The sequence below is a fragment of the Gekko japonicus genome, unplaced genomic scaffold (genome assembly GCF_001447785.1).
Source record: "Gekko japonicus isolate JY-2015 unplaced genomic scaffold, Gekko_japonicus_V1.1 scaffold445, whole genome shotgun sequence".
Lineage (NCBI taxonomy): Eukaryota > Metazoa > Chordata > Lepidosauria > Squamata > Gekkonidae > Gekko > Gekko japonicus.
This window is the reverse complement of record NW_015169184.1, coordinates 23,704-95,792: the sequence shown is the minus strand read 5'-3', so window position 1 is coordinate 95,792 and position 72,089 is coordinate 23,704. Positions and strand designations below refer to the sequence as shown.

The 72,089-nt window shown below is 41.8% G+C and overlaps 2 protein-coding genes across 3 annotated transcripts; both read right to left on the bottom strand.

Annotated features, from left to right (window-relative positions):
• Window positions 1-6,771: 6,771 nt before the first annotated feature.
• Window positions 6,772-8,352, bottom strand: GJA10 (gap junction protein alpha 10). Its single transcript, XM_015416167.1, has one exon. It carries the CDS (start codon window positions 8,350-8,352, stop codon window positions 6,772-6,774), a length of 1,581 nt encoding a protein of 526 aa, XP_015271653.1.
• A 6,857-nt stretch (window positions 8,353-15,209) lies between these two features.
• Window positions 15,210-37,669, bottom strand: CASP8AP2 (caspase 8 associated protein 2). 2 transcript variants are annotated; one of them, XM_015416171.1, is made up of 10 exons: window positions 37,591-37,669; window positions 36,367-36,454; window positions 34,681-34,761; window positions 32,770-32,870; window positions 32,137-32,211; window positions 30,660-30,775; window positions 27,587-29,727; window positions 21,375-24,597; window positions 19,314-19,413; window positions 15,210-16,406 (listed from the first exon to the last, which is right to left on the bottom strand). In XM_015416171.1, the coding sequence occupies exons 2-10, from the start codon at window positions 36,425-36,427 to the stop codon at window positions 16,350-16,352; spliced, it is 5,955 nt and encodes a 1,984-aa protein (XP_015271657.1). In that variant the 5' UTR covers window positions 36,428-36,454; window positions 37,591-37,669; the 3' UTR covers window positions 15,210-16,349. The 2 variants fall into 2 exon arrangements, with proteins under 2 accessions (XP_015271657.1, XP_015271656.1); XM_015416170.1 differs by having other exon boundaries at window positions 37,561-37,647.
• Window positions 37,670-72,089: the final 34,420 nt, after the last annotated feature.

The following is a 72,089-nucleotide window of genomic DNA, read 5'->3' as shown; positions in this document are numbered from 1 at the left end:
AACACAACTGTGACCCCCGAGGTCAGTATTCATAACACGTATCCATACAGTTTTATAAAATGAAAATGTCAAGCAAACAGCAAGATGGAGTAATATCTCATTCATTACCTTTAAATCCTTTTCCCATGAGGTATATACCATAATCTTTCTTACCTACTGAAACTAAGCCAAAGCATAATATTTTCCCCTGTTCATCCCCCATCTGCACCTCCCTTCCTTTCCTTGCTGTATTCCTTCGGTCAGCTTCCTGGGGCAAGGACCTGTCCTCTCGCACTCTTTAAGTACCATTTACATTGTGCTATTTTAATTAATCACCACTACAATTAGAAATCAAACTTTTCTGCATTGGTTCAGCAATGTCAATTTTGCCTTAGTTGCCAAAACACCTTGTTTTGGAGAATTTTGTGTGTGGCTATAATTATCCAAAGTAATCTTAATAGCATTTTTAAAATGCTGCCAACTCTGTCTAGATCCATAGAGTTTTAAAATTCTTTCTTCACTTAAGCTGCAGTCACAAACACTAAATAATCCACTTTCAATGCACTTTCCAACTGTATTTTGCCAACTCACACAGTAAAATCCAGTTGGAAAGTGCACTGAAAGTAGATTGAAAGTGGGTTATTTAGCATGTGTGACCACAGCCTCAGCGTAGGGAATTACAACTGACAGTGCTGATCAAACACCTCAAAAAGAATTTGGATGGGACTTGCAAGCAGTCTATTTGGCATGGGGTGGCCCACCAGTCACAAACCTCTCCTCAAAGTAGCTCTCTGGTAAAAAATAGTTGCTGCCTAAGAGCTGAGGGTTACCACATGCTCACCACTTTAAAACTTCTGATACTGCTAGGGTTGCCAAGCCCCCAGTGGGGGCAGGTAATTTCCCGACCCCAGGTCCTGTTGCCCACTGCCACACCATCAAGAAGCGGGGGGGGGGGCGCAGTCTCATGTACTCACTGGAAATAGAAACAGGAAGTGACAAGTATCACTTCCTATTTCTTGTCACTTCCTGTATCAATTTCTGGTGAATACATGAAGTTATATTTATTTTAGTTTTTCTCCCAAGATGCTGTGCCCCTCCCCTAGAACTCTCCCGCTAGTTGCCAGACATTACCTGGCAACTTAACTTAGGCAGTTTCACACATGCTGAATAACATAGTTTCAGTCCACTTCAGCAACTGTTTGCAAGTGGATTTTGCCATTTCACACAGTAAAATCCAGTTGCAAAGTGCATTGAAAGTGGATTGAAAGTGTGTTATTTTATGTGTGTGTGAAAGCACCCAACATTTATAGCTCTAACCACATACAGAGCTAATTATGTTGACCCTTTGCCTCCTTATAAGACCAACATTATAGTCACACACCTTTTCTTCAGATTCTGAACATACTGCTGGCCTTTCTCTTTCCCCTTCTTCTTGTCTCTGTGACCAGCTCAGTTCTGCGCATCATGTGAGCCCCAAAATGCAATTTCAATAATAAAAGGTAAAAATTGGCACAGAGGGGATAGGATCAGATGTTCACCTGCACTGGTCCCATTATAACTCACTGGAAAACAAAGAGACCCTCAGAGACCCATCCAACTACCTGCATGGTTAAACAGTTAATTAGTTTCTCTCCAATTAATCGGAATGACTGACACAAAATATCTTATAGTATCAACATTTTCTTACAAAGAACTCCACATATCAAAACAATTCGTCAAAAGGAGCATCCCTTGGAGTCAAGACTGAACAGCTGAGAGCTACTTCTGAGCAAAAGACCACATTCTGATGAGGTAGCCAAGGAGACCACTTAATGCTTCCTCTCCCCTTCCAAGACTTTCCTTGCTTTACGTATTTGGAGAAACTGCCAGGGGCCAGGAACTTCTTCTGCCACACTTTTCTTCTGAGTTAAACTGGATTCTCCTCCATTTTCACAAGGCAGGAAAAAGGATTCTTTCACAATCTATTCCATTCCAAGTTATATAACTGAAGCCAGATGCATATGTTGCTCTGCCCTACCTATCTGATCTTGTCGTGGAACCTGAGTCCAGTCCCTTTGTGGGGAAAACTCCAAGCGCCTTGTTTGCTTGAGTCTCTGCCACAAGCAGCCCCCCCCCCAGCTGTTCCTAATCCTCCCCATCTATATAGGAGGGAGCGGTGGTGCAGGGGATAATTCCCCTGCTTAACTATAACATCTGAACTGCCAAGCTTTGTCAGTTCTAGCCCCGTGCTGGTGTGAGCAACCAAGCCTTGTCCTAGCTCATCATCTACCCAGCGATTCAAAAGCTTCGGCAAGTAGATAAATTGGGGACCACCCGTAAGGGGGTGGGCACACCCCTCCCTTTGGGAAGGTGTTAGCTGCCGAGTGTGACTTCTGTGGCGCGGCAAGATCAAAAGATGAAAGATCTGTTTTGGCATCCCTGCAGCGGAGCTAGTCAGCCAGGCGGTGGCAGTGCGACATCAAGAAGCCCTGACGTCATCAGCCAGCCGACAAGAATACATGCCGTCGGAACACAACTGATCCAGCCCGCAGATGAATCCTCCGGCCAGCTACAATATGTGTGTAATTAAAAATACTGTATGTTGTCTTCCCTATCCCTCAAGAGTATTGTTAGTCCAAATGTCATGAGTAACTGTAAATCGCTCTGAGCCCACAGGTGTGTGGGAAAAAGCGATCAATAAATCGAAAGTATTATTATAATTCTGAGGTTTCCTTTTCGGATTTTTAGCTGCCCAGATATCCAATACCTTTACCTGAAGGAATCCACTCAGGACCTGCAATGGTAGACTGCCATGAACTTCTGTTCTCCCCTTCTTGAGTGGTGCATGTGGTGGTGGGTGTTAAGATCTTTTGACCATTTTGGAATGCTTGCTATTATGATTGCTTGGATGTATTTTATTCCCTCAATAAATCTCTCTGTGGTTTTACTGGTGCTCTTTTCAAACTTACCATGGAGTCATGGGCAGTCTTAGCAATTCTGAGTCCTTGTGCAAAAGTCCGAAATGAGGCCCCAGAATCTCTGCCACTCCTTTGTTGGGACCACCTACTCCTGCCACCCCCCCAATTGAGGCTGAATAAGGGTCAGGGGCAAAATCTGTGCAAAATCAGTGTCAAGAAGCTGGGTAAACCAAAACAGCGCACAGGAAAGATTGTGTAAACCAAAGTTGAAACACAACATGCTTACTGACGTCACAAATTCTCTATTGTTATATAATGTAAATGAAATATAGCTTCATTAAACTTATAGATACTTATACATCCAATGCATAACCCTCCTGGGTATATAACAAACTATTTTGAAAGCATAAATACAATTGAGAAGAACTTGTGTAATTTTTTCATCCGAAGATGTATAAATATCTTTAAGTTTAATTAAGCTATATTTCATTTCCATTATATAACAGAGAATTTGTGACATAAGTTAGCACTGTCAAGAAGCTGGCTGCCCTAACCCCAGGCGGGGAAGGGGTGAGTGGCTACTACCAAGTGAGCTGCCTGAGCCCCGGACAAGGATGGGTGTGGGTTGCCACTGCTGTGAGTGGGCAGCCCAAGCACTGAATGCAGTCAGCAAGACCAATGGCGCCAGCAGGAATCTTATCTTTTCTTCCGTACATCAGGAGGAGCAGGACTGTGGGTGGTCAGGAGCTCCCCCAATACAGTGCCTGGGGCAACTACCCCAGTTGCCCATTGGCTAAGACCTCTCCTGCTAGCAGTCCCATTACATTATCAAAAAGGATTCCATAGTTAATATCCATATGTGCACCATCCCCTTCAAGCCAGGCTTCAAAACCTAAACTAGCAGTTTTTTTAGCATGAGAGTAAGAGGCAGCTGAAGGAAGGTTTCCATCCTTACACTTAAGGTTCCCCAGAGTGAAGTTGGTCAGCTTGAAAAATGGGCCTCATTCATACAGATACATGTATATTAGCATGTGCCTATCTTCTCAACCACACATTGTGGCAGCAGAAACATGGTAATGTTTTGTTCATAGTATCAGCTTGCTCGTGTGTTATAGCTGGCAAGCTACTGCCAGTTACTGTACTGAAGTGATGGAATACCAAACATCATATGCTGGGATAGCAGAAAGATTCAGCAAGGCATGGCCATAACAGAAGATGACTGGTCCACTACATTCTGCTAAAGGAGCAGAAACTTTCTCCAGCATGAAAGGCCAACACCCTTCTGCACTTTCTTCTTATACTTGTTTTATGAAAACGGTCACTGAGCTGTAAGTTTTGTGAAGATAGTTTCCACCTTATTACACAGGTCACATACATCTGAGGTACAGATAAGAAACCTGAGCATTGGGAGCAGGTCTGTGTACACATTTGATGTATGTTATTCAGCTGAGTGTGTGTGTGTGTGAAAAGGGTTGTCAAACGGCAGCTGACTTATGGCAACCCCATAGAGTTTTCAAGGCAAGAGATGGAACAGAGGGGCTTTGCCATTGCGTTCCTCTGCATAGTGACCCTTGGAATTCCTTGGTGGTCTCCCATCCATGCACTAACCAGGGCCAACCACTTAGCTTCCAAGCTCTGACAAGCCTGGGCTAGGGGACTTAACACACACCTATAGTTTTTTGTCTTTTGATCATATCTGCTTTCTGGAGCAATATGGCCTCCTCTCCTCTAGGGGGCAGATAGAGTATACACTCACACTGGAAGTACCATTGGGAGCAAGAGGCAATGGAAGCTAAGTATGTAGCAGAGGATTGGATGCCAAGTATCAGCTTCAAGACCCATAGCCTATATTCTAAAAGTCCACTGTGGCCCACATTTGCAAATACTTAAATCTGCAAAGGGGAGACACAGAGACAGAAAACAGTTTTTCTTCAAGCTTGGGTGACTCCCCCAGGTTTGCAGGAAAAAGATCTGAGAACTTTAAAAACATGAGAGGGGGGGTATAAATCCGCCAAACAGAGGAAGAAGTTGTCTGCATTTATGCAGACAATGTAAACTTACTGGCCAAGAGAAGGAGGAGTTAGGTGAGCCCATACGCTGGTGGGCCAGAATGAACAGTGAGAGCCACCCCCACTAATGAGATGGCTGCAGGTGGGTTCAGAGGAGCCACTGATGCCCCACCTTCAGCCAGCCAGGTTGGCTAGTTGGTGGGCAGGGGAAGGAGGGAAGCCAGGAGCTGCCACACACACACACACACACACACACCACTGCCCCCCCAACTGTTTATGTTGCAGGTGAGGAGGAAGGAACTGCTAATGCCATTCCCCCAACGCCGGGAGCTGACGAATGGATGAGCAAGGCTCTCCCATCCATGCACTAACCAGGGCCAACCACTTAGCTTCCAAGCTCTGACAAGCCTGGGCTAGGGGACTTAACACACACCTATAGTTTTTTGTCTTTTGATCATATCTGCTTTCTGGAGCAATATGGCCTCCTCTCCTCTAGGGGGCAGATAGAGTATACACTCACACTGGAAGTACCATTGGGAGCAAGAGGCAATGGAAGCTAAGTATGTAGCAGAGGATTGGATGCCAAGTATCAGCTTCAAGACCCATAGCCTATATTCTAAAAGTCCACTGTGGCCCCCATTTGCAAATACTTAAATCTGCAGAGGGGAGACACAGAGACAGAAAACAGTTTTTCTTCCAGCTTGAGTGACTCCCCCAGGTTTGTGGGGAAAAAAATCTGAGAACTTTAAAAACATGAAGGGGGGGGTATAAATCCACCAAACAGAGGAAGAAGTTGTCTGCATTAACCAGACAATGTAAACTTACTGGCCAAGAGGAGGAGGAGTTAGGTGAGCCCATATGCTGGTGGGCCAGAATGAACAGTGAGAGCCACCCCCACTAATGAGATGGCTGCAGGTGGGTTCAGAGGAGCCACTGATGCTCCACCTTCAGCCAGCCAGGTTGGCTAGTTGGTGGGCAGGGGAAGGAGGGAAGCCAGGAGCTGCCACACACACACACCACTGCCACGCAGCAGACGGAAGGATGGGCAGGCAGGCACTGCCCTCCCCCACAACTGTTTAAGTTGCAGGTGAGGAGGAAGAAACTGCTAATGCCATCCCCCCAACCCCGGGAGCTGACGAATGGATGAGCAAGGCTCCTCCTCACTCATCCACCCATCTCCATCACCCTCCTCTGGGCTCCTGGGCTCCAAGTTTGAGGCAACATTGCTGGAGTCGGGAGGGTGGGCGAACAAGGGTTCTTCTCACACACTCACCTGGCTCCAGCACTGTTGCTTTACTCTCGGCAGTCGGCTGCCGAGCGGAAAGTTTGGGAACGGCAGCACAATCTGCAACATTTTGTTGTGGGTCACCACTTGTAAGGTTATAATCCCCTCATTACAGGTCGTTGTTGTGGCTGAGGGATAAACCAAAAATAGCATAGAAGATCTTACTGGAACTCCTGACTTTAAAAAAATTCTTTAAAAATGGGCAACCAGAGTGCTCCAAAATTGATCTAAGTAGCAGTGCTGAGGAAGTGATGTTTAATATATCATCTGTAGGTTTACAACAGCCTTAGCATTATGACAAACAACTTTTTTCTTCTGATTGTTTCCCTCTAAAATAAAACATCCACAAAGTCCACGGTGTCTACATGTGTTATGCTTTGTTTTAAAAATTGAAACATATTTCTCAAAGGTTCTTCCCTCCATAAAAGCATCCTAAATGGTCATTAAATAAAAAATTAACATATTTTTCTCTGCCTTATCATCTCAGACTCATGGCAGCCAACAAAGCAGCAAAACCTGCAAGGACTGTATCTACTATATCTCAATATCATTCCAGGCTGGCATGTAAAACCCAATGGCGGTCCGAGCTAAGGTTTATAACTCACACTAGCAGGATATAGAAGGAATTCCGCTTTGGTCTACTTGCCATTGACATTCTGCGTCCCATTACTGAAGGAGGTGGTGGGGTGACGGAGGAACTGCTGCCATCTCCTTGTTTTGCTTCTGAGCCAGAGCCATTCTTTGAGTCCGAAGTCTCTGAATCGGTGTCCAGCTGGCTCTCTGACAGCACCCTGGATAGAAAGCTGGATTTGCGGTTATTCTGATAATGCCCACTGTCTGGAGAGTCACAATGATCCTCTGCCAAGTCCTTACAGCTGACCACGCGACTGGATTTCCGGAGAACTGCTTGAGGGCTCTCCGTACGACTGGAGCTAATGGAAACCTTGGCAGACTGTGGCAGGTTCTTGGACTGTTCCAGAACATACTGTTCATTCTTTCGATAGCTGTTTGTGCCCTGCAGTGATGGCTTCTGGGTGTCCTCACTGCTGGAAGATGCATTCTGATGTTGATAATCATCATGCTGCTGGCCCACAATGTTTGGGACATGCCTGTGGGACTGTCGGTAGTGCTGATCACTCTCATACGGGTGTTCCAGATGCCTGTAGAGATGATGGAGTTGGCCTTGGTTCTGATTTGACCTGCTTCTCTGGTTGCTGCACCATTGTTCCTCCATGTCCACATTTACTGGGTTCTGGTTCTGTTCAGTAATTGTGTATCCTTCTTCCACAGGCATGTACAGTGGCAGACCAGCCTGCTTCTCAGGCATAAATTTAAAACTGCCTTGGGGGGATGAATTAGCCATAATGCAAACTTGCTGCAACACTGAATTTTTCTTGGAATTGGAAAGGTTGGCATCTTCGTCAGCAGCTACAAGCTCCTTCTTGGGTTTCCCACAAAGCGCATTTTTAATCTTCTTAATCCCCAAATGGACAATCTCCAGGACATTCAGGAACAAAGAAACTGCTGCAATACTGTTCATGAAAACCATGAAGATGGTCTTCTCTGTTGGTCTGGATACAAAACAATCCACAGTGTTAGGGCAGGGTGGGCGAGTGCATTTATAAAGCGGATACATTTGAAACCCATATAAAAGATACTGACCTATCATAAAGCCTACTTCTAATACTGAACGGGTCAGAATATGCAGGATATAAGTCCGCAGCAAAGACCCTTGCAAGGGTGCCTTGTTCACTTTCTTTTGCTCTTCTAACTTCCTCAGCTCTTTCTCTATCCTCCTGTGTTCTTCTAAAATAGGCTCCAGTTCCTCTAACTGGGCTCTGAGGTGGACTTTCTTCCGTTGCCGCTCTTTCTCCAGAGCCCGAAGTCTGTAAAGTGCATGACCCATGTAAACTAGAGAAGGAGATGAGACAAAGATGACCTGTAGCACCCAAAATCGGATAAGAGAGATGGGGAAAGCTTTGTCGTAACAGATATTGCTGCAGCCAGGTTGCTCTGTGTTGCAAATAAACTCTGCTTGTTCATCATCCCAGACATCTTCAGCTGCTACACCTAGGACCAACATACGGAATATGAAAAGGATAGTGAGCCAAATTTTGCCCACTATGGTGGAATGGATGTGTACTTCTTCTAGGATGCTGCCCAGCAAGTTCCAGTCCCCCATAGTCATGGGTTCATCTCTGAAATAAAATTGTAACATAATGTTAAGGATTGAATGATCACAGTGTGTCATTGTCTTATGAGAATTTGAGTATGTACAAAAATATTTGTCTCTTTATGGCATATCTTCTACTGATTTAAAGAAAGGAAGAAAGCCCATCATTATAGGAGTTTATAATAGGGGCAACATAACCTGAAGGAATCTCCCAGATCATTTTCCTAAATGTAGCCGGAAGAAACAAGACAGCGGTGGCTGGGAATTTAACAGTGACCATTTCCGCAGTAATGAAATTCCCCGCTTTGATGTTTTTAAAACTTTGAGTTATGCGAAAATTTCCACAGTAGATTTCTCCTCACTAGGCACCGACCCTAAGTTTTCTCCTTCTCATCCCACATTTTCAGAACTTGCTAAAACTGGGGATTCTGAAAATGTGGAGTAAAACGGAGAAAACCCCTGGTCTGTGCCTGGTGAGGAAAAATCTACTGTGGAAAATTTCACATCATCTGCAGTTTTAAAAACATCAAAGTGGGAAATTACACTACTGCAGAAATGCAGTATTAAACCAACGTAGAGAGGCTACCCAAAATTCGGGTCTCTGTGCTGTCCTGAACATGTTCCAAAGGGGATCTGTATACAGGAAGCTTCATGTGGTAATCAGTAACAAGTAACCTTCTCAGTGGTTATTCCAGTACTGTAGAATGCCTTTTCCCAGGCAGTACATGTGGTCATAACACCTGACTCCTACCAGAGGAAAAAAATAATTTTTGTTTTGCCATGTCTTTGCAAATGAGGCCTCCAAGGATTTCAGAGTGGTGCTTGTTCTCAGCTCCTCTGTTTTAGTCCTCACAACAACTCCGTGAGTTAGGACAGGCTGACAGAGTGACAGGCCTAAGGTCGCTCAGTAAGTTTCATGGTAAGACCACAGAAATTAAACAAAACACATAGAAACACCTTTCAAAATTTGACCTTGGTATGCTCAAAGCACACTGAACACACAGGACTCACAAAGGGCTAATTTTGAAAGTATTTCTAATATCTTCTTTGCTTCATGGGTTGCAACACATAGGCAGGCTTTTCCTGGGATTCCTGAATCTTGTGGTTGGGGAAACTAGCATCCATGGATCTTTGTAAAACTGCAGGGTGGGTGGGTGGAATCCCAATATACGATAGATGACCTTTTGACAGACTGCTCACTGGATGTCCAATTTGAAGGGTGTTCTGTAGGAAGGGGATACCAAGCTTTGCTCTTGAAATTATAATTCCAAAGCACAATATAACTGTACATATTGCTATGCTGGTGTAGGAGAGATCCAGAAAACCTCCTGAGATTGGAAAGAGATCTTAAAGTAGAACTCTAGCTGATTTGGATAAGGCAAGCAAAGAAAGTGTGTTTGCTTTGTTTATATGTTGTAGGTGAGTTTCAGCCTACATGCTGGCATCTTTTAACATCTTAACATCTTTTTTAAAAAACAAACAAACTGTGCAATGTGTAAAGAAGTCAGATGCAGGTGCAGCCAGAGTATTGAATTCCATGCTGGGATACAGAGAAGGTCAGAAAGCAGCAATAGTGTGCTCTCACATTGCTTTTAAACCTCCATTGGCTGTGCAATGGAAAGCGACAAAATCTAGAAATATAGATTCATAGATACTGAGGTCATATTCAGACCTATGTTCCCTCTAAGCTGTGGAGACTTGTGAGAAAAAATTCTACTTGATGAGCGACTGGCATTAAAGTTGTGAGCGAGCGATTTGGCTACTGCATAAATTAGTTAGCTCTGGAGCCATCCTTCCTGAGCTAAGATAAGAATGTGTGAGCCAGAGGCAAAAAAACTGTGAGCTAGCTCACACTAACTCAGCTTAGAGGAAACACATATTCAGACTAATGTGCATTCTAGGGACTCAGACACTTCTTATCCTCTGTCAGTGTCCACAGAGGCAAATGCAAATATAAGCACAGATTCATCTTCCCTATTGCCCTTGCAAACCCCACAGAATTAAGAGAGATTTAGGTAGGTAGCCATGTTGGTCTGAAGCAGCAGAACAAAGTCTGAGTCCAGTGGCACCTTCTGCAGAATTAAAACCAATGAACCACTCTGTGCGGACTACTGCTAGTTTAAATAACCCTGCAGCTGAAATGGTTGCTACTGCTGCTCTTTCATAAGATGCTCATGTTGGAGTAGACAAGGTCTATCGTGCACCAACTTGAAGAAGATCAGAACAACCTACAGGGCACAGCAGTATCGTGCACCAACTTGAAGATCAGAACAACCTACAGGGCACAGCTGAAAGACTGCTGATGAGGCAGAAAGACGGAGAAATGCCACAGAGGATGGAATTAAATCTCCACTCAAGAATCAGAAATGGACATTCACAGAAGCACCTCCAGGAAGGAGGGTAGAATACAAATGGATTTTCTAAACGTACAGTTGTTAAACTTGAACACTGTTTTGCACAGTTGAGATTCTACAAAGAAAAATAAATCTTGTGGACTTGCACAACAGACCTTGAGAAGGGGTGTTGGAATATACAAGGTCTATAGTGCACCAACTTGAAGAAGATCAGAAGAACACCCTATAGGGGACAGCTGAAGGACTGCTAGTTAGCACAGCTAGATTAGGGACTTCCCACAATTGCAAATTATGTAATTCCTATCTCCTGATTGGTTCATTGGAGACTTCCTGCTCCAACTGAGCCCTCCCCCTCCATTCCTTTCACAGCAGTTAGGCAGTTAGTTAAGCGTCTCTCTCTCTCTCCTCTGTTCTATCAGAGTTTATTTCTTCTTTAATAAACCAAATTATTTTTTTAAACAGTTAGTGTTCCATTCCTCTGCATGTTTAAACTCTGCCAACAGTTCAGATGCTCCCTACGTTTTGAGCTGTGCAGAATCTGAAGTAAACCTGGCATAGAAAAATAATATATAGGGGGAAATCTCAGCACTCATCCCTTCTGGAAATTTTCAGAGGGGAAATCAGGAATGGATTTCCTGTATCTCTGTCATCACAGGATTTACTACAACGTTCAGTGAGTTTTCCCCTTTAGCTGCCTTCCTATATAATTTAGGGTTGCCAGCCTCCAGGTGGGGCCTGGGGATCTCCCCCTTTTACAACTGATCTTCAGCTGAAAGAGATCAGCTCCCCTGGAAAAAAATGGCTGCTTTGAAGGGTGGACTGTATGGCACTGTACCATGCTGAGGCCCCTCCCCAAACCCTGCCCTCTCCCGGATCTACCCCCAAAGTCTCCAGGTATTTTCCAACCCAGACCTGGCAACCCTAATATAATTTCAAGGAACTGATGATATGATTTTAGTGAGAAAAAATTTATACAGCTTATGTAGAAGAGCAAAAGTGAAATAAGGCCTGGTTCCTTAAAAAAAACTTAAGAGCAAGGAATGGTTGCTTTAAATATGCCACTGATAGTTCATTGACAACATCACAGCTTGCCTGATGGGTTTTCATCTAATCTTACATTCCCTTTCCAGCAGTAGTTAACTAAATCAAAGCTCAACACCACAATGCTAAAACTATAGCCATCTGTTTTCAGCCTTGGAATACTCTAAGGTGTATTGCTCCTGTGCACAGAAGTTTGGTTTACCTATCATGGCTGATAACTGTTCATGGACCTATTTTTTCAGGAATTTGCCTGGTCTCTTGTTGAAGCCATTTGTTAACAGTCAACACTGTACCTTGTGGTAGTGAATTCTGCTAGGTAATATATATGGTGTCTGAAGAAGTACCTCCTTACCACAGAAGCTAGTCTACCTTTCTTCCTCCACTGCTCAAGCAGGCCAGCATTTTTCGGTCACAGAACTACCAAGCAATATGTACATTTCTATACCCCCTTTTTATTTCTAGATAAGACAGCTAACTGGGACAAAATTACGTGGAAATAACATTAATTGAAATAAATGGGACTCAACAAAACATCTTTATGGTTAGGCTGAAAGACCTAAAGTAAAAAAATATACTCCAAGTAAAACATCTAGAAAAGGGATGATTAAGAAAATAAAAGATTGAAAATGTTGTTCTCATAGAAGGGGAACTTATACCAACACTGCTGTAACTATTTAAAAGAATAGGTTTATAATAAACTATTATAAAATAAAAATATAAAACAATAGATTTTACTTAGAAATTAATTCAGATATTCTGCTGCTTACCTTAACAGTAAGTCTCTTGCTGGAATATTATAAACCAATCAAGTTCTGCAAATTAATAGTATATAGCCCATCTTTAAATGTTAGCTTCTTTTTTGTTTTTGGTACAGCAAACTCCAAGATATGATACCGTCGACACTGAATATAATTCATAGTTCTGTGAATGGAAGAATCAACTAGTTCAGAGTACACAGGCAGAGGTTGATTGACTGGCTGGTAACAGGACAGAGCCTCTAGCCAGAATTATCGTGCAATTATTTCCATCAGTGGTTTCCTCCCAAGCCATTCCCTAAGGCTCCTCACATACTTCATTGCTTTGTGATGCCGCAGCTAATTTCATTTGGATCCAAACGTTGACTTTCTTGCTGAGCCAACTGGTAAATGCGTTTACTTCTGCAAAATGAGTAAACGGACTCTTCATGGAGCTCAGGGTTCTTATGTTCTCTTTACATTCCATTAGTTTTTGAGTGAATCAATGCTTAGTGATCAATCGGTCATGTCCGATTTCATAGTCTATTGCCTAGTGGGATAGACAGATTGGTTAGATGCTCAGGGGAGGAGAGTGATCAGGTTGCCAGGATAAACTGGATTCAAAATAAGAAATCAATTTCCACAGATTTCTTTTTCATTTTGGTAAGTACTGCTCTTTTGTTTAAGCAGAACTACTTCCTATCCCACTATGCAATACACAGAGCTCACATAAAGCAAGGCAAACAATAATAGAGATTTCTTTGATGTCCCTCTCCCTGGCCCAGGATCAAGCCCCCCCTTTAGTGCTGTTTGTATAGATACTAATGGGGAAAAAATAGGGCCATGGTCAACTGTATCAACTTGGTGTATCAATTTGGTGTGAAGCAGAGAGAGAATGCATATTAAACTTTTAAAGTTATTTGTACAACTGCAGCCTTAAGTACATGATACCCTAAGGCTGTGATAATCATAGGATTCCAGTTAATCCACAACTCACTTCAGTAGGGCTTGCAGCCGCTGAATTCTTTGAAGATCTGCTCTACAGTTGATTGAAAGTCAATGGACATTAGGAAAGAGAGTACTGAAAGGCTACTGAGCCATAATTATATGAATGCTTGCTTACAAAGCAGTCACAGTTGATTTCTGTAGATTTATTCCAGAGTAAGCGTATGAAAAGCACAACTGTTTCAGCGAAATCAGCTTTGAAAACAGGGGACCATTAACTGTTAAACAATAGAGCATCTTGAAGTATCTTATGACCTAACATATATTTGTGGACTTCAGTTTCATGAAATGTTATCTCATGCATACATACTCAAACCCATGGACACACAGGGGAAGAAAGTGGAGCAAAAAGTGATATATTTAGAAAATGTACAGGCCAGCTTTCCTGCAGCTTTGCTTAGGCAACTCACAAAGAGAAATCAAATAGAAAAACTAAGAAGCCATGAAATACAAAAGGAAAAAAATCCTATGCAGTGCTTAAATGTATATGAGGTAAGTGACCAATTTACAACAGAAGCAATAACTGGAAATGCATCTTCGCTATTTTAACTACAGTGGGAAAACGACCCACAGTACCAATTAAGAAGGAAATGAATAGAATTAAATTTGTTGTTCCCACATGCTGGACCTCATTCTATGCCTCATTTGTGTAGGCATTAGTGGATGACAAACTGGTAGAAATGAACAGTTCCAGGGGCTTATCAGGAGAAGGCTGGGGCTAAGTTAGCATCCTATACCTCCCCAGGACACATCTCATCTCCAGCAGCCAGGCCACATTACACGGATAACAGCCCTGGGATATGTTTTTAAAAGTCCTAAATACTACATAAGAGAGTAGAAATAAAAGTTCCCTGTTCCCAGCCCCCCTTCCCCAAGTCTTCATGCAACTTACCCTAAACCTGTAGCCAATCACAGCTCCCAAAAGCACTACGTAAATCCCAGCCACACCTATCACACTCAAATGTGATAAAGCATATGACACAGTGCTGTATTTATCTAGCTTTATCTCATGAACACTTCAGAACACACGGGATGGGGGGGGGTCCTTTGGTAATGAAAACTGTAGAGAAAAAGCACTTTGTACAACTAAATAGCAGCCTGCACTAACATCCAGGGGAAGAGAACAAAATGGTTGTTGCATATGACTACCACGGCTGTGTTCAGAGCCCTTACAAACAGTTCACTTTAGGGTGGATAAGTATTTGCTGAGTGGTCACACTGTTTCCCAAAGGAGTGCACCCATCACATAGGAATTCGGGCGAGGGGGATAATAAGAATGCCATGTGCAGAGTTCTAGTCCAGTGCCATCCTTTTTGCTGTTAGCTAAAAAACATGCTGTGCCCTTTTGCTATAACTGCCTTAGATGGAACCCATGACCTGTTTTCTGTATGGATGCCTTTTCTGTATGAGCTAGTACCTACAGGTGCTCAGTGCTTTCAGCTGACAGGTTCTCTGTGATTTTAGTGGAACATACATCAAGTGCTGGGTTAGCACCAGAGAACAAAACTGTATATTGACACACAGCATACTGCACAAATGCTCTTTATTGACACACAGCATACTGCACAAATGCAATTGTGCTTCTTACTGAACAATGACTTACAAAAATGGTATAAAAACACTCTGAGTCAGCTTTTAATTAACATTAAGTGCATTCATTTAACAAAGTTTCAGACTTGTATTTCAGTATGCAGTATTTGATTTATACAAAATAAAACTTATTTTATGTGGCAAAATTTGCAGGTAAACAAACTATATAAACAATGTATTTTACACACTATGGCACCCTGTACACATATTTACAACAGTATAAACATTTAAAACTTTACAATTTACAACCCCTGCTTCCCCCAAAAAGAGAATCCAGATCAGAATACCAGTAAGTCACTTTAAGAAATATGTTGAGCTCTTACATTCATCTGGGACCCTGTCCTTTCTGAAGTAAGACTACAGATGAAATTAGGATTTTTGCTGCTGTGCACAAGGTGTTCTACGGAGATAGTTGCCAAAATACCCCCAATGCCCCAGTAGTTGCTTTCCAATTATTACACTTGAGACAATGAATATATCAAGGCCCCGATCACATAAGCATGTGTAGAAGCTAGAACCATTTCAGAGGACATACCAAGGAATTATTTAGAAGGGGAATAAAATCCACCCTGTTCACTAGGGACCAATTACTGCTCCTGCAGAGGGCTCTGCGCAAGAATCCCAGGTGGCTGGATCTAAAAGAGAAATCTTGCACATTGGATCTTTCTGCCCAGAAGAAACTGCAGACTGAGACTTGTTTTGGATCAATCCCCACTTTGTATTCTCTAGATTATACTCAGTACTGGATTGTGTAACTCTTGGTTAAATTACCTAAGGCACATATTCATACTGCACCCTGAAAGCATGTGTTGAAGCCCACTGTAGATGCACTTTTAAAAGAGGCTGTTTTGAGTTAGCAAGGAGTAGCAAAATCAGCCATTAAAAACCATCTCTGTGCACAGAATGTAAAACACATTTGTTGCCTTTAGCAGCAGAAACTTGGAAAGGCTGCTATAACACTACTCTACAAAACTTCCAGCATATCCGTACCATAATGAACAAAGGGGATTACAGAATACACTGCAAAACTTCATAGTGCTCCTACTTTCTGAAACAGACTGAGTCAGCTGCTTAACTGCCCCTTATATATTCTTATATGACTACTCCTAGAAGTGTAGCTAAGCATTATGGGTTCTCTGACATCTTCTAAAATGATGTATAAAGTACAGCATCTAAATTATAAGTGTCAAGATAAGCAACAGGCAGCTACTCGGATCTCTCTCTCATATACACACAGTGCATAAACACTCATAGGAGTCCATCACCAGTAACAACACAGTCGCTAACTGCAATTTCTCATATTGAACAGCTTCACTAACTGTTTGAATCTTTCTTCAACCTGTGGAGAGAAAGAGAGCATTTTAATCCTTGAAAAACAATTTTTTGAACTAAATACATTTCAGTTATCACAAAGAAATAAAGCCCTACTAGAAATTTTGATATACTACTATTCAGTTAGGAGATGCAGAACGCATAAAACTTTGTAAGGTGGTCTATTGTAGTAAAGGGGCTGGGGGAACAGATGCCCAAGGGTTCCAAGTTCTGGGTTGGGCAGCGGCACAGCTGTGCTCTGGGAAAAAACTCCTTTATTTTAGTTTTCATTTTCAGTAGCAGTAGTTTTCTATCAGGTTTTAATTGGTTTTCTCTTTTTTGTTTGGATTTATCATTTGTAGCTTGTTTCCTACTTGAAACTTGCTTGTAGGTTGGGAAATGGTTGTCCTTGGTAAGTTATCTTTCTGACCCCAGCTGAATGGATGTTCAGGGTCAGCTTAGTATAACCAAACCTTTCGTTTTCTTTTTTTCCCTGTGTTCTGTGGCATCGCCTTGATGTTGCCATTGGCTTGCTTTTTGTTTTATTAGTTTGACTGGGTTCGGACTGTAGCTGGACTGACAACTAGCCTCTACTGCTGTTGTTGGTTTATTTTACTCTTGTGAAAGGAGATCTGAACTGATGAGTTTTTAGTTTTATCTAATTAATAAAAGATGCCCAGGGTCACCAAATGAATCTGGCTGAATATGCATCTGAGACTATCTCCTCTCCTACGTTCCACTGAAACCTCATGCTACAGACCAGAAGACAATGTCTGTCCAGGGTATTCTGTGGGGACTCCAGAGTGTTAATTAAAAAGGAATTATAGTGCCCTTGTATAATGCCTCTGAGTAAAGAATGAAATGTTTTTACTCTTGGCCATGTTTCCAACAGACACTACTCTTAGCAGATGCTAACAGTATGTTCTACCTGCCATTAGATCCTGACTAACTAATTACTGGTTTATGCCAACATCATAAGACAGACTAAAAGATGAGGCCAAGCAGTATCCAAAATATTGCCTATGAAGATCTAGTATATAGAATTTTAAACTATTCTGCGCTCCTGCAAATTAAAGAAATTAAACATTTCAAACTTCATAATACCACAAGACACTTTACATAATGTATAATGTATACAGCTAAAGAACATTGGTTACATGAGAAACATGTCCCATAAGAGACAAAAAATAGCACACAAATGAATACGCTATAAATGAATTTATTATGTTATTTTAAGAATTTGCATCTTGCTTCCTCTGCACACTATTGGTTCCCATAAGTGATAAAAATAGAATACATAAAATATAGCCCACCCACAGTAAAATAGATCAAAATAGATCCCCACAAACAGAGTTCACGGCCAATACTAACAATATCACTAGCCTACAGGAGAAATTAACAATTATAATTATAATCCCCGAAAAGTAAAACTCCACAGTGGTCCACTTTAGGAACAGTAGAACTCAATACAGGGTTAACTTCCAAAAGGCTTGTTGGAATACAGTAGCTTCACTATTGTTTTCTTTCAACGACACACATATGTACGCCGTGAGGCAGACTAATACTCCCGCCAAAGACATTTTTACAGTTAGCAGAAGAATATAATTTAGTTGATGCCTGGAGAACAAGAAATACAATAACAAAGGACTTTATTTTTTACTCCCAAAGGCACAAGTCCTGGTCTAGAATGGATATGTGTTGAATTTCAGGAAGTTTGCTGAAGAATGTAGGAGGAGCAGATGTTTTACCAAAGACTTTTGCAAATCATAATCCTGTACTTTTTAAAATCAATGGCATTTCCAAGAAATTTAGTTGGAAACAATATACAGCACTTGAAAAATGAGAAGTTTGTGACGGAGACAAAAAAGGAGGTAGAGCATTTTTTCAAACAAAATATTCAACCAGGTATCTCTATAAATACAGTCTGGGATGCAAGTAAGGCCTTCTTCAGAGGAATGGCAATTAAATTTGCAGGAAAGCAAAAGACAAGTCAAAGAAATTCCAGGAGTTGAAAGATCAATTAATAAAGCAGGAAGAAAAGCTGAAAAAGTACCCAACCGTCAATGAGTTGAAGATAAAAATACAATCGATACAACATCAAATTAATGTGATATTGTCTGAAGAAATGGCCAAGAAAATCAAATTTGCAAAACAAATTATTTTGAAAATGCATAAAATATATGCGAAGATCCTGAAATGGGTCTCTCCAGTGGAAGCATTTACTCAACCTAGATTATCGAAGAAGAAAAAAGTATTTAGATATGAAGAACAAGATAAAAAGAAAGGTTGAAGTCCAAAGAAGAACTAGAGGAACAAGATATAGATTTGGATTGGTAGACAAGAGTACAGCTAGAATCTAGATATGCTAAAGATAAACCTCAAGGGTTTGTTGCAGAACAATCGGAGTTTGACACCCTTTTATATGAAACAAATGATAAATTGATTACGAAATGTTATGTGTATTTGTTACAGATAAAGACGGAGGATGAGAAGATTAAAGAATGTATATTAAAATGGGCCCAAAATTTTGGTTATAATACTGATCTTGACCATTGGTTGCAAATATGGAAAACAAATGTTAAAATAACATAATTGGTTGCCTTTAAAGAGAATTTATATAAAATGTTCTATAGGTAGTATGTAACACCAGAGAAACTAGCCAGAATGTATCCTGCAATGTCTGATAGCATAACAAAAGATTTTAATGATTTGACTGATATTAGCTTTAGTAATTCTATAAAGAAATAGAACTGGAAGCAAAGAACTAAGACCGAAAAATTTTAACAGCTATTATACAAATTTGATAGAATTCTCCTATATGTCTTACCCCATACCATGTACCCTTCCTACCCTTATAGTTTCCTGTCTTATAGTATGTTAAAACCCATTTAAAAAAAAAAAACAAAAACACACAATTGTTTCCCCAAATACATACCTGATTTGAACTTTTATTTATTTTGGCAGCAACAGAAGAAAATGTTTTTTCTGAAGGTCCCTTTTTCTGACATTCTAATAGAATCTCTCTGTCATCATTTCTATAAAAGAAAACAATAGAGGGTTAACTTGAGTCTCTGAACACTCTTGGATATTTGATACAAAACCAATTACTATCCATTTATCCATGTTAGCACTTCAAACTAGTCTACAGTCCATAGAAATTTAAAACAGGACCCAACTTCTAGGGGTGTGCATTTGGCTTTGCCGAATTGAAAAAATACCCGGAAAATATTTTATCGGTATTTTGGGGGGATTTGTTAAGCCAAATCAGATTCTCTAATCTGATTCGGCTGGCCAATAATGTCCTCCTGAATAAAAGCCAATCTTATTAGGCTTTTATTTGGAGGAGTCAGGTAGGGAAGCCGTCAGTTTCAGTGAAACTGACCAGCTCTGCCTACCCTTCCTTCCCTTGGCTTGTCCGGGTACCCCATGGCTACAGAGAGCCTGGGCAAGCCGAGCCTTGGAGGGCAGTTTAAACTGCCTTCCCTGGGCTTGCCTGGGCACCCGGCAGCCGCATGGAGCCCGAGTAAGCCGGTCTGGAGAGGTGGTGGCATTTAAACATGCCTCCTCTTCCTCCCCACCCTGTCTTTCCTTCCTCAGCCCCCCAGCTACTTGTACTGGTCAATTTCACTCCCCAGCTAATTGGTGGGGAGTGAAACTGACCAGAAGTTGAGCCTGGGGAAGGAAAGACTTCAGTGCCATTCTACTCTGTGGCCACTTTCCCCATAGGGTGTAATGGCACCGAATGTATTCGGCAGTACTGATTTTTCCCGAACCCCAGTATCTCACCAATATTGGGATTCGGGAATAGCAGTATATACCAATATTTTTCGGGACTTGGTTTATCCAAACCAGAAAAATACCTTTTTTGTGTGTGCATACCCCTACCAAGTTCTTCAACCAATCAAAATTAAGAGTGTCCCCGACACAGATGGGGTCTTTTTGAGATCAGTTTCTTTAATTCCATAAAACAGAAATATGCTTGATCTTCGGCTTCATTTGCTTAAAGAATTCTTTTACACTTTCAAAACAGCACTGGCACACACACAGTATCAATTTATACTTCCTAATTATTTTGATCCCCAGTAAGTGATCCGAAAAGCTCAGGATCACACATACACCTTCAGACTATATCACACATTTTAACTACTTCATTGTGGTCTGTGACAGCCCAATCACAAACTACATGAAATTATTGAACCATCTTCAGGATTAGGAAACATAACTTTCACGGGACAAAAAGGGCTCATTGTTATATGACATAGTTACAACCATTAAAGAGATTAGTGGTTTGATTTGCTTATCAAGTAAACATGTAAGATGGCCCCCTGTGTGTGAACCTAAATGAACTACTGGGCCCACTATTAGACAATGTTAACATAGAGAATGCTGATCTTATCACCTCCAAAACATACCGAAGCAGAGCCACAAAGCTCCCCCTGCAATACCCTGCCTGGCCAACCCCACACCTACACTGCACCCTTCAAAACAAAACCATTCACCATCTCCTTATCACACAAACATATTTTCTGCCCCACCCCAGTCTCAGCATGCTCCTTTCCTTCTTTTCCATTTCTGTAATCACCACTCTCAAACAGAAAACTGAGAAGTCTGCAATCACAAAACCTAGTGTCAGCGGTAAGTACAAACTACACATTTGTTCCAGTTCATTCAGACCAAACCTGGGAGAGGCTGAACACAGCGGAGAAATTAGAAGTGGAGGAATACATAACTGAATTTCTACCTAATCTACACTTCTAACTAGTGTTCCCTCTAAGCTGAGTTAGTGTGAGCTAGCTCAGTTTTTGAGCCTCTGGTTCACACATTTTTGTCTTAGCTCAGGAAGGATGGCTCCAGAGCAAACTAGTTTATGCAGTAGCCAAATCGCTCGCTCACAATTTTAATGCCAGTAGCTCACAAAGTAGAATTTTTGCTCACAAGACTCCACAGCTTAGAGGGAGCATTGCTTCTAACCCCAATTCACTTCTGATATTCTTACCTTGTCCAAGAAATTATGACTTCTCCTTTCTTTTTAATGATGTTTTTGGCATACAGACTTGATGTTGCCGCAGAAGATGCTGATGGTGAAGAATCTTTGTCTCTAACTGGTGCAGCCTTTTTACTGGATGAACTCTTAGCTACTGACATAGTTTCTTTAGATTTTTTGCTATTTTTGCCACTTTTTTTACAAGGCAGTTCACTGCTCTTTCTTTGTATTTTTATGCTGGATGTTTCTTCAATCTCCCTTTTTCTTTTTTTGCTTTCTTTGCCAGGGACCAGATTACCAATATTTAAAGCGGTTTTTCTTTCAATATTCTCATCTGCAGTTGGCTTGTCAGGCAAGTCTGCTGTCAAGTCTGTAACTGCATCAACATCACACTTCAACAGGCTTGCTGGTTCATGTTCCTCTTTATGTAAACTTCCAATTCCAGCATTTAAAGCAGATTCTGCTGTAAGATCCCATGAATCAACTTCATTTTCCATAGGAGACTCATTTGTCAAATCTATATCTACAGCAAACTGGCCCTCAGAGGAAAATACATCTATAAGTGGAACTACTGCAGAATTGATTGGAAGCTGTTCTGCTGTAACGCAGGATACTTCTCTTTTTTGGAGCACCTTCAATGAGTGTGTCTGAGGTAGCTTAAAGACATTTGGTACATCTTCACCATGGCAAGTTTTATTTGAAGGATCTATAAAAGACACTAAGGAGCTAGAGGATTTCCCGACAGGTGGATCAGGTAAATCAGAGGCTTCTTTTGGGTCAGTACTATTATGCAATACTTGATTTTCAATCAGAACAGTGCCTTGATGCTGACTTGTATTGCTAGGTGGCTCATGAAGAGGCTCAGGCATGTTACAATCTTGTTCTTGTCTGGCATTACTAAGCAGACCCTTTACAGACTCAAGCATATTGTCAGGAGCACTAGGATTAGATTCCTGTTGGAATTCAGATAGCTCTGGAACCTGCTGATGGTTTTCATGACAGATCAACAGTTCCTCCGTAGCCTCAAATGAACTAAGAATATGCTGTTTTTCAATATCATCATGCACCTTATTCTCAGAGTCAGTAATATTGTTCTGTTCCTTAGATAGTGCCATTTCTTCCAGTGGTAGGTCTTTGGGATTCAAAGTATCTAATTTTTCTTCAGACACACTTTCATCATTCCCTCTCTCAATAAAAGAGGTCATGGAGTCATTTGCTAGAGAGGCCTGATCAAGATGTGGTGAGGTAGATGGTATGGTACGCCTTATCTTAACAATGAAGTGATCGTTTGATTTTTCCATTATTACTGCCTGCATTGGCAGGCTTGTGCAATACTGAAATCCTGGAGCAGCAGGCATACTTGTCCATGAAGAAGAGCAGCTCGATTTACTGCTTGAGTTATCAGATTCCAAAGCCAAATGAATATCTTGTTCTGAGGCATCCTCCTCTTCAAGATGGGCATCTTCACTGAAATGTGCACTCAGAACATCCTCAGGAACCGATCCAAACATGTTAGGCTTCAAGAAACTAAGATGAGCATCCGACTTCAAAGGAGATGGAATAGTCAATGATACTGCGAGGTCTTCCAGAAGAATAGAAGACACAAGTGATTTTGGTTTTTCCAAAATGCATGCCTCACTTTTCTTCAAAGCCGGACTAGAAGGAATGTCAAACATACAGTTTTCATCTAGAATATCTGGATCAACAGGCATTGGAAGTCTAGTTAAAAAAGTTGAATCTCTTTCAGGTGAAACTACAGGCCATTTAATGTCATCTAGTATCCTTGACTCTATTCGGGTTTCTTTTGGAAATGATTCTTCAGCCTCATACACAGTATCGTTTCCACAGTTCTGTCCATTAAGAAGCTGTTTTTCAGGTGTCCGGAATTCCCACTGATTTTCATCCATGAAATCTTCGTTCTTTTCTGAAAAATCAGACCCTTGTAACAAACTTTTGAACATCTCGCCCATTTGAGCATCATTCACCAGGTTAAATGTTAGGCCAGACATCTGCTGTTCTGTGAGAGGTCCACAGCTAACATCAGACTTGTGAGAGTTTTCAACCAGTTGTGACCCTTCCTTTTCATATTTTCCAGTTTTCAAAGCTGATTCAGTATCCTGTATAGATTTTTCTTTGACAAGTTCAACCCTAGTTTGAGATTGTTTTGCATTATCTGTATAGGAACTTGTACATTTCATAAGTGTATTTTTTTGTGCATCCATTTTATTTGTATCATGAGGACTTCTCCTGGACATCTGGTTGCCCACTACAGGCTTTGGAAGAACACGTTCTTCAGCCTTTTGAGTTCTAGCATTTAAAGATTGTTTCTTTGGGTTTTGTCCACCAGTTTTATGACCTATAAGGCATTTAGGGCTCTCTTTAATTCTTTTATTACATTTACCATCACCATTCTCATTACCAGTATTTATTAAATTGCACAGTTTCAGGACAATTTTCTTTATTTTGTCAAACAGGTTATCAAGCTGCTCGTCCACAAGTTTCCACAACTTTTTCTTCATATCTGATTGTTGCTGTTCAAAGAGATGATCTACTGTACTATTCCTTTTAATTCGCTTAAGCCTGGATTCTATAACTTCGCAGAGATTCAACTTCAAGGTCTCATTTGATTTAGACATTTTTGAGAAGTTAAGATATTTTACTAGAGATGTAAAATTTGAAATTGCCGAATCTATAATCCTATGAAAATGCTGTACTGGAAACTGTACTTTAAACTTCATGTAGTTTTTACGTACTTGCTTTCTTATAGCCTTTAGCATCTGCATAAACTCATGCACAGTAGAAGGCTCAGCAATAATTTGAACTATTTTTTCAAGATAGTCAGTTTTCACAGCTTTGTTTTTCTTTGTTTCTTTAGAGGACTTCACAGTTCCAATTCTGGGGTTTTTTTTACTGTTTTTTGCAGAAACCATTTTTTCTTTGTCTTCATCATAAGATATGGTCTTTGGTTTCGGGTTGTGTGGACTATTGATCAAACTGGATTTTTCAGAAGATGATTTTCCTCTTGATTTTTTACTGTATTCGGAGTTTCTTTCACTATTACAATTATCATCATCACTTACAATTTCACCTTCTTCTAATTCATCTGAAGATACGCTCAGTTGCGATTCTGTCTCTAAGACTTGGGGATCTGTGCCAAATGGCTTCTGATTTTCTTTGTTGAGTTCACTGGACAGGCTTCTTGCAGGACAGACAGCTGAACTTTCAGGCATTAAATCTAGGAGAAACAGGGCAGTTTAAGTATTCACAGCACCCAACAGCAGTAAGACTCAGAACAAACTTCCCTGACAATTTAAGTCAAATAGTTGATTGGGTTTCAGAACAGTGCACTTAACTGTTCAGAGCTGCTATGGCCTGTGCACATTACTTAGTAGAGTATAGGCAGCATTAAAAACCAACATTTTATATCAGAAATAAATGGAACAGAAGATCCAGATCCGTAGTCAGTCATGAAGCTCATTCCCCCCTTCCCAGCCTAATCTACCTCAATGGTTGCTATGGGGATACAGCTGAAAGGGGAGCAATTTATGCATCCTGAGATCCTTGCATAAAGGACAGGATAAAAATGAAACAAGTATTCAGTATGATAACAGCTTTCATGCATAGAACTTAATTAGTAATGCTCAAGCAATGTCCTTCTGAAACAGTCCCGCTAACTTCAAGGAGATCATTCTAAAGTATAGATAGGCCAAGGATTTTTAATATAATTGGGCTGCTTTCTGTGCCTTAATAAGTAAGAAATCTGGGCACTTGGGAAGTAAATCTTACATTACATTCGTTTTTGTCTACAAAGCTCAAAGTTCTACAAATGGTTTGGGAGTTAGATGTCATTCTCATAGACCCACGCAGTGTAATGGGACAACTTGGGTAAACTTGTTGGGGACTGAAGTCGTGCAACGTGATCGCTCAGAACTGAGTTGTATTCTGTTAGCGTGCTTAGCATGCCCAAGGCTCCTACACCTTCCTCCCTGATTCTAATCACATTATTTTGATTTGCTCTGCTGGGGGGGGGGGGAAATAAATGATTTCATTTTTAACTAAATATGCTTAAAATCTATGTGCTACATAATTCTTAACATAGAACAACTACTATAGGGGAGCGGTGGCACAGGGGATTTATCCTCTGGTTAAACATCTGAGCTGAACAGGACTGCTGTCAGTTCGAGCCCCGCACTGGTGTGAGCTACCAGCCGTGTCCCCAGCTCGCCGTCCACCCAGCGGTTCGAAAGCTTCGGCGAGTAGATAAAATGGGTACCACTCCTTAGAGAGGGTGGGCACACTTAAAACCCCCCAGTGGGAAAGTGTTAGCTGACAAACGGAAGGTCCGCGCGTAAGCTCAAAAGCGGAGAGAGATCTACACAGCTTCAAATAAAAGCCTGCAATGGGCCATTCCGGCCAGACGGTGGCAGTGGTGCGCTGCGACCGAGAAAATGCTCATGACATCAAGTGACGCCGACTAAAGAATGCTGCCGGGACACGACTGATTCTTACAGCTGACCAAACTCCCTGTCGACTGCGAAGTGTGTGTGATTAAAAATGATATATGTTGTCATCCCTTACCCCCATCATCGTTAGTCCCGTGTCTACACATGAGTAACTGTAAATCGCTCAGAGCCGGCAGCTCTGCAAAGATTGAGCGATTAATAAATTGAAAGATTATTATTATTATTATAGTATCAGGGAGCAAAAAAGCCAAGTTCAAATCTCTGTGGATTTAAGAACCATATTGGGTGGCTTTGGGTAGGTCATGATTGCAGAAGTAAAATTTCTGGAAATTCTGAAGCCATGGGGAAAAATGGAAATTTTGAGGAAAACTGAAATATATGCAATACTCACTATCCTATCAAACCTAATTTTATTGCTTTAATATAAAAATGCATCATTTATAACTTAATTAGCATATACAATAGCAATATTTTACATTTATGGAATTTAAAAGTTATTAGAGAGAAAACTGCAAGCTGATGCACTCTATGCTATCTTAGCAGATGTACCTTAATTGTTGGTATCTGGTTAGAGAGAGCTAAGTTCTCAATCAAACTTTCAGTTTTCCTCTGAGGCTTTGGTGCAGTTTCTGCCCCACCTTCTTTTGATCTTTTTTTCTCCCTCCAGCAAGGTAGGGCAATAAACTACTGAGAGTTAATGTGTCACTGATCTGAGAGAGAGGTAAATATGACAACCACATTAGTTCAAAAGGACAACAGAAGGTAAGCTACTGCGGAGAAGCAATGAAAGCCCTGCACGGAGTTGCCAGCCCCCAAGTTCAGGAGGGGGTTCCCCCACTTTCGAGAGCTCCAATTTGCCCCTGGCCAGCTGGCCGGCAGGGGAAGCTCCACCCTCAAGTGCGACCTCCTACCTGGTCAGCCCCTCCCCTCCTACCAGATTTAAAGGGCTTCAGCTGATCGGCGGGGACCATGTGGCCTGCCGATCAGTTGGAGGGGCTTTAAATCTAGCAGGAGGAAGGGAGAGGGGTGGTCACACTTGGGAGTGGGGCTTGGGGTCAGTCCTGCCCACCCCTAGAACACCCCCAGAACCTCGTGCTGGAGATCTCTTGGGATTACAACTGATCTCCGGAAGAAAGATATCAATTCACCTGGAGAAAATGGCTGCTTTGGAAGGTGGACTCTACAGCATTACACCCCACTGAAGTCCCTCCCCTCCCCAAACCCCAACCCAACCTGCATGGCTCCCCTCATGAAGATTTGGTATCCCTTCAAGGTACAGACACACTTTGGATTTAAGAACTGTATTCTACAACATCCCACCCTATCTTTAAAAGCATTTCATTCACTGAAAAGAGAAAATATTTATAGGGTTTTTTTCAGGACTGCTCATAATTCCCAATTTTTCCATTGGAAAAACTGGAGGGGGGTCTTTTTTACCTTATGCCTTCACATCTCTAGTCACAATCTTCAAATTTAACTACCTTGTGTGTTGAATGGTAAAAATTGCAAATATTTTATTCACTGTATCATTCTAAAGCAAAATCAGAGCTGCTTCACTAAATATAAAGAAAACCTCACTTTTTCACCTGGGGCTTCAAAATTTCCAGAAACTTTAGATCTCTACATGTATTGCATGTAGTACATTCTTCCCATATGCATGGTAAAATGTTATGACTGAAAAAGGCTTCTATTTACAGTGTTCCCCCAATCCCCATTTAGCAAACATGAACAATAAAAGCAAAGGTAAGATACTAAACATACCTGTATTAAAGCTTTTCACAGGTCCTGTGTAATGGCTTTCTCCTCTGAGTGCTTTAGTCAAGGGTCGTATTGGACTATTAAGTGGACTAATTGCTTTTGGAATACATCTCATGTGATTGAGATCAATGCTCAGTACTGAATTCTCATCATCGACAGAGACTGGGTATGCATCGCTTGCTAGAGGCGCAGATTTTACCCCTTTATTACATAACTTTTCTAAGTGGCTTCCTTGGTCAAGACAGCTCAGCTTGGAGTTACATGACTTTTGGTCAGTTACTGACACATCTCTACTCAATACTTTGGGTTCTTCCTTGACAGCCTGTGACACATGTTCAGGAAGGTTGTTTTCTTTACCAGGATGCTCCACAACCATTTCGTCTTCACAATTACCAGTGTCTTCCACCTCCATCAGCGAGTCTGAATCTGTTCCGCTAATTTCATCTATTACACTATAGGAATCAAAATCCACAGAATTTATAATCTCCAAGTCATTGAAACTATCATCTGGAAGTGTGTCTTGATTCAAGGGGCTTCCCATGCTAGGAAGCCTAAGTGTTTCCTCAGCTTCTCCAATATCATTGCTGGCTTCATGTGGGTTATCAACCAGTTCACACTGCACTGTGTTTTGCAGGTTTGATGTTTCCTTAGATGACTCTGTACTCAGTATTTCTGACAGGCTCTCAGTTCCCATTTCCGCTTTGGTATCTGAAATAGAAACTACTTGCTTTGAATTGGCTGGAACAGGAATATCAGGGATTGGTACTGATGGTGGGGTTTTTTGCTTAGCTGCAGTAGTACTAATAGGTTTACCTGGAATCTCTCCATCACATCCACTGGGGGATTGTCCTACTTGTCTGAGTTCACCTGTTTGCTTTTTTGCAGGAGAAAGTGTTAAATTCAGTTTCTGCATAAAACTCAGTTTTAGGTCTTTGCTTTTTGACTGGTCTTCATCTCTTCTAATTTTTGTGGGCTTTTGCTCCTCCGAGCCACCTGCTACCTTGGTCGTTTCCTGTGATGGGAAAGGTTGATTTTTTTCTCTCACAGTGCAGTCCTTAACTTTATTCACAACTTTTGCTGTTCTTTGCGGCAATTCCTTCGAATCTGTTCTTTCAGTCTGAAAAGTCTTGCTTTCTCCAAGGGTCACTCTCTTGTTTTCCCTTTTCTCTTCAGTTCGATGTCTCTTGGATTTTGAATGCATGCTTTCAACTTCATGTTTACTACTCTCTTCCTTAGAATAGCTGTGTTTGTGTTTTTTGCTAGAAGTTGGAGGACATGGGGACAACAGTTTCTTTTTTTGGAATTCATGATTATTTGTTCCTCTGTTTTTTCTGTTACTGCTGTCTTTTACCTTTTTGTCTTCCACATAGCTTTTACTTGATTTTTGAGCACTTGAAATTTTTTCAGGTGGACCGCTAATGTTATTACCTTTCCTCTTTTTTTGTTCAAGATTCCTTTCAGGACTGGTCTTCTGTCCACTACTGCTTTCATCTTTGTTCTGTGTTTTCAGATCTTTCTGCTTTATGTTTTGTGACTTTTCACTCCTAACATTCCCAGAGTATTCTGTTTTTGAGGGTAATCGATCATTAAGAGGTTGTTTCTCCAAAGGGGAAGGAAATGTATCAGTTCTTTGTTCTAAATAAGGGCTGCTTTTAAGCTTTGAGTTCTTATTGTCTTTACTTGGTCCGACTGTTTTTTCTGGCTTAACCTGCAACTTTCCATCTGTGATGCTGCCCATATTTTCGTGTCTTTTGTTTTTGTGCCTGCAGTCATTCTCCTTGCTATGATGCTCATCATTTCTTATTTCTTTTTTCCCCTTTTCTTTGTCAGAAGAATTGTTACTATTTGTCAGCCTTGAATCAGCATCACTGTGAAGCAGTTCAGGATGAGGTCTAGGTACATATGGAGTGTTTCTTTTTTCTGAATGAATTTTCTGATTCTCTGTATCACAAGATAGATAACTGTGAGGAACGTCTTTAGGAATGACAGGTTTAGTCCTAGAATCTATTTTTGGATTCTTTTCCAGAAGCAAATCTTTGCATTTATTTTTTTCCAATCCTACAAAGTTCCTTGCATTATTATTAATTGGTGCTGCAAAGTATGTTCTACTGTAGGCAATCTGATGAACTGGAAATGCTAATAACCTGTTAATAAAGACAACATTTTAATGTAGTTTATTTTAAAACGGTGTCAAGATTTGTTATTTACTTGATAGAAATTCATCTCCACTAGATAGCATTCCAGGAAGTTTCAGAAATATGTAGCATACATGGTTCTAACATATGTGCGTAAGGAGGGACATCTGCCCATTTCTCCTTCTGGGTGCAGTCCCCCATACTGTTCCACAGATTCCAGCAAAACATTTTTGAAGGGCTGCAGTAGAAAGGGAAAGGAGTCAAAAGTCTGTTCCTTGCTATTCTGTAGGCTGCATCCCTTTGTGTCTAGCTCTTACATTAAGTCTAGCCTTATTCACAATAAAATCAAAGAACTGCATTTTCATCAACACTTCAGCAGTTTATGAATGAAGCACTCTTTATGCTAAAACACTGGGTGCACCAACTGAAACAAGAATGCTCAGCCTCATACAAGTGCAAGTACTCCTGTTCATAAGCTCTCCAAACTTTGACAAAGGTAATTTCTCAGAAGATATACATTCAGAAAAATTACTTCATTGTCTAAGATGTTTACTTCCTCGCTTCTTTCAAACTCTTCCTCAAAGTAAAAATTTTTCCTGTGGAGACCTTGCTACTAAAAAGAATCCTTGGTACCACTCTTCCCTACTAAACAAAAGTCTAAGCATATGCAACTGGAAGGAATGCATATTGTTTCCCATTTACCACCACCTTTCCCTCCCTTTGTCGTCTCCCATATAAACTCCCTGGACCAGGGACCTAGTCTTTTGGAAAACACCATGTTAATTAAAGGCAATGTATTAATAATAACAACAAGCTCCACAAACTTCGATTTAGGAGGCACATTTCCATTCTCACTCCATTTCCAGTTACAGTCCTTGCTAAATATTTGCAAAAATAAATTATATTCTGACAAAAAAGCAATTAGCATTAGATGCTGGTACCTTCGCTGGAGATTACTGATTTCTTCATCTTTGCGATTAATTTCTACTCTTGCCGTTTTGATAAGAGCCGAAATATTCTTTTTAAGGGACTGGTTTTCCTTTTGTAGAGCGGAATTCTACTTAAAAAAAACACACATGCAAACATTTACATATTACAAACATACACCTGCACAGACAGAAGACACCAGAACTTAGTTTAAAAACAATTTTATTTAAATTAATTACCAACTGTGATGTAATTGGCTTGATATCAAGTGCAACATTTAAAGTTGATCATAAACGCAAGCCTAGTTTAATAGTTCTGACATCCCCATAAGTGCTTTTGGAATTCTAGTTTTAGACAGTAAAGTCTTTGAAGCAGAGCAATCTGTTCCCTAATACATGCAGAAAAATCTTAAATAATCACCTGCAATCTCAGATGTGCAACTGCATTAAATTCATAGCATTTTCCTGATTCCAATTTTTGTATGTTTTTATACAATATATACAGCAATATATATTATTTAGTACAGTAACTGTGAAATTGACAGGCTAGCTACATAAAATGACCTTCTCATTGGATCAATGTGTTGATTAAAAGGAGTAATCCTTGAATCTTGTGAAAATCTTCTTCAGGAATAGCTATTCAAAGGTAGTCATGAAATGAGGCAATTCTGACATATCTATATAGGCTTGCCATAAATAGGATACCATTCCAAGCATGTAATCCAAAACACACAAATAGATGAATTCACAGAATAGATTTTTGTTGCATTTTATTTCCCACACAAAATTCTGTATACAAGCTTTCCACTATCAAGAGTTTCTCTGCATACAAATCACAGAGTTGTAATCAACCCACAGGATACTTTTACAAGGCACTATACAGCAAACTAATCTCCCTCCCAACATTCTCTCTCTCACCCACTCTGTTTCCCCCCTCTGTTTCTCTGCCCTTCTTCCTTCTCAACTATCCTTCCTCCCATTCACTCTTTCAATCTCTGTCTTTCTACCCATCTACCTTCCTTCCTTCCTTCCTTCCTGCCTAGCTTTCTCCCTTCCTTTCTTTCCAAAATAATACCATAAACCCCACTCTGTCTCCCCCCCTTTTCTCTTTCCCCCCTCTCTAACTCTGTCTCTCTCTCTCTACCTCCTCTTCTCCATTCCTCCCTTCCACTCGCCCTTCCTTCCTATCTAGGGCCCGTCGTCTACCGCCACGACGGGCTTTCCTTACTAGTCTAATATAATCTATAATCTAACACTAAAAGTGCTAAGGAAAGGTTTCAAGAACTTCCCACGTGTACTGCAGAGGTTCTTGGGTTTTTCAAAGCATCACTGAACAAAAGCCAGTCATAGTATTGTTCTCATTGACAAGAGTTGCCGCAGCCAAGCAAGTGAATTGAGAATATCCAAGTAATGCTGATGGAAAAGCTCCGTATATGGCATTTTCAATTTAAGAAAGCAGAATGGATCAAACTACCATTTAATATTACAGTACCTGTTCTTGTATTTCCTGAAGCTTCTTCATCAACTCTTGAAGTTGCTGCAGACATTTCTCATGTTTGGCCTGCAACTGTTGAGTCAGGAATATTGACATTAGGAAGACTAATTGTAGGCTGCAACTTGAAACACCAGACCTAATTATCTTTACTGAAAAACTAAGTTCAGGATTTTATAAAAATAAAATAAGATGGGGTACTTTGCTTTTTTTAAAAAGATTTTGAAAAATTATATGAATCTTATAAACAGCTTAAAACATAAGCTGCTTTCACACATGCTGGACAATGCACTCTCAGTGCACTATGGCAACTGTTTGCAACTGGATATTCCTGTTTAACACAAGAAAATTCAGTTGCAAATTATTGCTATAGTGCATTGAGAGTATTATCCAATGATGGTCAAAGCCACTATACTCTACTTAAGTGCTGCAAGTAATATTGAATTTATGCAACTAACGAGTTAGGCTAAATTCCACAAAAGCTTAGGCTGGAAAAATTAATGCAAATTCTTTACACTATTACTTAATTGCTGTTATTTTTGCTACAACATACTAACACAGAATAAGCATGAATGAATTTGCAATATATCACTAAACATTTCAACCACAGCATTAATAATATGCAATACATACATCATTATATGAAGTTTCCTTTGCTGTCCCTTCTGCAATCAGGATCTCATCAAACAGATTTAAACTACTTCCGGTTGGGGTTGCTTTTGTAGCAAGACTATCTAGAGGGGAAAGGAGAGGATCGGATGGTTTTACTTAGGCGATTTCTCATTTCCATTAAAAGACCAGACAGGATCATTTCCCCCCATTTTTTAGTGGAGAAGGACAGTGGCTCATTGCCATGCCCTGCAAAATTAGACATATCAGGGCTGCAATATAGGAAAGGATTTTGTTAAATTTTGCAGAGTCATTATATATGTTGAAATGTGCCTACCAAAAATGGTAATAAAAAATCACTAGGGACAAGGCCATATTCTTCCAAAAGTTTGTTCAAGGTCACATTTCCTTATAAAATGTATTCTTTTTTATACAGAATTAGATATATGCTGCCTACAACAGTCATTAGGAGCTCATTTTGAGAGAATCTCTTTTAAAAAATGTAGAATGCTGCGTGCAACATTAGGAAAAATACCGCAGTAATTGATACCCAAACCTTTTGGAAATTTCAATGCCTACATCAATTCATAAAACAGAAATAAGAGACAAGTGGAGAACAGAAAGAATTACATAAGTTGTTGAAACAAGAAGGCTCAGAGCTAAGGTGAATTTTGAGCTAAAGCAAGTATCTTTAGAATTCTTCATATTAGTCTTCACATGAGGAATCAATTCAGAATAGAGTTATCCACCAAATGTCTCACAACAGCCAAAATGGAGATACTCCATTCACATGGGCTGATTTGTAGCTATCCATGTTACTACACAGGCCCCTGCCACACGACAGGAAAAAAGCTTCTTGAGGCGCGGCTTTTAAAAGCCGCGCCAACGTTGAGGCGCCGCGGAGGGATCCCACGGATCCCCTGGCCGCGGCGCCGTTTCTCCCCGGCGCGATCAAACGCCGGGGAGAAGACATGGCTCAGACCGGGTGCCGGCCGAACTGCGCATGTCGGAGCATGCGCAGTTCGGCTCCGGGCCGGGATTGTGCCGGCACAAGGGAGCGCCGGCGATCAGACGCCTGGATTGCAGCACGTCTACTCGTTGAACCACCGAGGTAGGTGGTGTCAACTTGAGGCGCTTTTTCCCGGGAAGGTCCAGTTCGGGGGCGGAAGCACGACGCTTCCCAGATGTTGTGGTGTGATCGCGCTGGTTTGATCCGCCCCCGAACTGTCCTGCTCCCGGGCCAAATTGCCTCGTGTGAACAGGACCACAATTCGGCAAAGGAAAACTGCAATATCCAGCCCCTGAAACCCAGGACTATACAATTGCCTACAGCAAAATGGGAGATACAACCACTTTGTCATTCTTAAAAACAGGCATTTTAAAACTTTTTAAAAATCATTTTTATTCAGCTTCAGAAGAGCTTAGGCTAACATATTTTGATTTTCCCCCTTACAGTTATTCTCACAGCAGTTCTCTGAAGCAGGTTAAGCCAAGAGACAGTGCTTGGCCCAAGGTATTCACTGGGCCAAGCACTGCTTCTAGTTGCATGCTCTAATTACTACACCATATTGGTTCTCCCAAGTTATAATCAGCATTCAGTTAATGATAAAAGAAGAAATAGTTGTACAGTTTTTCATATATACCTATTTTTGGTATACAGGGCTCTTTTTGTAGCAGGAACTCCTTTGCATATTAGGCAACGCACCCTTAATGTAGCCAAATCCCCCAAGAGCTTACAGAGCTCTTCTTACAGGGGCTACTGTAAGCTCTCTGAGGATTGGCTACATTAGGGGTGTGTCGCCTAATATGCACTGCTACAAGTTACTATTAGTGGACAGTCCACATACACAGGAACTTGCCATGACAAAAAGAAAAAGAAATCTTCTTGGTAACAGCAAGAAACCAAGCAGCACAAGTTTTTCACTATAAACATACCAAAAACAATTGGAGTGTTGTCTAACCCGTCATAAATATCCACTGAACTCTCATCATTATCCTCTCTTCTACCAGGGGAAACTGCAACAAAGGCAATAAAGAACATGTAGGTCATCAAGACTTTGCAATGATAGCAAAAAGTTTCAGGAATGGATAACAAACAAATCCCTCTAAATGAAATATTTACAATGATAATGAGGTAAAGAACCTTTATCTAACCTATAATGAAAAACCAAGGCTGGATTCAATCATCAGGCTTAATCATAGTTAAGTAAAAGTATGCATGAACTTGTTGCCTTACTCCTCTCCACTCGCATGGACATTTGTGGTTAAACACTGGCTCTAGTTATGTATAGCACATAAGTGCAGGCCTACAAGGTAACTAAGCAACAGCACCATTCTAAGCAGAATCCTATGCACATCTATTCAATGGGAGTTACTCCCAGGGAAATGCTCTTAGAATTGTACTTTAACTCTGATTAACCAATGTGCCTGCATTTGTACATCTCAGTTAGTTTTTAAATTGCAATGAGAGAGAAGCAAGGTGCATAGATGATCCCCTACTATATGTATTTATTTTAGTAGTATCATGCAACAAACCAAGTTTATGCATGTGTTCACTTAATGCTGTTAAGTGTGAATGCAACCAAAGTGGGGTTTTTTGAGAGGGAGAGTAACCTCTTATGGCTTAAACTGCAATTCCATTCCAATACAAATTCCATTGCAATTCCATTCCAATACAAAGGACTAAGAATTAAAATGGCTTGTGTTAGATATTTGCAAACATTTACAAGATACACACAGCAAAAGCACCCAGCCTCATCTGAGTTTTTAGTGGACTCTTCAGTCAACCTTCATTCCTACTCCCACTCCCCATTGGACTGGTTGCTTTGCACTTCTTTTACTCATGGGGTTTTCAGAACAATTAAGACACTGAAAATCAAAAATAAAAGTTCAGCAATATTTTCTTTAAAACCCGATTTTACTGCTTTTTACTTAAAATTATTACCTTATGCCCCATCTTAAGCAAGTGCCAAGATCAAATGTATGTGTATGAGTGGCAATAGTGCAGCTAAGGAAAAGCACAACAGAATTCCATAGAAATCTGCAGCACATGTTATTCACACTTTCTCCTAATTTGTAGGTTCTCTAAGAATCTATAATCCCACATGATGGAATCAACCCAAAATGTGTTATTTCATGTCTTTTGCATCTATCCTAGACACACCTTAGCTTATATCCCAGGCACACTGGAGAGCGCTGTTTCCAATATCTAGGTAAGATATATGAGAAGTGGGTTCAGTTGGCTGGCTGTGGGTCAGAAATTATGGCATGACATAACAAAACATAGCAACTATACTACAGCCTCACACAGTATCCTATACCTGCCACCACAACTCGTCTCCCAAAGGCCAGTGAGACTCTAAGCCATACACTGAGACCATTAGCAATCCCTTCTTCCTCTGCCCTGTAGTACTACTACATTGAAGGGTGTAAACCAATGAATTTCATAAAAATAACAAGGACAGCGTTAGGCATACTATAGAACATCAAAATACACATAAGAGTCTATGTGTGCTAATTCTTTAGGAAAAAACCCTACAGTTTTCTCTCAAAGATTGTATGAAGCTTTTTAATATACACATTACAAAACATAAAATGACCAGTCAGAAAAAAGACACTTACCACCACACAACCCACTAGAAAATGTCACTGCATCATCGTCATCATCTTCTTCTGTTGCCATTATACTGCCTTTCTAGGTACTCACCATCTACAGTAAGAGAGAAAATCAAGGTTGTTAGGTTTAAAAATGAACATATAAGTTATGAACATCAAAGACATTACATCTCAGGGGAAGCTAGATTGCTTTTGACATACAAGGTTTTCCAGATGGGTGGATGTATAATATTAAAATGGGGGGATCTTAATTTAAAAGTGTTTATTAAGACAGGCATTATATATTTTTGTAAATGTCATAATGACCTTTCCCGTTCCTAAACAGCAAACTTTTGTTATCTAGATAGCCAGTGACTTCACAAGTCTTGCACTGTCTGAGAACTACTGAAGAGACAGATAAACAGAGATGGCAGTCTAGGCTGTGGGGAAGAATTTGAGTTAACATGGCAGAAGTTGATGGTAGAAGCAAAGAAACAGGAGAAGGGGGAATGGTGGCAGGGTACTACAGAGACAATAGGAGACAATGTATACTAACAAATGAACTATCAAAAGATGGCAGGGCTCACCTGGAAAAGTTGGTTTTTCACCTTACACTAATCTCAGATGGTGAGGGACTCACATGAGGCAGAATTCAAACATCATTTCTGAGTCCAGTGTAACCTTCTAATACCCTTCCACACACACAATCATCCTGTATACACAACTTCATAACCTGTATACACAACCTATCATATTCCTGAAATAATACAGAGACGACGTTGTGATAATGGGCTTACAGCCAAACCCAACCCTACCTAGTGAATCACACACTACCTAGTCTATCTGAATTATTTCTCTCCTCCCCAATTGGGTCTTAACCCAAAACGGGCACTCTGCGTATGCTTTTGTGTGCTAAGGCCTGGTGTGGCTTGAAGAGATATTTGAGCTAGTGCTGCTGGTTTGTCCTGCTTTCAGATTACATCGGCCTGTGTGTGTGTGTGGGGACTTGTGGAGCTGCGAGACTGGAAGGGGAGAGGGATGTATCTTGGAGGAATATTTACTGGGGGGGAATCCAAGATATGAGGAAACCGGGGCGGGACTGGCTGGGCACTAGTGATGTCGGGGGGCCGGCAAGTGTAACAGAGGCTGGGGACAGGAAGAGCCTACATCAGTTTCCCCACCCCAATACTTCCACCACTCCCCCGCCCCCCCTTAACAAACCGGGGTGACCTGTCCGGCCTGCCTCCTCACCGTCCTCGTCACTTTCGTTCAGCGGGCGCCTTTACAGCTCCCCCAAGACGCCTCCCCTGTCTTTCCTTTCCACCCACGGGCCAAACTGAAGGGGTGGGGCTAAGCAGACACCTAGCCAATCCGCTAAGACGCCTTAGCACGCACCCTGCCGCGACACGGGCGGATCCCTCCTTCCCCACAAAAGCAGTTGGCGCCAAAAGGAAGCGTCAAACCCCGCCCCTTGGAGTGAAGTTGAATTCTTCTTAAAATGTGGGCGGCTGATAAGACCGAAACCTGCCTCTTCTAAAAAGGAGGTTTCTCCGTACGCTAGTCAGAGACGCCTCTTGATTGGTTGCAACTGGTAGTCTCCCTCAGATCAGTTTGTTGTCCCCCCCCCCCTTAAATAAAAGTAAAATTAAACAGGAGTCCAGTGGCTCTTTAACGTTTAACAAAACATATTCTAGCATAATCTTTCGTGAGTCGGAGTTCACTTTTTCTGGCTATCTAGTGCTCATGTCTTTAAAGCACCGTTGAATTCCTTTTGCTGTTGTCGATAATGGGCGGTTAAAATTTAAGATGGGTCTGTGGCATGCTGAAGACTAACAATGCAATCCATTTTCGTAGGAATAAATCCAACTGAATAGAGCTGGGTAGGATGGCTCTCTGATTTTATCCCAGTATAAGCATTTGTATTATAACTGCGTTTAGCAAATTCTACAGTCACAGGGCAAAGACGCTTTCACTGCGTTAAAAATTGTTACCAGACCCAGGTATGTAGTTTATGCATCTGACGACACGGGTTCTAGTCCATGAACTCTTATGCCATTGTAAATATTCCCTCTGTTCCCACATCTGTTTAACTCTTGTATTTGTATGCTAATTTACTGCCATTCACAGATCGATCTTTCTTACATCCAATCTCAGCTATAATCACCCTGTACTTACGCATCTTGACTCTAAATGGCCGATCCTGACAAACCCCACCCACCCCCTGTAAGTAATAGTTGAGGAGGTTTTGTTTCACTGTATCTGAGGAAGTGTGCTTGCACACGAAAGCTTATACGGTGAATAAGACTTTGTTGGTCTTAAAGGTGCCCCACTGCACTCAGACTTTGTTCCTCTGCTTCAGACCAACACGGCTGCCTTACCTGAAGCCATTATGAGTCAGAGAGCAATCCTAAACATCTATTCAGCTGGACATACTCATAGGAGAGTTTTGTTGGGATTGCATTATTAGTGCAAGATGACAAACAAAAAAACCGCAACAAACAGGTTCCTACTCCTGGAGTTTGAAATGTGCATACTTTTAACTCAGGGCTATTTCTTAAATAAAACTGATTTGTTTTATTGTTTTACTGCTTTAAACATGTTTGTAAAAAATTATGTAAAGATAACCCTCGGTTTTAAATGAAAGAAGAGTTTTGTGACAGATTTTGTTGTGACATAAGCCTGGCACCAGCGCTACATATCTTGTGCACGGCAATGCTTCTCCCGCTTTCTTAAGCCCACCTCTTTGCAGAACGATGCAGAGTAATTGGAAGTAAGTCCTGTAATTATGGATCCATTGCCATCTCCGACACTGTAAATTTTGATTGCAGTCTGCTGACTGAAGTGAGTGATGAGTTGCGACAAACTATATCCAGATGGTAGCCTTTCAAATCCCGTACTTCAGAATATTCGTGTCGTGATTTAATCGAACCCTGGTTTTCTCAGTAAGACTACTTATCTGGTAGCTCTCTCAGCTAACACTTCTGTTGACAGGAAAGCCGGCTGGTGGTTCCTTGTATGACTACTCTGGTCTTTCTATCGCTTTCAGTAGTACATGCTGCACTTCGAGCGTAGCAAACAACCGAAAAACAAAACAAGTTGGGCGGACAGAGAAGCCAGGCCAGCGCTTGTCGTGACAGAAATAGAAAGCCACGATATCCGTTTGAAGAGAGGAGCGGAATCCTAGCCTATTCATCCCAGCATGCAAGACGTTGATTCATGTATGGGATTTGATTTGAAGGCGAGATGGCGCGTTGCGCTATGGGATTAGTAGTTTTGTCTGAAAGGGGCGGGAGAGGGGGAAGCCCGTGTCGCCGAAAGATGACGCGACGCATAACTGGGAAAACGAAAGTCCCTTTTCTTTCCCACGTGTCGCGGTCGTAGCCGCGGGTGGCGGTGGTTGGCTTGAGACGCACGCCCCCGTTCCAGTCTGTGGCAGCGAGGAGCCCGCCGCCCCGGAGGATGGAGAATCTGAGGCTCAGCCTGGCGGCTCCGCTGCAGCTGGTAGCACAGAGGAATGAGAGGAGTAGCGGCGAGCTCAGCAGGTTTCTCGCCAAACAGGTAGGAAGGCAACAATAGCAGCGCCCTCGACCTCAGCAGTCGCGGGAGCGGAGGATAATGGACGGGGGAGCGGGGGAGGGGCGCCGCTAGGCAGCTCTGCCGAAGGGTTCCGCTCCATCCTCACGCCCACTCGATAACATGCACAGGCTGTTTCCTGGGGGGAGGAGGAGAGGATTGGCTTGCTTGAAGGGGTATGGGTGGGAGGGAGGGGAGAAGAGGGCAAGCTCTGCCTTCCCTTTGTTTTCGGGTGGTGGTGGGCAGTGGGCGAAGAGTAGGGACAGTGAAAGGCAACCGTCTTCCTCCATGATCCTTCCCATGTTCTGAAGTCCACAGGAGCAGCGCTTTACGCGATCTCCCCCCTCATGTAATTTCTGTCTGGTTGTTACCTTTAGTGAACTGGCAAAAGGGACGGGGATCAGTTGTAGCAGAATCTCTGGCTTCGAAACCCGTCTGTCTGGGTGTAAGTTAAACATTTCAAAGGAATGGCCAACTTTGCCTCCGTTGTGTAGGGTCCCTTCTTAGAATGGTCTCTTGTGTTAGCAAGGGCAAAGCTATCATGTTTAATAAGAATGTAGTTTCAGAGGGTAGCCGTGTCGGTCTGCAGTAGAACAGCTAGATTTGAGTCCAGTAACACCTGAGAGACCAACAAAATTTTTGGATCAGAGCTCCCTGAAGCAGGGAAAGAACTGTAATCTATTCTTTCAGTGTGTTTGTTTTATTTATTTTTATCCCACCCTACTTCCAAGGAGCTCAGTGTGGGTTGTGTGCTTCTCCTCTCCTAATCACAACAGCCTTGTGAGGTAGATTGAGCTGAGAAGAAATAGTCCAAGATCACCAAGTAAATTTCATGGCAAGAATGGATTTGGTCTTAAATTTCTATGCTCCTAGTCCAGCACTCTAACCACTATACTACACAGGGTCATACAAGGTTAGCTGTTTATAAATGTGTGCTTGGATGGGTTTTGCAGCCTCATCTGTCATCACTAATTATGAAGGCTGTGAAAGGCAAGGGTAGGTGTAATGTCTGTACATTTAGTTTAATCCTGACAGCATTGGTGAGTAGTGTGGCAAGGGGAAGTGTGTAAATGCACCATCCTATACAGAGTTAGACCCTTCTGTGACCATTGAAATCAGTGAACCTAAAAGGGTGTGTAACTCTGTTTACGGTGCCGCTAAAAGTTTTTGAATCCCATTGAATCCCCAGGTATGCTATCACAGGAAGGCAAGCTGTCTGCAGTTTCCCAAAAGGAAGACTCTGGGTCTGAGTTTTATTTAGTGTTTTTGTCAAGGAGGTCACACCTGAACCCGGTGTGTCTCCAGGGCAGTTGCACACAAGTGATCAGACAGTGGTTTATTTAAAAAGATTTTATATAGCTTATTTATTTAATTAAATGTATTTGATTGAATAAATAATAATAATTTTGGACTCTGGCCCAGGGTTTATTCTGTAGCCAACACACTGCACTTAAGTCATACAGGAAGAAAATAAAGAAGCTAGCTCAACTGTCTAACACTTTTAGAGCTTGCAGTAGACAGCACAAACCTTAGTTTCCAAAAGCAAAGGCCAAAGCTCAGACGTTCTCTATGTCACTAGGAATTGCAGTTCAGGCAGCTCATGGAGTTTAGGCCTTCAGTCCAGCAGAATCTCAGCTAGTCTCTTTCCTTCTGGGCCTTAGCTAAATTATAGTTTTTGGCCCAGCAACATCAAGTGAGGGGAATGTCCAATCAAAACATCTTCTCCAGAGAAACCTCTAGAAAATTACCTCATCACCCTTGGCTCTTCTCCCCCATTTTATGGGCTGCAGGCTCCCATGAGAAGCTAATCAAGCCACCTCCACCTCTGGCCTTGAAGATGATAAGAACTGCACAGGCAAGGAACCAATTACTAACACCAGCAAGATGAACTAGGCCTGTTACTATTCATATTAACCCTTGATAGGGAGACCAGGGTTGCTTCATCTCACATTTTTTAACATGGAGTGATTCAGTATATTTTGGACTTTATGTGCAGAAAGTACACATCCATGTGCAGTTAAATTGAAAAAACTGTGTGATAGTAGATGGATGGTTACATTTAGTGTATTTATTTATTTTTATTTATGTTATTTATAGTCCACCTTTCTCAAAAGGGATTCAAGGTAAATTACGCATAGTAAATCAGTACAGTCAACAAAATTGGACCTGCATTAGATATTAGAAGTCTGGAACCACCGGAAAGAACTGAAGCATAGCATAAGTATTAATGCAGAAATTACAGAATAGAATCCTACTCACAATATGTTATACACAGTGGCATAGACCACGAGTCCTAATCATTTATCCAAGTAAGCTTGTACGGTGCAGCCTTATTAATATGTGTGCAGAAAAACCCTCTTGAATCGTTCAGTTTTGCATAGTTTGAGGAAGGCCAGGAGAGTGAGAGTTTTCCTGACCTTCTTGGGCAGGCCATTCCACAAGGTGGGAGCCACAAGGGAGAAAGCTACACGTGTACGAGCAGTTGTTGATTTTGCCTATTTGCAGGTTAGCACCTGCAAAGGCCCCTGCTGACAGGAGCAGAGTTGTCATGGCAGAGCATAGGGGGAGAGGTAGTCCTGCAAATAAGAGCGGCCAAGATCATGAAGGGCTTTGTATGTGATAGCCAATACCTTAAGCTGAGCTTGGTAATAAATGGAGAGCCAATGGAATGTCTGCAGAATCGGAGTAATATGCATGTTCTGTTGAGCTCCCGCTAATAGTTAAGCTGTGGCATTCTGGACTAGTTGGAGTTTCCAAGTTGCTTCTGAGGGTTAAACCAATGTACAGTGCATTACCGTAGTCTAGTCTTGATGTTACTGTGGCATGAATCCCGGTGGTCAGGTCAAGCACATTAAGGTAAAGGGCCATCTTATGGGCTAGGTTGAGGTGAAAGAAAGCCTTTTTTGCAGCTGCATTAACTTACTTCTCTAGTAATAAAGCTGGATCCAGTATGATCTCAAGGCTTTTAACTGAGTCAGCGAGGGTCAGTTGAACTACAGTGAAAATGGGGAGAACAATGTCCTTCAAGTGTATGGTTGTAGTTGGATGTGAAGATCATCTTGTGTTTGTGCTTCTCCAACCACAACAAAGTGCTTTCTATGAAATAAAAAAAATGCTTGAAGGTCTGTAAGGGGTGTCGAACCCATTTGTTATGAGGGCCGGTTCTGACATAAATGAGACCTTGTTGGGCCGCGCCAATGTGTGTCATAAAATGTAATGCCAGGTAGCGGAGATATAAACTCGATAAAGAACACAAACACAAAGATTTTTTAAAACTTAAAATAAAAACATGCTTTAAACATTAGCACTCTTGCAATATTTTGTTTATTTAACAGTGTTTGATAACTGACACCTTGCTCTGAATTACTGCACCAAAATGTCTGCGCTGTTGAAATCTTGAGTATGCTGTTCAGGTGTGTATCTGTAAGCTGCAAACCTACGTTGGCACAGCAGCAACAGAACTGGAAGAAGAAGCAGAAGGACAGCCAGTTCCACAGCGGGCCTGATAGAAGCCCTCTGGGGGCCTGATCCGGCCCCTAGGCTGCATGTTTGACACCCCTTGTTCTTCCGTGAATCTGTGGAAAACTGTTCTGGATTTTCACTTGACTTGCTTTTAAGTATTATTATTAAGTCCAATATATTTAATGTTTAATCTTAATAATAATACTTCACTTCTAGCGGCCTATTACCTGCACAGTATTAACTCTGGGAACTTAGGAGTGCAGTGTAAATTGTCTTTGTTCGTACACTAAGTGGGTAGCAGAGAGGGAAAAATAGTATTAGCTTCGCTGTTTAGTCATGCCGGCCACACAACCACAGACCAAGGCGCACAGAATGCTGTTACCTTCGCACTGAAGCAGTACCAATTTATCTACTTGCAATTTCTTGCTTTCGAACTGCTAGGTTGTCAGGAGCTGGAACTAGAGACGGGAGCTCACCCCATCTTGCAGCACCCGGGTCTCGAACTGCTGAACTACAGACCTTACAGTCTGCAGCTCAGCATCTTAACCTCTGAGCCACTGCGGCTCCAGTTTTTTGGATGAAGTTACTATTAAATAGATAGGTGACAACTTTGTATGTATTAGTGCATTTTAAGGTATCAAGGAGTCCATACAATCCATAACAGTCTCAGTAAGTAGAAGTATTCCAGGACTTGCCTTTATCACCAAGAATAAGTTTTGTTATACTCTGCATGTGCCATTTAAACTTGTAACCTGATTTTATGGAGTCAGAATGTTGCTAAAGATATGAGATTATCTAGTCAGATTGTCATAATAAAATCTTCCATACTTTAGTTTTCATACATACTAACTACCTAGATCAAATTTGGTGCAAATTAACTCACTGAACCCTGGGTACGTAATTTTTAAGGTAACATTTTATTGTCAAAATAAAATAAAACCATTTGCGATCACGTGCATAACAGACATAAAATGGAATTCTAGTTTGTAGTTTCTCCCTGTTTTGGGACTGTTACATATCTGCAAATAAATCGACAGTTCGCTCAAGTCCAGATCCATGTTGTAGGCCTTTTTTCTGAACCTGCTGGTGAGACTCACTGAGGAGTGTGCCCTTGCTGTTGATAATACGAGAGCAACCTTCCTCACGTGCTCTGTGACCTTTCTCCCTGGGTACAGTCTGATTTGAGCCATTTCCTCAAACTTTAAATCCTAATGTTTTTCTTAAATACATATTAATTCAATTTATTTTATTAATTCAATTTTATGTATTAATTCAATTTATACCCTGCCCTCCCCGTGAGCGGGCTCAGAACAAGTGAGCGGGCATAAAACAAAGCATCTTGAAGAGTAAGTAATCGGGGTTAAGTAGAATAAAAAAGGTAAAGGTAAAGGTTCCCTTGCTCGAAAGCCAGTCGAATCCGACTCTAGGGTTGCGGTGCTCATCTCCGTTTCAAAGCCGAAGAGCCAGCGCTGTCCGAAGACATTTCCGTGGTCATGTGGCCGGCATGACTAAACACCAAGGCGCACGGAACGCTGTTACCTTCCCACCGAAGTGGTCCCTATTTATCTACTTGCAATTTCTTGCTTTCGAACTGCTAGGTTGACAGGAGCTGGAACTAGAGACAGGAGCTCACCCTGTCTTGCGGCACCCGGGTCTTGAACCGCTGAACTACTGACCTTCCACAGCCTGCAGTTCAGCGTCTTAACCACTTGAGCCACCGCAACTCCTTAAGTAGAATAAAAGCTAACAAAATATTCCAAAATGAGAAATTAGGTGTCTCAAAAATAATTCATTGCCTCTGAAAAGTATCTCCATGATAGAGGAAGGATGCCCTCAAGCCACCCAGCTTATCACAAATATTGGTGTCTGGAGAGAAATGAACAGTAAAAAACTAATACATGTCAAGTGAAAGACATTCTCATGGTAAAGGTAGTGGTCGTGCCCTTGTTAAAATTATCCTATTCCTACAAAAGCTGCGGTGGCTCAAGTGGTTAAGATGCTGAACTGCAGGCTGTGGAAGGTTGGTAGTTCAGTTCAAGACCCGAGTGTGCCGCATGACGGAGTGAGCTCCTGTCTCTAGTTCCAGCTCCCGCCAACCTAGCAGTTTGAAAGCAAGAAATTGCAAGTAGATAAATAGGTACCACTTCAGTGGGAAGGTAACAGCGTTCCGTGCGCCTTGGTGTTTAGTCATGCCGGCCACAAGACCACGGAAATGTCTTCGGACAGCGCTGGCTCTTCGGCTTTGAAACGGAGATGAGCACCGCAACCCTAGAGTCAGATTGGACTGGCTTTCGAGCAAGGGAACCTTTACTTACAAAAGCTAAATATCTCGTATGGCTGGTTCGCACATCTGAATTCCTCTGAACCGATACAGCAGCCACTTCTGTGCTTTCAGCTCCTTGAAATTATTAATGTACCCACATACATGATTATGAGCAAGACTTTCTAGCAGTAGATCGGCAATATAGATGTATGTGTGTATTACAGTCTGATCCAACTATGAAATACTATGCAACATATCCTTTTAGTACACTAATACAAGGCAGCTCTTATTTAGACATTCCAGTTGTGTAGCCATGTTAGTCTGTAGCTGTATCAGCTTATCTTGTTTCATTCTGTACTAGATTCTGTGTTAATCCTGTCTATTTGACAACAGCTGGGAGGAGCTCACTCTGAACTGATTACTCTTTTGATTAGATCTTGTTTTAAACTGGTCTCACTTTGTACCCCCCCCTGCACATGCCTTTTTCTTGTGTATAAATGAGTCATCGTAATATCTCTATGCTTTATGCATCTGGTGAATGAATCATCCAGAATAGTATCCAAAGTACCACTGAATTCCTGTTTTATTTGGTTATCTAAAATGTTTTAGATTTATTTAAACTATTCTTAGCCCTGACCTGGATCTCATCAGATCTTGGAAGCTAAGCAGGATTAGTCCTGGTTACTATTTGTTTTTTTATACTTTTTATTTTCTACATACAACCTAACAAACTACACACTAACTAAAATTACAGCTACACAGTGACCATATATCATTGTTATTGTTATCTTAAGTCAAAGTTTTTCTCTTCATGTTGTTTCACTATGCATAAAGTTAAAGCTATTAACAATGCAAGAATTTGTAATGTAATATAAACATTTCTTCTTAAATTTAAGCTATTTTTTGCCTTTCTTTCCTTTCTTCTTGCTTTTCTGGTCTCGAGATGGTTTGGGTGCTGTTGCTCCAAATTCTGATTCAGATTCAACTTCTGAGCTGCCATCTGTGGATGTTTCATGACTACCCAGGCCCTGGGAGCTATCCACTTCTCCTTCTTCTTCTTCCTCTGTGTTCTTTTTGTCTTTTTCTGAGTCTTGCTGTCTTTCCAAAAACTGCTTCACTTTAATAAGAGAGTCAATCTTTTCTTTTTTGCCTTTATAGTTGAACATCAAGCCTTCAGGTAATATCCAGTTGTAGGTGGACTTATCCTGTAGATAAGTGGTTAAATTTTTCTATAATTTTCTCTTCCTTCTTATCTCAAATGGAATGTCTTTTAGGATTCTGATCTCTTCTTTGATTTTCAGTGTGGTCCCGGATGTTGCTTTCAGTATTGTATCTCTCCTAGATCTCTTAGAGAATCTGACATATATTTCACCAGGCAGGTTTTTTTCAATTTATAAATTCTGAATATGTCCGATAGGCCATATCCATTTTGCTTTGTAGTACTTCTGCTTTGATACCTGTCACTGGTGCAAGCACTTCGCTAAGGATTTCTTTTAGATTCTCAGGTTTGTTTTCTGGAACACCCTGTGCTCATTTGTAGCTGCAGAAGTTGAGTTTTATCTGAAGATCTTTCTTTTTCCACAACTTCCAGTCTTTGATCAATTGCTTTTGTCTTGTTTGCCACTTCTGTTCTTTTATTGGACTCTTTTAGCTGTTTTTGCAAAAACTCCAAGGTCTTGTTGATGTTGGACATCTGTGCCACCAGAGGACGCAATGCAGTATCCAGCATGCCTGGAAAGTCAAAGTTCGCTTCCAGTTTGGAGACCGGGTGTACTGAGCTGGCAGTTCCTTGTTGAATCTTCGCTTTCGCCACCATCTTTTCAGCCCAATAAGACATTGCTTATATTTTGAGAAAAGTTCACTTAAGTCTTTAAAAGTTTATTAGCCTTCAACAGTCTGGCATTGTACTAGTTGAAACCAGCCGCCACTTTCTGCCCCCTTTGTAGTGCTTTTAAATCTTCTTTGTCGTTTTCAAGGGGTGGGTAGCCTCTCCCCCCTCCGCTTTTTCTTGGGTGCACCATCTTACTCACAATCCGCTTCATCAGGTAAGATAATACTCACCGGTCTGTTGCTCACTGGTCCGGTGTGCTCGTCTCATGCCCATAATGGTACCATGGTAGCGGGACCTATAGAGACGGGGGAGCCTCGATCCTTTAGCCTCGGCCTTGGGAGAGGCACCCCCAGTGCCCCATGCTGAGAGCCCTCAACAAGGGCTCTGGGGAGAGTCCAGAGCCAGCCAGACTCCCTCCCTGCTGCCGGATCATGGGCCGCTCTCTCCGGAGCTTCAGAGGAGTGCACCTGCCATTAACCGGAAGTCCGGTCCTGGTTAGTATTTGGATGGGAGACCACCAGGGAAGTTCAGGATCTCAACGCAGAGGCTGGGAATGGCAAACCGCCTCTGAACGTCTCTTGACTTGAAACCCCCCTGGTTGTAAATCAGCTGAGACTTCATGGCAAAGAAAACAAAAAAGTATTCACACGTACCAGTGTTTTATTTTGTTTATTTAGAAATGTAACCTTGTCTTGTCACAAAAATTCATGATTACGTCAGTATTCTTTAACTTTTTTATACTACAGGAAGAGAAAATGACAGATCACTGTCCCAAAAAAGACCCACAAGCTAGCATTTATCTGTGTTATCTGGATGTTAGGGTACCTGGAAGGTATAATGGAGCTGCAGTAAGCATGGACACACTAATATTAGCATGACATTGTAGCACCTATCAAATTCTAAGAAGTCCTAGAAGACAACCCAAGAAGCATTGCTGAAGTAGAGCCATCATTTCTTTTAATAAGGTTTATTTAGAGTTTCCTCACTGGGGAGACAAGGGTCATGAAAGTACTCTGTGGGCAAAAGGCAAGGATGGATGAACAGCAGAAGTGTTTGGATTCTACACACAATACAAAGCCTTTTCTTTGAGGTTTTGCATGCTCTTGGTAGAATACTTTTCTCATTCTTCCCAGTAGTTTTGTGATTTCTGCCCCTCCACTGAGGTTAAGGAAGCATCATCTTTTGTTGCTACTATGGGCCTGTCATAGTTTGACCTAAACTGCACTAGATGTAGGGGGATCTTTTTTAAAAAGTGGGATGACTCTCTCTCTCTCTCTCTCTTTCCCCCAGGACTGGAATCAGCAGGACCGTCAATGCATCCTCAGTGCCTTAGCACATTTATTGCTGGACAAAGAATGCACTCTTCTGATCAGCCGCCAGTTTCGTCCAATATTGCTGGATCTGTTGGAAAGGAATGCAGAAGTTATTAAATCTAGTGGCCAGATCAACCATGATCTTCATGAGAGATTCTGCGTAGCGATGAGCAAACTTATTGGTGATCATCCAGATGTGATGCTGTAAGTCATGTGAAATCTCTGTGTGATTACTGAAAAGGTTGGTGTAAGGCTGAGGACTGATCCACATGGTAGTAGAGACAGAACTTCTTTATGTGTGGTAGGGCAAAACAGCGTATGCCCAATAAGTGATGTTTGCATTAGGAATATATGCATATGTTTGTATGCTTGACAAATCCAGTTTCCATCATCCTTTTGTTTGAGATAAAGAATTGCTGCCTACCTGGCTTGCTGTGTTTTAGCAAAGCGTATGCGCTTGTATGGCCCATTGCCGTTAGTTGATTTCTGCTCGATTGATTTGTGAGCATGAGTTTAGAGTCTCCTGTTATATGCCCCAGTTGATTCAGGTACTTGCAGAATTGTTCTTAAGGCTGCATCTGATTTATGCTCATCTTAGTGTGGAACCTACAGCTGAATAAAAATACATACAATTGTACAGTAACAGTGATGAAACATAAGACTGGATCCTATCATTCTGTCACTGTCTGTGTTCTTTTGATGCATGGTGCCTTCTGCAGATGCAAAACACACTGCATCACCACAAGAGTGGCTTGATTAGCACTTTGCACTGAAGGAGCTGGAAGGTGTTGACGGAACAAAATGATTAGGTTACAGTGGATTACTTTCAGTTCTTTGGCAAGAAGGAAAACGATTGGGGGGGGGGAGCTTAAGTGACAATTACTCATGGCCCAGAGTTGCAGTCCTAAGAACACATTCCTGGGAGTAAGCCCTGCTGAATAAAATGGAACTTACTTCTGAGTAGGCCTGCTCCCGATTGTGCACTTTCCCCTCAATATCCATATTGGAGGTTAAGTTCAAATTGATTGCATTTGTGTATTGCATTTTATCCATGCACTGGATTCTCGGTTTCTCCTCCAGTTATTGGCCAGACCAGATTACTTGCATGGTATCTATCAGATAAATGCACACTGTTGTTTGAGTGCCAAGATGAGTTCAGTTTTTGTCAAGATACTATTTATTTATTTTGGGATTTATATCCCACCCCTCTCCTGCAGCACGGAGCCCGGGGTAGGTCACAACATTTAAAAATATGACAAAACCATAACCCTCACCATAAAAACAGTTAAAATCTTGACATTCTCCCACTCAGTACATAGAAAATGTTCACAAAATAAAATGTCTGTCAAAACAATAACAGCTGAAAACAAGGATTAACCATTCCATCTTGAATGCCGTATGGAACCTTGGCAAGTTTACATAACACATCTCCTCTGATACAGTATTCCACAGGACAAGGCTATGATGGAAAAAGCCCTCATTCTGGTGGAAGCAAGACAGACTTCCCAAGGACCAGGCACTATTAAAAAATTGCACGGTGATGAGCACAAGCAACGTGTGAGGTTATATCGGGAGAGGTGCTCCTTTGGGTATGCTGGTCCCAGACGATTTAGGGCTTTAAAGATTAAAATCAGCACCTTGAACCTAATCCAGAAACAGACTGGCAACCAGTGCAGCTGCCTCAAGATTGACTGTATATAAGTAGACCAAGATGAGCCAGTTAACAGCCTGGCATCTGCATTCTGGATCACTTGAAGTTTCCAAAGTATTCCCAATGGCAGCTCTGCATAGAGTGCATTGCAGTAGTCCAGTCTGGAGGTGACCGTGGAATGGATCACTGTGGCAAGATCAGACCGGGTCAAATAGGGGGCCAGTTGGTGGGCTTCACGTAGAAAGAAGAATGCTGACCTCACCACTGTGGAAACTTGTTTGTCCAACACAAGCAAGGAATCAAGCCACACTCCCAGGTTCTTTACTGAATCCACCAGACTTACCGGGACTCCATCAAGAACCAGTAACTGCAATCGTGCCAGAGACCTGGCCTTCCCCATCCACTTGATCTCCATCTTTGATGGATTTAGTTTTGGCCAGCTCTCCCTCAACCATCCAACCACGGCATCCAGACACTGACTCAAGGCCGAGAGGGCTGCATCTGGTTGCTTATCCATCAGGAGAAAGTATTGGGTGTTGTCACCATATTGATGGTAAAGTAAAGGTAAAGGTTTCCCTTGCTCGAAAGCCAGTCGAATCCGACTCTAGGGTTGCGGTGCTCATCTCCGCTTCAAAGCCCGAAGAGCCAGCGCTGTCCGAAGACATTTCCGTGGTCATGTGGCCGGCATGACTAAACACCAAGGCGCACGGAACGCTGTTACCTTCCCACTGAAGTGGTACCTATTTATCTACTTGCAATTTCTTGCTTTCGAACTGCTAGGTTGGCAGGAGCTGGAACTAGAGATGGGAGCTCACTCCATCATGCGGCACCCGGGTCTCGAACTGCTGAACTACTGACCTTCCACAGCCTGCAGTTCAGCGTCTTAACCACTTGAGCCACTGCAGCTCCCAACGCCAAATCCCTTAATGAGTGCCACTAAAGGGTGTGTGTGTGTAAATTAAACATCAGCAACAGGTCTGAACCCTGCAGTACACCACAATCTAGTGCATGTAAGGAGAACACCCGGTCTCCAATAGCTACCCTCTGAGAGTGTCCCTGGAGGAACAGGAAAAACCAGTTCAGGTCCATAACACGTACCCTCGGTGAGGCCAGGGGGTTGACCAGGACCAAATGGTCAACTGTATCAAATGCTGCTGACAGCGCAGCTGATAATAATAAATAATAAAATTAGCTGCACTGAAACACCTTGATCTAATTGTTGGTGGAGGTCATCCACCAGAGCTACAAGCACAGTCTCAGTCCCGAAACGAGGCCTGAAGCCAGATTGGAAAGGGTCAAGCATGGAGGTTTGATCCAGGAAAACCTGAAGTTGTTCAGCCACTGCTTTCTCAATTACCTTTCCCAGCAATGGTAAATTTGACACTGGGTGGTAATTGGCTAGGTCCTTTATATCTAGAGATGGTTTCTTAAGAAGGATCCAAACAATGGTCTCCTTCAGGGACCTAGGGGAGCAACCCTGAGAGAGAGAGTGGTTAATAGTCTCCCTCACCTTTCAGCTGGCTTTCACCAAGAAGGGCAGTGATCCAAGGAGCAGGCTGTAGGGTTCACACCCACCAGAATCCTGTCAACATCCTGTGAGGAGAGCAAGCGGAAGTGGTCCAAAACAGGACCAGACTGAGCCAATGGAGCCTCCAATATGTTACCAACCTTCAAACTGGCAGTGAGGTCAGGAGGGAGTTGTGAGATTTTATCCGCAAAAAAGTTCACAAAATGTCCCAGCTAAATACCAAATCATTATCAGTTTGGGACTCCACTTTCAGGGAAGTCAGATTCCGAACTACCCTAAATAATTGGGCTGGATGCGAACTGGCAGACACAATGGAGGCAGAACACTAAGTCTTTGCTGCCTTCACTGCTACCTCATAGGCTTTCAGCAGAGCTCTATAGTGTGTTTAGCAGAACATGTGGTGTTTATTTTTTCCATTTACATTAATGCTACAATTGTTACAATTAAAAGATTTAACTTATCCTTTACTCTTAATGGAACCAATAACTTTTTTATCAACTTCGGTCCAAGTTCAGGGAAAAAAACCTTGAGATATTTTAGAATTAACAAGTCATGTGACACTGAGCCTTCACTTGAAAGGTCCTGCTCTTTTAGATTAAGTAGAAATTTGCTCTCTTTTTTGTGCTCAAGTTACAGTTGCTTTCACTGCCTTTGTTTCTTGTAGATTTGCTCTGAGATATTTCAAGGATACTTCACCAGTGTTCCAAAGACTCTTTCTGGAGAGTTCCGATACAAACATAGTTCGGTATGGACGCAGACGAATGAAGCTAAGAGATCTCATGGAAGCAGCTTACAAATTCTTGCAAAAAGATCAGTCTGTATTCAGAGAGCTGTGGGACTGGAGTGTTTGTGTTCCATTACTGAGGAGTCACGATACTTTGGTCCGATGGTAAGTCTTAATTGTTCTTGTAAGTTAATATTGTATTTACAGTGGGGTGTCTCTTAGATTGGTGAATTATTTGGCCAAGGTTGAGCTGCAGTATGTACCAAGATTTCCAAGCCTGGGATTACACTGAGTTTACATTCATAAGAAGAGCAGTTTGTGGTGATATAATCAGACAAAAGTCATCCCCTTGTCACTAGATATTTAGACCCAAACATCATCTCCCAACAATGGAAGGAACTGATGATCTTTTTTACTAATAGCAGCCAAAATTTTGGTAGCTGTTAATTGGAAATGCAAGTGCCCATAATCACAAATGGGCACAATAACATCTGGGAAATTGTCAAAATTGACAAGATATTACAGTACCACTTTCCTGTCCTATCAGGTCATTACTTAAAAGGTTCACCTTTCTTGTCTCATACTGATAAGACCAAAAACTTTTGTCCAAGGCCAGCAAGATTAAAATGTCTCATGCCTACTTGCTGTTTTATTGAACCATCAATAATGCTGTTCTCCTTTTATACTAAATCTTTTATCCCTAAAACCTGTGTCTATATCACATGAACAATTGCCCTGTGATACAGTTAAGCATATAAGCTTTCATGCATTTGCTAATTATCCCTATTGTTCTTGTGATGTCACTCCCTAAAATGATTAGGGGACTGTTGTGTTTTTATTTTACAATTTTTTATAGTACAAAGTTTCTAAACATGTTAGAGCTAAATAGGAAGGAAAACAGAATGTGCCTATATCTTCTATGCTGACAAGTATCCACATAACCTAATACCAGTTTTACAGCTAGACACAGGTTGCATGCTTACTATTAAATGAAATTTTTTGGTATTTTGTAAAGTCCTAGAAACAGATTAATTAAAGTTCTATAGATTTAAGCTTTGGTACCAGTTTAATTTTCTGCCATTGTTGAAGAAACATAAAACTGTCAAAAGCATTTATATATTTTTTTCACAGCAAGGAAAAATGAATACAATTTGTATATTAAAATAGAGCTCTTTGCAAAGCAGACAAGCTAGAAAGATCTATTTCCAGTTAATTTTAAAGAATAGCTAGGATGACAAGTGTAATCACAGCAAGGAAAAATGAATAAAATGTGTATATTAAAATAGAGCACATTGCAAAGCAGACAAGCTAGAAAAATCTATTTCCAGTTAATATTAAAGAATAGCTAGGATGACAAGTGTAAAGTGCAAGCCTTCAGTGTAACCTGGTTGATTTCATAAACTTAGACTGGAGTAATGCGGCATAGGATTATACTGTAAATCACCTTCAGTTGGGCATTAGCACACTTTAGCATGATGCATAAAGCAGTGCTTGGGAATCTTTGGTCTTGTGAAATGTTTCATTTTGTATGGCTGCATTCCTTCACCTGAAAGGTCCCTCCATTATGAGGCCAGATTTAAAAATAACACCACAGTGTTCAAAATTTACCATGGCCTTTCACATCTAGGGATGCCATTAACTTCCACATATGTCTAGCTTTTTCCTGCATGCCTTCTCTCTCCCTCTCTCTCTGACTTACAAAGTACTGCCTTTCTTTCTTTAGGTACACTGCCAGTTGTCTTGCTTTGATTACGTGTATGAATTATGATCATCAATTGGCTTTTCTGAAGAAGATCTTTAATCAAGAAGAACTAATTCATTTCAGACTGAAGTATGTACTTTTTTGTTGTCTGCTTTTTCCATGTGGTATTTTGGAGGGGAGCTGGGTGTTGATTGTTTTGCTTTCTGTACTTTCTGTACTTCATGGGGTTTAGTAAGGTTGCTTCCACTTGTTCAGAAACAGCTTAATAATATTGGTTATGGCCTTGACAGGTTGCTAGAAGAATTGCGGATGCAGAATGTAGAGTGTGCCCTCATCTTGGCCAATTCAGACATATCCTTTTGGAACAAAGAGAAGCAACTGCATTATACTCAGGGAGAGATAGTATCTGCTGATCTTTCTGCAAAGGTAGTAGCAGTCTGTGGAGTTGTGCTACCTAGACTGAAATCTGGGCCTGGAGAAACTGTAAGTAAAACATTCATATACAAATTACATTGCAACAGTTGTCATAGTTGTTGTCGATATTCAGCATTTTGGATTAACTAGAGGTATTTTCGTAATGGGAGCTAGCAAGCAAAGGGTTTCTATGGAAAGGACCTTCTAGTGAGAAAACCTTGGGAATGGAGCCAAGAGCTTGATAAGGAGCTGCAGAAATGTGGAATAATATGCAGCCATCTGAACTCAGTTATTTTGAGATGCAGTGGAGGGGTTGATAATTCCAACAACTTGGTGCTGCAGTCATGCTCTTCTTTCATCAGTTGTATAGTTGGTGTGAGAGTGGGAGACTCTATCCTGTATCGGCAGTGCTCTTATACTGGCAACATGAATGATGATTGGGCTGAATAGTGTTAATGAACCTGACATCTCTCTCCCCATAAAACTCTAGTGTTACAACCAGCAGTGCTCCCTGTTGTGGAGGGAAACCCTGGGAAAAGAGGGTTCCTTGTATTGAATAAACCCGGTTTTGCCCACAGAGCCAGGAGTTTGATCTTGAACTGATAAGTGGGTGTTAGCATGCAAGTTTAGAAGCCCATGTGGAGCGCCATTGCCACAAGATTTATCAGATCTATCAAAGATAGCCCCACCCATAAAAACAACCTTCTACCTATAGATCTTGACCTTGCCTGTTTCGAACATCCTGTTTCTGTTAAGTATTCAAGTCCAGTTGATATAGTTGCTTCCTCTGTCTCAGCAGGAGAGCATCTTGAACCGGATTGTGTTGGTTGAGTCCACCTGTATAAATCTTCAAAAGCTTGCTATGGCTGTAGCTTCACAGAATGCAGTGTTACTCGAAGGGCCAGTAGGATGTGGCAAAACATCTGTAGTTGAATGCTTGGCAGCAGTCACGGGAAGAATGAAGCCACCTCACATTCTAAAAGTCCAACTAGGAGATCAAACTGACAGCAAGGTAAAATGGAAAGTGTTTAAACCAATTTATAAAAATATTACAATATATTTGTAAACTTAGAATGGGAAAAAATGGATTGATTGGTTAGATGCATATACTTGTCCTGTATTTTGATGTAGTTACATAGGTTTACCAGAACAACATCTCATATTAAAAACCTATTAAAGTAATTATTCTGAATGCAGTGCTAATGTTATAATTTTATTTAGTGTATTTTATCACTACGTCTCCAGAAAATCTTCTCTAGAAACCCCCCCCAATAATCAATCAGCAATAAAACAGTCCAAACCATAGTATAAAAGAAAGAAAATCATTATTAGGAGCAAATAACTCATAGCAGGAAAAAGACATAATCAGAATGATCATAACCATATAAAGTTCAGACAAAAAAGCAATATAAAGCAATACGTGTGCAATAAAATAGATAAAATCCCCTAAAATGGCCTTTAAAAACCCTAAAATCTTTGGTAGTCACTAAGAGAGAACTCAGATGGAAGCCCAGGCAAATAATAATGTCATAACTTGACTCCTGAAAGCTAAATGGCACAAACTTCCATATGGACAGCATGTCACAGATCGGTGCCCCTGCTGATAAAGGCCTCAATTTGGTTGCTACCTACCTCACTTTTGAGGGTGGGGGCACATAGAACAGGACTTGGAATGAAGATCTTAATTGGTGGGCAGAGTATTGTAGGATAAAATAGTCCTTCAAGTACCTGATCCCAAGTTTTTAGATCTTCATCCCACTGCTTTGAATTGAGCACATCTTTCAATATTATCAAAACTGATGTAGTTCCAATACTCTTGTCCTGGGTCAGAGCAGACTCAGCCAAGACCAAGGGGATGAGACAGAAGCACTAACCAGAAGCGTAAGTCAAGAGTCAGTCCAAGAGTCATACACAAGGGAAGCCAGCCAAGAAACAGAGTTCAAGGAGATCCGAGGGGTATCATCAAGCAGGTCCAGGGTCAAAGCCAAAGGTTCAGGAGCAGCAGCCAGAAACAGGTCCGGGTGGTGTGGTTGCGCGTCTCCAGGAAGGTGACAAGTTGCTCCCACATACTCCCCCTCTGAAACCTTGTCCTTTATCGACAGCTCACAGCTGGGTCTCGTTGCCTGCGAGAGCACTGTCCATTAACTCCAGGTATTCCTCTTGATCTGGCAGTCACCGGGCAGCAAGGCGTGCGCTCCGCCTCCTCTTGAGGAGCTCCCAGCGTGCCCACCTCCTCCTGCGTTCCCCTGGCTCTGGGGACAGAGGAGGCGAGGCAGCCTATAAAGTTTCCCCAAGATCTTGGGTTGCTGAGGCACCGCCTCTCTGGGTTGTCTGTTCCGTGTTCCCAGTGCTCATGGGGCTGGAGTGCCTGCTGTCCTCATCAACTGGGGCACTAGGACCTGCCTCCGCTGTCTCAGGGTCATTAGGAGCATAAGCTGGCTGAGTCTCAGAGGTGCTGACGGGGCTGTTATCAGCATCAGCTGAGTGCTCTTCAGTTAAAGCAGACTGGCCCATGACAACTTTAATGAAATTTCTGAATATTCTGACTCTTCTGTTGTTGAAGTATTCCATTTCCTTGTTGGTGAGGTATGAAAAAGTCACACAAGAAAACATATTGCCTGGTGGATATATGTAGATCGTATGTTAGATCTGAGGAACTACAAGCAGAGTTCCACTCAAACAGTTGAACTGTATCACCTTTTCCTTCACATTGCAGCCCCACAAGTCCCCTGAAAAGCACTTTAGAGAAATCCAGGGTCGTTAGAAGCAGAGTGGGATGCAGAGCAGCAGGGTGTAGTAGAAAGGATGAATTAGTGAAAACTTTCCTTCCCCCTTCCATAAGCCAAAGTGCCCTTTTGCCTGCCCAATATAAATTTGGATCCATCATGGTGTATCTGTAAGTAGACTTACAAGTAGTGGTTAGCATTTTTTCTTTGCTTTTTAAAAGTAGAATTCATATTTAATACAGTTTTTCAGCCTGGAATAATCATTACTTATCTTTCCAATTTAAGTACTATATACTGATACTTGTTCCCCTTTGTATAGTTGATTTTTTAAAACACGTGTATACAGTACATATTCCTGAGCAAAGACTGTTAAACTCTAAGGATTGAATCCTGAGATTCTGTGCTGGTGGAAGGGAGAGGGAAAATTTTTCCCAGAATCTTCACATATGAAGTGCAAATCCCCACCCTGAGGTCTCTGTCTCAAGATCAACATTTTGAGGAACTCTGTGATCTGCAGTGGTAGTCAAAGACAGGTGAATTTTGTTCTATGACCTTTGGATCCAACCCAAATTAGCTATAGGATGTCAAATATAGAAGAAAAAACAGCAACTGTATTTCAGAAACCTTTGTGTTTGCATGCATTGGTCTTTTATTTATGCAGAGACATGTAATGAGTTCTTTAACTTGTTTGCTTTTATTTTTGATAGATCTTACTGGGCATGTACCGTTGTACCGACATACCAGGTGAATTTGTGTGGCAACCAGGGACCTTGACGCAGGCAGTGAGCAAAGGGCACTGGATACTCCTGGAGGATATTGACTATGCTCCTCTGGATGTGGTATGCATTTCTGTCTCCTAGAGGTGCATTCTAAAATATGCATTTTGACTGAAAAGCTTAATTAGCTTCACTCTAAGCATATGATACTCTGTTGGAAGATTCCACACAGCATCCATTCCAAAACCCCTCCCCCTCTCTGTCACTCACCAATCACACCACTTGTCTGTTTCAACCACACTAGACTTTCACACAGCTATGCATCCAAACCTTTAAAGACACACACGCAGAGTTAAACATGAAATGGTTACATAAGCCCTAGCAGGATTTCTATGCATTTGTGGTATAAGCCATAGTGTGTCTTCTTGAGAAAAAATAAATATAAGACAGTGTCTTATTTTCGGAGAAACACGGTAGTCTTTCCAATTTAAGTACTATATACTGATACTTGTTCCCCTTTGTATAGTTGATTTTTTAAAACATGTGTATACAGTTCATATTCCTGAGCAAAGACTGTTAAACTGTAAGGATTGAATCCTGAGATTCTCTGCTGGTGGAAGGGAGAGGGAAAAATCTTCACATATGAAGTGCAAATCCCCACCCTGAGGTCTCTGTCTCAAGATCAACATTTTGAGGAACTCTGTGATCTGCAGTGGTAGTCAAAGACAGGTGAATTTTGTTCTATGACCTTTGGATCCAACCCAAATTAGCTATAGGATGTCAAATATAGAAGAAAAAACAGCAACTGTATTTCAGAAACCTTTGTGTTTGCATGCATTGGTCTTTTATTTATGCTGAGACATGTAATGAGTTCTTTAACTTGTTTGCTTTTATTTTTGATAGATCTTACTGGGCATGTACCGTTGTACCGACATACCAGGTGAATTTGTGTGGCAACCAGGGACCTTGACGCAGGCAGTGAGCAAAGGGCACTGGATACTCCTGGAGGATATTGACTATGCTCCTCTGGATGTGGTATGCATTTCTGTCTCCTAGAGGTGCATTCTAAAATATGCATTTTGAATGAAAGGCTTAATTAGCTTCACTAATTAGTTTCACTATATGATACTCTGTTGGAAGATTAGAATGCATAGTTGCAAAGGAATTAAGAGCAATTTACTGAACAGAGATGTTCACACATAATAATCTGTCAAGAACTTTGGTTCACTCAAAGTGGAATTTGCTTTAAAAGTCTGGTTCAGTGTGGCTGCGGCCTGCTCTTGTTAAAAAGGTTGTCCAAGTATCCTTAGTTTCACACAGCCGTGCTGGGGAGAGTGAACATCCTTGCACCTGCAAAAAAACAAGTTCCCTCTCTGCCCTTGGCTTCCCTTGTTAACATTCCAAAGGGGAGGGACTGGTGCTGTGAAATTGCAGATCACATCACCTGCTCTTCTGACGTGACCAGAGACCAATCAGAAACCAATGATAGCATCCTTTCCTTGATTGGCCTGCTTGTATCTGGAATACATTGCTTGAACCCTAATTGGTGCAGAGGCCTAGCAACTGGTTGGGTTTCGAGCGATAAAGAAGCTTCCTTAACAGCGGTTTAGGAGCATGATGGTGTTTGCATGTGAAGCTGACATGTAACATTGCCTTGCTCACTTTTGGCCATCTTGAAAGCTCTGACTGCTGAAGCCAACCAGCCTGGCGTTTGGAACTCTGGAGACAGAGTACACTTTGGACCCAGAACCTGAATGGGTAACATCTTGCTCTTCGAGAACCAAGGTTCTACACGTTTTTAGCTATTTTATTAATCTCTAGTTTTATTGTTTTTCCTCACAATAAGCTTTTAAGTAATTGTGCACTTTTTATAATAATACTCTCTGCATTTAATAACTATATTTTATTTACCAACTTCTGGTTTCTGTCTCCACTGCTGCAATAAGATAATCTAGTGCCTAGCCTGACGGTTCCTACCTCTAGAATAATTTGTGGGTCTCCTGCTGTGAGCCAGCCTTGCAGGAAAGATTCCCTAGTTAATCCCAGTAATATCAGGAGCTTGTCCTTTGGCTCTTGACTGGAGGGACACAAAAGGACTGGCGGTAGCACTACCTAGTTAGAGGTATACAGGTGCCTTTAAACCCCCCCCCCCCCCCCCTTCTTTTTTATGTAACACAACTGTTACATTTGCCACCCTTCTCATCGTTTAAAATATAGAGAGAGCCATGATTATTTTACACCTCAGGTTCTCTCTCTCATTCACAGAGAATTCAGCAGTCAGGGTAGCACAGCCTTCTTTAATAACTGGCCCTCACTCAGTTATTGGTTGTTGGGGTCTCAAGGAAGTTCTTCTTCACCCAAAGAGTAATTCTCTGCTGCAGGAAGTGGTGGCGGTTACAAGCATAGACAGCTTCAAGAGAGGATTGGATAAACATGGAGCAGAGGTCCATCAATAGCTATTAGCCACAACATATAGATGGAACAACATCAGAGCCCTGCGGGATCTGATACAATTCCTTAGGGCCTGTAAGGTAGAGATGTTCCACCAGGCTTTTAGTTAAGGACAGCAACGGTTAAGACTGGCATCCTCCTTTTTTACCTGTGGTCCCACATCCCCTTCCCTGCCCTGCTGTGCAGAGAGCACTGCAGCCGGCAAAAAGGGGTTGATCGCCATCTGAACTAGTAATTTTATTAGTGTACTGTGATGATTTTATTATGTTGATTGTATTTTATCTGTTTTAAGGCTGTAAATTGCCCAGAGGCTGCTTGTGGGGTTGGGCAATATATAAATCTAATAAAATAAATGTTAGGGGCAGTGATGTTCTGTATTCTTGGTGCTTGGGGAGCAACAGTGGGAGGGCTTCTGGAGTTCTGTCTCTGTTGGTGGATGTCCTGATGGCACCTGGGTTTTGGCCACTGTGTGACACAGAGTGTTGGCCTGGATGGGCCATTGGCCTGATCCAACATGGCTTATCTTATGCTCTTATATACTGTTCCGTTCACACACTTCCATTATTTTTTCATATCCTAAACATATATAGACCAAGATCTTCACTTGTGTGTGTGTGTATATGTTTATGTATGTGTGTGTACACATTCATTTCTTTCCCTGAAACACACAGCCCACAGTTAAACAAAACAAGAAGTTAACATTTATGGTTTGAACCTAACACTGAAGAAAGTAATGGAGATGTTAACATTTCATTTCAAATTGAACTTTTGTACTGTTTCCCTGTTCCTGTAATTGGGATTATTTGTTACAAATTTACCCTTTTCAACCAGCCCTAAGCAGCTGTTCTCCATAGTTTCACTTAGCCAGACACACTTCTCTCTCAACTGCCAATTCCTCTCTTAACTGCTGTTTTCCAACTGTCCTTCCCTAGCATTCTGTCAGCTCTCACTGGTTACTGACAGGGAGAGGTGGAACCTAACTTGTCTGTCACATCTTGTTACAGCTAAATGAAACCCAGGCACTGTATTTGGATATGACTGCAATGTAAATTCATCAAAATAGAAATGGAAAATTTCAGTGATATGGATTGCACTATTTTGTAAACACCTTGCTTATATAAAGGCACATATAAAGTGATATATCTGGAGTGTTTTAACATGGAATACCTATTTATAAAGTTTCTACTATAAATGATCAGTTGACACTGCTCCTTATTTACTAGGTACTTTAAAATTAAGGAATAAACTGTAAATGATGAACATAAGATTCTTGTGCTGGTAACTTTTGGGGTCTTTGGTTCCCTTGGCCCAGCAGGCAGAATGCTAAGCTGTGGGTGGTAAGGCTTGATCTGTTGAGTGCTATAACAATTCTAATTCTTGAACAATATTGAAAAATAACTTGTGACGATGATTTTAGAGTCTTCAGCTATAGTGGTGGTTGGTACAGACAACAGAACAGCCATGCTGCTCTTCTAGACAAGTACTGGACGAAGATTCGGCTGGATAATATGCCTAAGGCTGAACTCAAAGAGGTATTGTGGGGAGGGGAGATGAAGAAGCATGATCTTTTGAATAGGTGACAGTCTCTGTGTAATCCTTTCATTTGAAGTTTAAAAGAAATGCATTCGCTGCTCGTATTTTTGTAGATAAAAACTGAGTATGTGATCTCTGGCAAAAAGGTTAAAACTCTTTTAAAAAGCCCAGATTCATTGCCTTGACCTCTCATGATTTCTCATATGTTGATTCCCAAGATTGTTTAACTAATAGAGAATGCTGTTTAAGTATTGCTTGGCTTTCTGTAATGTTCATAAAAATGAGGGTTATGTTACAGAAGGCACTTAGGGGAGATGTGTGCACAGCTCATGCATGATTTCAAGTGACCTGTGAAGAGTCAAGCCAATGAATAATGGAAGCTGCCATAGAGAGATTTTCCAAAGTAGCTCTGGTGGCATGACCAGTTCACTTGTGCTCTAGGTGATAAACTTAAAAGTGGAGAAAAAACTGTGTTATGCCTAAAAGAATGTTCGAATAGAATTTGGCTGATTTTCTTGAACCCAGTATTAAATGCTTGCTTATTGATATTAGTAATATCAATTAAGAAGGCCATGGCAGTTTGCAAGACCTGAGCAAGGCAGTGATAGGACGTTTGGGGGTAAATAATTCATAGGTTCGCCATAAGTTGTAAGCTACATGATGGCACGTATCTCTCAGTTATATTAGCTAATTTGATTTTGTTGCATCTGAAACTTAATATTACTGAAAATGATATTTTACACACACACAAATCACACATGGGAAACCATAACTGTGTTTAGTATTTACAAAACAAAGCAAATAAGACCAGCTTCTGTGGAATGACTTTGCTGAACCATACCGATTGATGATGTGACCCTCAACACTGTTACATAGGTCTAGAGTGAACATTTGTATTAGTGCGATGATAGCTGCTTACCCTTTCCCTTGGAAATGCCACTCCACTTGCAGAGTCATCAGATACAGGCATTGTCATTATATTTGTGCCTGAATGTATGATATTTTTTTCCAAGTAGCTGCTATTCAAACAACATGATTGACATCCCATATACAGTCAGAGTTGACTTGCTATAGGCACTTACATACTTAAATTTTGTGTGTGTGTATCATAAAATGTGATGACCACATGTACACATCTGACACTGCTGTTGGGTGGGTGATGTCCTGCTCCTTTGTTACATGTTACTAGGAGGATTAAACAACTTGGACCATAGAGTTCAGTTGTGCTAATAATTTTCTTCATAATATGTTTAAGGATTGTAGTCTTCTTGTCTGTATTGAAGCAAAAATCATGGAGTTGTTTCACTTTTGAAGCGTTAGTAAGCACTTAGCTGAAATAATGTCCTTCCCTTTTGCAGATTCTTCAAAAGAGTTATCCTAAACTTTCCACAGTAATGGATTGCCTATTAGACATCTACATTAGACTTACTGGCAACAGACATCAGTCTGAAAATAATATTTCAGGAAATGAGAACACAACAGAAGATGCATCTCACTTATTACCAGAAACCAAAAGGCCAAGTTTAGAGGGCAGAGAGTTATCTCTGAGGTATTGTAATATACAGTTAAGCTGATTTATATTTTGGTTTGGGAAACAAATCATCTTTGGACAACTGCTCCCTAAAGCTTTGGAGGCCATTTGCTCTTGGCCTTAATTGAAATTCCTAGTGAGAAATCATTAATTGAATTAAAATGTGATGAGTTGGCACTCTTTTTCATACCAAGCAGTTCATGAAAAGGGAACTTTAGTAGTGTGCAGGTGGGGGAGCGTTAAATGAGAACACTGCTGTTCAGCCGCTTCACAAAATTTATCTTCTTATCTTAGGGACTTACTGAATTGGTGCAACAGGGTTGCTTACAGCTTTGAAAGTTCTTCTCCCTCTACTGTGCTGAATATTTTTCATGAGGTAAGAGCTGTTCTTTGTTTCAAATGATATCAGCATTTTCCTTATGGCACAAATCTAGGTTGCATTTAGAAAATGGGCTGGTTCAGAAATTTAAAGGTCTTATTTTCAGATATGACAGAACGTGAATAGGACTGTCCAATCCAGGTAGAGCTGCTGCTTCCATGTGGTGATACACATGATTGTGGTCATATGAACAGTTGCTAGGAAGTGGTAGTTGTTTCTGGAGTCGCATTAGGCTGGAGATTTCTAATGGAAGGAGAGTTTTCAAATAACCGAATTCACCCATACTGTGGTCGTCGGCTCTCACTCGACGCTCCCACGTCCCACTTGCAAGACTTTAGCAAGCTTGGTTGATGATGCTCCTCCATTCCCAGTGAGCAGGCACCATGGTCATGGCACAGGTTGTGGCAACAAACATTATTCAGCTTCTTTAACGCAAGCAGGGCTCCCTAAGGGCAGTTTCAGCACTGCCTTGACACAACCACCTTCAATCCATTTCCGAGCCTGTGCTCCTCTAGTTTCCTCTCACATTCTCAGGCACATACGTTGTTCCTCCCTTCCACTGGCCATCTCCTTTGCGGCTATCCTGAAATCCTCCTCCAGCCTCAGCCCGGCATCCAGGGGTTCTGGGGAGAGTCCTCAACCATGCCATGCTCTGCAACCTTCCACCTGAGAAGCATGCCCTCCCCTGACCCAGTGGCTCCAGCCTCTAACAGCCAGTCTCTTCCCAACCTTCTGGCCGTACCTGTGCTAATGGACTATTGCCCTCAGCTGGGCTTTCCCCATGGAAATTATTCATTTTTCTTTCCTTCTCTCTCCTCTCCTCTGACAGGCATTGGACTGTTTCACAGCTATGTTGTCCAAGCATAGCAATAGAATGAAGATAGCAGAAGTCATTGGGAGCCAACTGAACATTTCCAAGCACAAGGTACTTTAGAAGTTGTCACACACTTTAACAGGTATTTGTTGGTGTTCCATTGCAGAGGGGAAAATTTCAGTCAGATGAAATAGCTTGGTAGTGTTCATTCTTTCCTCTTCCTGAGGGGTGTCAGTCAACAGGATTTTTCATCTTATTTTCTATGTATCTGTTGTTTAAAAAAAATAAAAGCTACGATTTTAAGAACTATGCAACTAGTTTTGTGCTCACACATAGACATTAGATCTGTAGTTCTTGAACAGTAGCTTTCTGTGCTGCATGGCTTCTGAAGCTGAGAGCTGTTGAAAAAGCACCTAGTGATACGAGGTGATTGCTCAGAGTCCAAAATCCCATTGGGCTGGGGCAGGAGCCTAGGTTAATGAATACGGTTTTGACTTCCACCCACCTTGGCAGCCTGCTGGGAAAAAATGAATCTCCTTCAGTCTTGTTAAGCAAGCAGCCATTCTAGAACTGATAAGGATGACATGTGATAGATGCCTGCCTGCTTCCTCTTATCTCTCCCGACTCTTTGAAAAGTTCCTTGGGCAAAAAGAAAGAAAGAAAGAAATAGGGAGGAAAAAATTTACCAAGGTATTGGGGGAGTAAGGTTCCCCCCCCCCTGTTAGATGAAAGCAAGGCAAGGGGTTGAATATTCTTTCAGAGTCCTGTCTGGCCTGGTCCTATCTTGTTTGGACCATTGGTGCCACTGGTTTGGAGTTAGTAGTGGATATAGTGATGACCCTGTGCACAGGTGGCTTTAAAGGTGGGTTAGAGAGATTCACGGAGGAGTGGTCTGTCAATAACTACTAGCCATAGTGACTAATGAGAACCTCCATATTCAGAGGTTTCAGTGCTAGCAGGTAACAGCCGTAGAAGGCCTTAGCCTCCAAACAGAAGAGAGCAATGAGGGCCCCGGTCACACAGGAGGATTTGCCCCGCAAGAGGGACAGATCGGGGGCGCATCAAGCACACCGCAACATCTGGGAAGCATCACGCACCCATCCCCGATCCGTCCCTTCGGCCCGAAAATGCACATTTAAAAGGTACTAGCAACAGAGCACTACCTTCCGGATGATGTGCGGCAACTCCAGGCGTCTGGTCGGGGAAGCGCTGGTAGCCCGTCGCAGCCAGCGCCGTTCCCCATCCCACGCATGCGCACAACTGTGCTACTGCCGGTTTGCTGCACAACATTTGATCAGCTGCCAGAGCATAGAGCCGTGGGGGCACGTCAGATTGCACTCCCGCGGTTCTTTTTGCTCCGGCTCTAATTTGCCTCCTTTTGGCAGTGGATCATCCCGCTCGTTTGACCGGGATCAAGGATGATCAGGGGCCTGGGGACCAAGCCCTACGAGAAAAGTAGGGTTGCCAAGTCTGGCCCACAAGCCGGCGGTGGACTTACAAGGAGGCTCGAAGAGAGGGGAGGGAAGAAGCGTGACGTTCCTATGCCCCCTCCAGGTGACGTACACGTCAGGGATGTCAGTGACGTGCCTACATCACCCGAAAGTGACATACACATATTGGTGACATCGTGGGGGCTACACTCTGTTTTGGGGGCAAAACTCTATGGTTTGAAGCTAATTCTACCATAGAGTTTTGTCCAGAGTGTCACCAGATGTTAGGCACTTTTATGTAGTGGCCCATCACTTGTGGCCCCTCATGGATCACTGCCTTGTCGTGGCGAGGGGGCTTGCGCAGTTCAATGAAGCTGTGGGCTATGCCGTGAAGGGCCACCCAAGACGGACAGGCCACAGCAGAGAACTCAGACCAAGCGTGATCCACCTGGAGAAGGAAATGGCAACCCACTCCAGTATTTTTGCCAAGAAAACCCCATGGACAGTATCAAAAGGCTAAAAGATATGACGCCGGAAGATGAGCCCCTCAGGTCGGAAGGTGTCCAATATGCTACTGAGGAAGAGCAGAGGACAAGTACAAGTAACCCCAGAAAGAGTGAAGCGGCTGGGCCAAAGCCGAAAGGACGCTCAGTTGTGGATGTGTCTGATGGTGAAAGGAAAGTCCGATGCTGCAAAGAACAATACTGCATAGGAACCTGGAATGTAAGATCTATGAATCAAGGTAAGCTTGACGTGGTCAAAAATGAGATGGCAAGACTGAACATCGATATCCTAGGAATCAGTGAACTAAAGTGGACAGGAATGGGCGAATTTAACTCAGAAGACCATTATATCTACTACTGTGGCCAGGAATCTCGTAGAAAAAATGGTGTGGCCTTTATAGTCAACAAGAGAGTGCAAAAGGCAGTACTGGGATACAATCTCAAAAATGACAGAATGATTTCTGTCCGATTCCAAGGCAAACCATTCAACATCACAGTAATTCAAGTGTATGCCCCAACCACTGATGCAGAAGAGGCTGAAGTGGACCGGTTCTATGAAGACCTACAACACCTCCTAGAACTAACACCAAAAAATGATGTCCTCATCATCATAGGGGACTGGAATGCTAAAGTAGGAAGTCAAAAGGTAACTGGAATAACAGACAAGTTTGGCCTTGGAAAGCAAAATGAAGCAGGGCAAAGGTTAACAGAGTTTTGTCAAGAGAACACACTGGTCATAGCGAACACCCTTTTCCAACAACCTAAGAGGCGACTCTACACATGGACATCACCAGATGGGCAACACCGAAATCAGATTGACTATATAATTTGCAGTCAAAGATGGAGAAGCTCTATCCAGTCAGTAAAAACAAGACCTGGAGCTGACTGTGGTTCAGATCATGAGCTACTCATTGCAAAATTCAGACTTAAACTGAAGAAAATTGGGAAAACCACGAGGCCATTCAGGTTTGACCTAGATCGCATCCCTGATGAATATACAGTAGAGGTGAAGAATAGATTCAAGGGTCTGGATTTGATAGATAGAGTGCCTGAAGAACTATGGACAGAGGTTCGTGACATCGTACAGGAGGCAGCAATCACCACCATCCCAAAGAAAAAGAAATGTAAGAAAGCAAAGTGGCTTTCTGATGAGGCTTTACAAATAGCAGAGGAAAGAAGGAAAGCGAAAGGCAAAGGCGAAAAGGAAAGATTTACCCAACTGAACGCAGATTTCCAGAGAACAGCAAGGAGAGATAAGGAGGCCTTCCTGAATGAACAGTGCAAAGTAATAGAAGAAAACAATAGAATGGGAAGGACTAGAGATCTCTTCAAGAAAGTTGGAGAAATCAAGGGAGCGTTCCATGCAAAGCTGGCCATGATAAAGGACAAAAACGGTAGGGACCTAACAGAAGCAGAAGAGATTAGGAAAAGATGGCAAGAATACACAGAAGAACTATACAAGAAAGACCTCGATGTCCTTGACAACCACGACGGTATAATCACTGACCTCGAGCCAGACATCCTGGAATGTGAAGTTAAATGGGCCTTAGAAAGCATTACTAACAACAAAGCTAGTGGAGGTGATGGTATTCCAGCTGAGCTATTCAAAGTCTTAGAAGATGATGCTGTTAAAGTTCTGCACTCCATTTGCCAGCAAATTTGGAAAACGCAACAGTGGCCACAGGATTGGAAAAGGTCAGTATACATTCCAATCCCAAAGAAGGGCAATGCCAAGGAATGTTCAAACTATCGCACAATTGCACTCATATCACACGCTAGCAAGGTCATGCTCAAGATCCTACAAGCTAGGCTTCAACAGTACGTGGATAGAGAACTACCAGAAGTACAAGCTGGGTTTCGAAGAGGTAGAGGAACTAGAGATCAAATTGCCAACATTCGCTGGATTATGGAGAAAGCAAGAGAGTACCAGAAAAATATCTACTTCTGCTTCATTGACTATGCTAAAGCTTTTGACTGTGTGGATCACAACAAACTATGGCAGGTCCTTAAAGAGATGGGAGTACCAGACCACCTCACATGTCTCTTGAGAAACCTGTATAAGGGCCAAGAAGCGACAGTTAGAACCGGATATGGAACAACTGATTGGTTCAGCATAGGAAAAGGAGTACGACAAGGATGTATATTGTCACCTTGCTTATTTAATATATATGCAGAGTACATCATGCGAAATGCTGGCCTGGATGAATCACAAGCGGGAATTAAGATTGCTGGGGAAAAGATCAACAACCTCAGATATGCAGACGATACCACTCTAATGGCAGAAAGTGAAGAGGACCTAAAGAGCCTCTTGCTCAGGGTAAAAGAGGAGAGCGCAAAAGTGGGCTTGAAGCTCAACATCAAAAAAACTAAGATCATGGCATCCGGCCCCATCACTCCTTGGCAAATAGAAGGGGAAGCTGTGGAAGTAGTGACAGACTTCACGTTCCTGGGATCCCAGATCACCGCAGACTGTGACTGCAGCCATGAAATTAAAAGACGCCTGCTCCTTGGGAGGAAAGCGATGGCGAACCTAAACAGCATGATAAAAAGTAGAGACATCACCCTGCCAACAAAAGTCCGCATGGTCAAAGCAATGGTATTCCCAGTAGTCATGTATGGCTGTGAGAGTTGGACTATAAGGAAGGCCGAGCGCCGAAGAATAGATTCTTTTGAACTATGGTGCTGGAGGAGACTCTTGAGAGTCCCTTGGACTGCAAGAAGAACAAATCAGTCAATCCTCAAAGAAATCAACCCTGACTGTTCCCTGGAAGGCCAGATAATGAAACTGAAGCTCAAATACTTTGGCCACCAAATGAGAAGGGAGCACTCACTGGAAAAGACCCTGATGCTGGGAAAGATTGAAGGTCAAAGAAGACGGGGACGGCAAAGGATGAGATGGTTAGACAGTGTCATTGATGCAACGAACATGAAGTTGAGCCAACTTCAGAGGACGGCGGAAGACCGGAGGGCCTGGCGAGAGTTCGTCCATGGGGTCGCGAAGAGTCGGACTCGACTGTGCGACTGAACAACAACAATGGAGCAGAGGTCCATCAGTAGCCATTCACCACAAGGTCTAGATAGGGTCTCTGGGGCAAGTGATGCTCTGTATTCTTGGTGCTTGGGGGGGGCAACAGTGGGAGGGCTTCTGGCCCCACTGGTGACCCTCCTGATGGCAGCTGATATTTCTGGCCACTGTGTGACACAGAGTGTTGGGCTGGATGGGCCATTGGCCTGATCCAACATTGGCTTCTCTTATGTTTTTATGCTCTTAAATCAAGCCTGAATTCTTTCTAGAGAAGCTAAAATGACCAAAACAAGGCTATCATATTTTCGTCACATCATGAGAAGACAAAACTCACTGGAAAAAGCAATGATACTAGGAAAAGTTGAAGGCAGTAGGAAAAGAGGAAGACCCAATGTGGGTCTCAATATAGGAAGCCACTGCCTTCAGTTTGTAAGACCTGGATCTGTTAATGGTAGGACATTTTGGAGGTCATTAATTCATAGAGTCACCATGAGTTGGAAGTGACTTGGCAGCACGTAAAAGCAGCAAAGTGGAGTTCATTGTGCGTGGATTTTTTTCCCTGCAGGCCGAATACTACTGTCAACTTTATAAACCAGAAATCATAATTGGGGAAGGAGAAGTCACAGTGGGAAGAGTCCAGCTCTTTAGGAACCAAACCCGTGCGCTACTCATGGAAAGGTATTTGATGGCTTTAGCCTTTCAGGCTGTTTTTAGTGTAAGATTCTATGGTAACCTTTTTAGCAATTGTAATTGATTTGTTATGGGAACCTCATGAGAGAGAACATAGATGTGTGTGGAATTGGCAGTGGGAATCTGCCTTGACACACTACAAACTTAAAACTGCAGTAATGTTACAGAAGATTTTTGTGCTTTTGTATGTTGACAGGAAAAAGCAGACATTTGCACCCACACGTCCATCTTCAATATTAATTGAGCAGCTTGCCGTATGTGTTGACAAAGGAGAACCTGTGCTGTTGGTTGGTGAAACAGGGACAGGCAAAACATCTACTGTACAGTATCTGGCCCATATTACAGGTAAAATGTAGCATAAACCTGGGGAATTCTGTCAAAATTCTAGGGTTGTTCACAAGGAGACTTATTGTGGTTTTTGTTTTGGTTGATGTTTCAAGGACACCACCTGAGAGTTGTCAATATGAATCAGCAGAGTGATACTGCAGATCTGCTAGGGGGGTGAGTGGTTAATAATTCTGTAAATTGCTCTCGTCAACTATTAGGATAAGGCGTATCATCATGTAATTGTGACTAATGCTACTATTAAAAGCTGCCGTATTGTTGGTATAGTCTGTTTTTCATAATGGTTTAGGGCTGTTATGTGCAATGCTTCTGATTGAACTGTCCCCCATATTTGCTGTAGGCAAACAACATTCAAATCAAAGCATATTAACAAAGGATTCTGCCATAGTGCTGATGTGTGGCTACATACTTATGTATTAATAACTTTATTAAATGTCCACTTCAGTTTTATGTGGCTTCTAAATTCTTTAGTTGAATAGTCATGCCGAACATCTTTTAAAAACCATACTATATATATATATACAATGGGCTCCAAATGAGTGCTTCATGCATGCAGTTGTATTATTTGACTAATTTTAAAAAATTCTCTTAACATCTCCCTGATACGTGACTGCAACATATCATTGAAGGTTTCAATTCCTGCTCTGTATTTTTACACTCTTCATAGCTATAAACCAGTGGATAACAAAGTGATTTGGATGCCCTTGCGAGAGTCTTTCGAGGAGCTTTTTGCTCAGACATTTTCCAGAAAACAAAATCAGACGTTTTTGGGGCACATCCAGACATGTTATACCCAGAAACGGTGGCATGATCTTCTCAAACTCATGCAGCATGTTCATCGATCAGCTGCTAATAAAGAAGCAAAAGAAAATGGTAAGACTTTCCCTAACTATAAATACTGGAGACTCGACATTGTACCTAGAAAGTGCTGTTCAGTGGAAGCTGAGCACTTTTAAGCAGCTCAATTTCTGAGATTTAAGCAGGTTTTTATTTTTGCCCTAAAATTAATAAAATTTAAAAGTGCTTAAATTTGGCTGAATTGTCTTCAGTGTGTATCTGATTGCTGAAGTATGATTCCTTTGAACTGTGAAACTGAAAAGTGCAGTAAAAAAAAATTGAATTAACTTCTCTGAAGTGTATTGAAGC

Excerpts from the sequence above, each read along its gene's own strand:
- GJA10 (XM_015416167.1), bottom strand. The coding sequence starts at position 8,352 with ATGGGGGACTGGAACTTGCTGGGCAGCATCCTAGAAGAAGTACACATC.
- CASP8AP2 (XM_015416171.1), bottom strand. The coding sequence starts at position 36,427 with ATGGCAACAGAAGAAGATGATGACGATGATGCAGTGACATTTTCTAGT. Across the intron at positions 32,871-34,680 it reads CAACACTCCAATTGTTTTTG|ATAGTCTTGCTACAAAAGCA; the intron begins GTATGTTTATAG and ends TTTCCCCTCTAG. Across the intron at positions 19,414-21,374 it reads GTCATAATTTCTTGGACAAG|AAATGATGACAGAGAGATTC; the intron begins GTAAGAATATCA and ends TTTCTTTTATAG.